The sequence below is a fragment of the Carassius gibelio genome, chromosome B14 (assembly GCF_023724105.1).
Source record: "Carassius gibelio isolate Cgi1373 ecotype wild population from Czech Republic chromosome B14, carGib1.2-hapl.c, whole genome shotgun sequence".
NCBI classification, from domain to species: Eukaryota; Metazoa; Chordata; class Actinopteri; order Cypriniformes; family Cyprinidae; genus Carassius; species Carassius gibelio.
The window spans coordinates 14717560-14778710 of record NC_068409.1 but is presented as its reverse complement, the minus strand read 5'-3'; the positions used below and the strand labels follow the sequence as shown (position 1 = coordinate 14778710).

Below are 61151 nucleotides of genomic sequence, written 5' to 3'. Positions count from 1 at the left end.
TCACGCCAAGGCAGACACGATCAGCCACTGGATACTAAGAGCAGATCAGAAAACACTCTCTGCTTTTCTCTTGAAGTTTATTCAGAAGACACTGTGTTTGATTTAGTTTGTACATAGCTGCAATTCAGACTGCATCTGAGTGCTTCATTAACTGTTCTTATAAACAGTTTAAAAGATATCTCTGCCAAATATGGGTTAGGCTGCATTTCCAAGCAAGAACTTTCCTCAAGATCTTTACTTTTACTGTTTCATCTTCATGGCTAATGAAGCCTGTATGTACAGTGCCGTGAAAACGTTTTTTGCTCCTTTCCTGTTTTTTATTTATTTAAATTTTTTGCATATTTGTCACACTTAAATGATTCAGATCATCAAACAAATGTTAATATTACACAAAGATAATGCAAGTAAATACCAAATGCAGTTTTTAAATGATGATTTCATAAAAATAAAAAGTATCTACATGAAAAAACAACGCTTTATATACAGTGTGTGCCATTATTATAATTTCATCAGAATATCAAAATTTGTGAGATTCAGCCGGTCAAAACTGTTTGAGGTTAAATGATCTCTCCAGAAAATTTTGATTTTTTTTATACTTTATATGATATATATATACAGTTCAGACCAAAAGTTTGGACACAGCTTCTCATTAAAAAAGTTTTCTTTATTTTCATGACTATGAAAATTGTAGATTCACACTGAAGGCATCAAAACTATGAATTAACACATGTGGAGTTATATATGGAATTATATACATAACAAAAAAGTGTGAACAACTTAAAATATGTCATATTGTAGGTTCTTCAAAGTAGCCACCTTTAGCTTTGATTACTGCTTTGCACACTCTTGTCATTCTCTTGATGAGCTTCAAGAGGTAGTCACCTGAAATGGTCTTCCAACAGTCTTGAAGGAGTTCCCCGAGAGATGCTTAGCACTTGTTGGCCCTTTTGCCTTCTGTCTGCGGTCCAGCTCACCCCTAAACCATCTCGATGGGTTCAGGTCTGGTGACTGTGGAGGCCAGGTCATCTGGTGCAGCACCCCATCACTCTCCTTCTTGCTCAAATAGACCTTGATGCCTTCAGTGTGACTCTACAATTTTCATAGTCATGAAAATAAAGAAAACTCTGAATGAGAAGGTGTGTCCAAACTTTTGGTCTGTACTGTATATATATGTATATTCCATGAAATAGATGTAGACGTATTTGCTATTCGAAGAGACCATGTAGACTAACTGAGAGAAATTAATTGGAAATCATAGTGATGATTTTACAACATATTTATTTAAATATAGGCAATTATATATGAATATTTTTGTAAAGACAATTTTCAATAGAACTGTTCATTTAGTATTTTACATATATATTAATGACACTTCATATAAAGAATGATACATTAAAAGTACATTGTTCTTGAGGAAGGCACTTTACAATCTATCTATTTATCTATCTATCTATCTATCTATCTATCTATCTATCTATCTATCTATCTATCTATCTATCTATCTATCTATCTATATATATATATATATATATACATATACATATACATATACATATATATATATATATATATATATATATATATATATATATGCAAGCCACAATTTACTTAAAAATGCTTACCTTAGTTCCTTCAAATAAACTACTTTAAATATCATATAAAAAGGAGTCTATTTCGTAATGTTTCAGATATTAAAGGTGCAGGTAGGCTACTAGTTTATGGAAGCATATATATGGAAGCATATGGGTAGCATTATTCAATTTGGGATGTAATATGCAAAATGACAATGCAATATGTAAAATGGCAATGCATTTCTGTATTTACATTTACATTTTCCAATACATTTGTGCAACGTTTGGTGCAAAATGAAAATGAAAATTAAATTACATAATTTTAATTTGCCATTTACTACACCAGTTTTAAAATGTAAAATGAATATTAATTTTAACGCTTTATAAGTTGCAAAATTAAAATGAAAATGTATTACAGAAATGATTAGATATGTCTAACATGTTAAAGCAAAAACTGTGGCAAAATGATCATTTAAATGCTATTTTTCTTAATTGCATTAACACTCACAGTCAAGACACTTACGATTGCATTTTCATTCGGTGTCCCGCAATGAATGTAGCAAAACTCAATGTGCACATTGAAAATGCATTCCGAGCCGATCACGTGTCCCCGCCCTCGCGCCACGTCAATCATTGTGTGAACAAGGCGGGGCTTACAGACGGTCAGAGACTCAAGTCTCAAGAAGAGGATTCAATCAAGTGAGACAACATGGACAAGACAGTTGGTCCGTGTATGTTTTGATCATTTCGGTTTATGGCTTCAATATTTCATTCGGACTTGTGGGCGGAGCTGAAACGCTGCTTTCATCTGATTGGTCGAATCGGATCGGTTTTCATCTGACAGCCTTCAGCTCGGTCTTGTCATTCTTTCAGGCAGAATAAGAGTCAGTGCGAGTGAAGCACTGAAATGTCTGAAACTACGCTCACTGTTAATTAGCATAATATTTGAATCAGATGTAGCTGGGCACATAATTCGTGCTGCTGAGACCTGCAAATTAGTTCTAGGTTGTAGTATTGTATGAATATTGTCCCACTGATAAATACAGTGCAAATAGTTCTGTCCCTTTGGATAACAGTGAAGTGGAAATTAAAATCAATAATAGACTGAACAGTTCCATGTCTGTAACATTTACCACTCTCATCTTTTAAGTCATAAGGCACTAGGTATGTGTGTGACATTAATAAATAATTGTAAAAATGAATATAGTTACATTTCTAAATAAAAATAGTAAAATTAGCTCTATGCTGCTCAGTGCTCCTGTAGCCTACCCCAGAGCGCCCTCTCGCGGCTGTAGACGGTAATGTTTTCTCTTGGTCTTGAATAAATGTGACATATAGTCCAGTGCGACTTATATATGTTTTTTTCCTCGTCATGACGTATTTTTGGACTGATGCAACTTATACCGAAAAATACAGTTAACATTATTATTATTATTTATTATGAGAGTAATTGACACAGACTAGAACTTTAATGTTTCACCCAATTCAGCTCATATCTTTAGACTCGTCCGACTCGTGTTGCTTGTATAACTGGCCAGACTTACCTTCCCAAAAAATCCTATTTAATTTTATTTCATAAATTTAACTATATTTATTTCCACTTTACTGTTATCCAAAGGGACAGAACTATTTGCACTGTTTTTATCAGTGGGACAATATTCATACAATACTACAACCTAGAAATAATTTGCAGGTCTCAGCAGCACGAATTATGTGCCCAGCTACATCTGATTCAAATATTATGCTAATTAACAGTGAGTGTAGTTTCAGACATTTCAGCTGAAGGCTGTCAGATGAAAACCGATCCGATTCGACCAATCAGATGAAAGCAGCGTTTCAGCTCCGCCCACAAGTCCGAATGAAATATTGAAGCCATAAACCGAAATGATCAAAACATACACGGACCAACTGTCTTGTCCATGTTGTCTCACTTGATTGAATCCTCTTCTTGAGACTTGAGTCTCTGACCGTCTGTAAGCCCCGCCTTGTTCACACAATGATTGACGTGGCGCGAGGGCGGGGACACGTGATCGGCTCGGAATGCATTTTCAATGTGCACATTGAGTTTTGCTACATTCATTGCGGGACACCGAATGAAAATGCAATCGTAAGTGTCTTGACTGTGAGTGTTAATGCAATTAAGAAAAATAGCATTTAAATGATCATTTTGCCACAGTTTTTGCTTTAACATGTTAGACATATCTAATCATTTCTGTAATACATTTTCATTTTAATTTTGCAATTTATAAAGCGTTAAAATTAATATTCATTTTACATATTAAAACTGGTGTAGTAAATGGCAAATGAAAATTATGTAATTTAATTTTCATTTTCATTTTGCACCAAACGTTGCACAAATGTATTGGAAAATGTAAATGTAAATACAGAAATGCATTGCCATTTTACATATTGCATTGTCATTTTGCATATTACATCCCAAATTGAATAATGCTACCCATATGCTTCCATACTAGTTGACTTTTTATCAGGCTATTTGTCCTAAAAGTAACAGTGTTGGGATACAAACAACTCCTGTTCCAGCAAAGTACTTTTATGTTTGTTTTTATAAAGAGGCAAAAATACAAGCTTATATAAGGAAAACTATGAGAAATGCATACCACAGATGATCATTTGATGACAACATGGTGGCTGCCAGCTACAGAAATTCATTTCGTGAAGAATAACGATGTTTAATTCCCATGTCAGTCAAAGTTATTTAAGAAAAATATATTTATTACATTTATTTGTGCAAACTTTGCTGAGTAGATCTTTAACCACACAAATAGCTTACTGTGCATTTGTTTCTCAAATTGTCATCTTGACTCATCACTGACAGTAATCCCTACGTCATTTATGAGCAGTGGCTATCACGACACGCCGTGGACATTACGTCATAGCTGCTTATCCTGAGCTGAACACTGCGTGCGGTTTGCGCCGCATACGTTGCGTCAGAGAGGAACAGCTGATCCGTGCACACACGTTTCTCCGCGAGACCACTGACGAGAGACAACGGACCACCGTCAACCGGAGCTCGAGACTCCCTGAGATTAAGGTAAAATGCTGCTTTTCCTGTTGTTATTATTTGTAACTATTATTAACGGATGTATTAGCAAATATTGGGTCACATACTGTAGCATATAAACGCGCGTTTCATAGGCAAATGGTGCAACTTTTAATAACTTTAGCGTTCACAGATGATTTCACTTACCAATAGTATCAGTTTTTCCTACTAAACTTTATATAGACACTCATTTTTATAAAATAAACACGTATAATATTGCAAAGGTCTTAAGATTATGATTGTAGTAAACGTTTTTTTATGTCATATCAGATTCATTCATTTTTTTTTTTAATTCATTATAATTTGTGGTATTGCTGCTTGGGTGGGGCTGTGAATGTCTTTCTCAGACCTTAGATGTATTTCTGACTCTGACCACACAGAGAGACATGCCTATTTTTGGACTGCACTGACACACATTTACAATTTTAAACAGTACAGAAAGTTGCCTATGATCTTCCATTTTCTATATTTTCTTTGTTTTGTTTTGTTTTTAAAAAGTCTGCAGAGTCAGAATGCACAATCAATAATGCTTACACAACATACAAGAAGAAACAAGAAATTCGATGAATTGTGCAGTAACTGCTTGCATCTTCCAGATGATTTCTGCACAAGTTTGCCATTATGAGACAGAATCAAATTTCCATTGGCCCACTGCAGACTGGACGTTCTTCCATCACAGAGAGTTCCCTGTTCTGTATTTGCCTGCTATGATGTAGTGAAAGAGAGCATAGTATAAGTTCACGAGGTGGAGCTAAAACAAGAGTATCCTGTGGAAAATGTGGTTTTGCCTTCAGCGTTTAAACCTATAGGAAGTCGTTTGAATTAGAGGAAAATTAGTTTTAGATCAAATGTGTTTTAAAAAAAAGTCATAAAGATTGAACGGTTTGGGATTCTTGTAGCATTAAACTTATGGAAACATTCATAATTGATTTGCTTCAGAAGCAATGTTTTTTAAACACTGTGAATAGGGTATAGATAATATATATAACATATTTACATTATAACTTAGTAGATATAACTCAGATTTGGAAAGTAATGAGCTGCTATTTTAAAAAGCACATTACATTTTGTCTTTAATCATACACAAGCTAAGGACAGACTGACATTCATTTGTTTCTTCTTTATTCTCTTTCCAGGTTCCAGACTATCATTCCACTGGCCACCAGTAACTGATCAAACATGGGCAAAGTAAGCCAAAACTTCTACTTGCAATATGCTGATGTAACGTTTGCATTTTGATCATGTAGTTAGAAAAATTGCCACAAAGAGATGACCTCTGCCTTCTTTCTCATGGTAACGAATCTCGTTTTTCATCTATTGTAGTTCAGAGAGTATAGGATATCACAGTTTTCTTTATGGAATCTCAGAGGTCAATGAGTTGCTCATTAAAAAATTAGATATGTTGCGAACACCACAATGCAACACGTCTTATTTTTCAAGCTATTATATCATTCTTGATATCTTACCTTTTTTGTTTTAATAGTAAGTAGCAAAAGGCATACTAATAATTCATTATGTATTATTGATGTTTGTAATTAAGCATCACTATTTGCTTTTGCTGTTATTAGGATTAGGGATTTGAATAAACCTCTTATCCTAAGTATTAAACCTTGCTTGGGCTACACTCATGAATAATACCTTAAATTATGTAGCTTATTGGGAGGTGAGCTATTACTTTTTAAGCTCAAAATGTACAAATGCAGAATGATAAAACAGGAGGAAAAAAAAATTCAAGGAGGCACCATGCTGGTGAACCATATAGCAATGGTTTCCACTTACCACACGGTGGGGAGTTTGCCACTGATGTGTAGCAATCACATTTTCTTTAGAAGTTTATAAGTTATTTTTCACCGTTTTCTTCTTTCTGTAGTTTAAATTCTATGTTTCCAAAATTGTCTTAGTGACATCTTAGATGTTTTTTGAAAGTAAGAAACTGCTTGCCACTACACTAATTGACATAAAGCATTTCTCATTATATTGTAGAAGTGTGCCTAGCCGGATGTTTGTTTGCCGAGGTCTGTGTTGCTAGGGGTCTGTTGCTGTAGACGTGGAACCCTACAGCTGCTGTGTTGAGTTATAGCTGCTGGACAGGCCTTGAGCATGTGCACAGAAGCATGATGGGGAGGACCCTGGCTCTGTGCCCTACTAAGACGTACCAGCAAGGCCAATATAATCGGGGATAATTGTAGGGAGACAGTGAGTGCAGAGAAAATGCACAGTCATGCAGCATTTATGTCCTGTCAGATGTGAGGTCTGCTGCTCTCTGAAGGAGAACGATACCTCTATAGATTCTGTAGGGTTGAAAGTGTAAGGTTACAGACATTTAAGTCACATACAGGCTTTCTGTTTCTCTTTGTCACACACAAACTGACTTTTGCTGCTGACCATAACACACAAATGCTGCACTGACAGGTGTCAGCTGTCCACTCTATAGTCCCGCCTGGGTTTGGACTAAAGGCCAGATGAGGGAGAGTCTGATTGTTGGTGTAAAATTACATATTGGAATTATATAAACACATGGAGCCTGTCCCACCCATGAGCAACTTAAAATACATTCTTGAGTTCAGTATAATGTACGAGACTGTAAAAGACATCTAAATGCACAACAAAAAAAAAAAGCATTTTGTTTTGTTTTCAGTCAAAACAAGATGAATTAACTTAAGAAGATAATGATTCCTGATTGTTTTATATATATATTTCTAAATACAATACTGTTCAAAAGTTTTTAAAGAAATGACTTCTTTTTTCAGCAGACGCAGTAAATGGTAACATTGTTACAAAATATTCCTATTTCAAATAGATGTGAACATTCTATTGATCATATAGCACAGTTTCCACAAAATCATTAAGCTGTTTCTAACATTAATAATAAGAAGAAATGTTTGTTGAGCCCCTAATTATGTATCAGAATGATTTCTGAAGGATCTTGTGGCACAGAAGACTGGAGTAGTGATGCTGAAAATTCGGCCTTGCCATTATAAGGATATTACAATTGTAAACAAATGTAAATGTATAATGTGTAATATTTCACAATATAACGTTTATACTAAAGGTTTTTATTTAAGCTTAAACCTCACTAAATGTATGCTTGAAGACAGAAACAAATATTTCGGGAAGAGCTTTTAATTCAAGTTATTTTCCCTGAGAATAAGTCGTAATATTTTGTGCAGTTTTGCTTCAAGGAATTTGATCTTGTAATATGGAGAGAAAACATTTTGAATGCTCATTATTTATTGGGTTTGACAATATTAATCTTGCAACAACTCTTGGAATTCACCGTTCAATAGAAACAAATACATTTCTTACATTGTTATAGGAATTCAGAGGTACAATTGCAGATCACCCTGACTTTGATGCAGGCAGTGATGCAGAGGCCCTGTATAATGCCATGAAAGGCTTTGGTGAGTGTCAGGACTCCTCATCTACAGATGTTGAATATGAAGCCAGTGGCTGCTGGGATATGTCCATATGATCACTTAAAAGTATTCTCTTTTGTGTCACAGGAAGTGACAAGGAGGCCATCTTAGACCTGATTGCGTCACGAAGCAATGCTCAGAGGCAGGAGATACGTGCTGCCTACAAATCACAGTTTGGGCAGGTACTATAAAAAATCTGCGGCAAGCTTTCAGTAAATGGATAATTGACTTATAGTACAAAATGCGCTTTATCAAAAGTATGTTATTTTGTAGGATTTAATTGATGATCTGAAATACGAGCTGACAGGGAAGTTTGAACGTCTGATTGTGGGTTTGATGAGACCTCCAGCCTATCATGATGCCAAAGAAATCAAGGATGCCATTAAGGTATGTAAGAATCTTGATGCTTTGAGAATTTGAGACATTCAGTTAAATGTGCTATGTCTGGCTGATGGGATTGTACTAACATGAACTATTAAATTGCATGGCTTGTATTTAGATAGATGTGTTATGCTGTATTATTTGATTCTATTCTTAATATTTTGTCCTTTTGGAATTATAAGGTTCTATCTGACATTTTAGTCAAAATTGAGTTATTCACCTATTCTTATTCTGTGACAACTTATTACATTATGTGATAGATTTATTAATGTTGAATACATTTTGGAACTTTTTATAAAAAAACAACAAAAAAAAACCCAATAAGGTTCTATCTACACAGTCGAAATGGAATGCAAAAAACTTTGAAGGTCAATACCTCAAACTACTCGGAATTCAGATAGAACCGTATAATTCCAAGGGGATGATTTTCTGACAATATAATAACAAAATGGCTATAGGATATGTGGTCTTTACTATATCTGTCAATCAGCTAAACAGAATAGTGACTTTATCTCTAAGCATCATTCATTAATAGATAAATTACAATATCAGCTATATTCTCTGTTATTTACTGCATGTTTTGTTTTGTGAATCTATTTTGCTGTTGCTATCATTAGGATTCGGTAAGTAATTTTCCTCAACTAATTAGATGGCAATAGTTAGGCCAGTCTTTCTTTAGTGGGTGTTAACCATTTCATGATCTGTATGGCTGTGAAAAATCTGAAAGGCTTCAGTAGTAGAAAACATAGAAGAAATGTCTGACTATTCCTTTGGAAAATAACTAGATGTAATATGTATATATCAGAGATATAGAACCTGGTTAATTTCAACTCTTAAGCGGGAGTTTAAACCTAAACCTTTACCGCAGATTTGCTTTCTGCAAATGCCTTGTTACAACAAAAGACTACATGGTTTGAAAAAATGTTTGCTATACTAACACTATCCTATATGATGCAATAATATTCTCACATTTGAACACATGTTCAATTTCAATACTTAAATATTTATACATTTTTTAATATATATACAATACTGTAATTTCTCTGTCATTTAATTAGCTGCACTCATATCCCTCTGAATAATTATATTAGCTGGCTATACATTTTCTTTTACAAATAGACAAATATAGATTAAAGAGACAGAATATGCAATTTGTTGCTCAGTAATTGACCTTCTTGCTCTGCTTTAAAGGGAGCAGGAACAGATGAAAAGTGCTTGATTGAAATTCTCGCTTCAAGAACCAATGAGCAGATGCAAAATCTGGTGGCAGCATACAAAGATGGTGAGCTTTTCTTTATTTATTTTTATTTTTTTACACAAGATAAGAAGAGATTCTTCTGAACTGAGGCAAAGCCTGACTCTGTGATTGTATTTACAGCATATGGCAGAGACCTTGAAGAGGATGTTATAGGGGACACATCTGGACATTTTAAGAAGATGCTGGTTGTTTTGCTTCAGGTGAGTCAGATCTTGTATATGTTGATTTTATGTTGTTTTTTTTTTTTTGGAAATCCAAAAGCTGTGTAATTGAATTGTGTTTTGTTTCTCAGGGGACCAGAGAGGAAGATGATGTTGTAAGTGAAGACCTCGTGGAGCAAGACGCTCAAGTGAGTGCGAATATTAGAATATTAGACTTAGAACTAGCTATAAATTACAATCAGATTCAAACAGACCACTGGAAAATGATACTATGCCCAAACAGTATTACATTGATTCTGATTGGTTGATTGTGACCTTCTGTGGTCAAATGTTATTTACAATGATAGTATAACTCTGTGCTCTCTTTCTTCCCACATAAAGAAAATAAAATGTAACTGTATATTCTATGCTTATTTACATATTTATTTGGCTCTTTAGTGTTTAAAGGCAACAGGAAAACTATGTAGCATACTAGAATACGTTACCATGCAACTTTGCAAGTGTGTGTTTGACCTCCTGACTTGCATCCTAAAAGAATGATTGTGTGTTATCTCACTGTGTAGGACCTGTACGACGCAGGAGAGGCACAGTGGGGCACAGACGAGGCCAAATTCATCATGCTGCTGGGAAACCGAAGTGTGACCCATTTGCAGTTGGGTATGAGATCCGCAGCCACACACTGGACACAGAGATTTCTGCTGACTAACACCCCTCCTCCACTACACAATCTCTCTTCTGTGTGTGTAGCACTCCTCACCGCACTGCCGATTAGATTTGACCATCAGGTTGCTGCTTTTAATACCCTGACACAAAACCACTGTGCAGTGATCGAAATTATGTGTGATTATGCAAGATGCACCACTGTGCAATTTTATGATTTTTAATGAATTTAGATTATTAATGGTTGAGATTCATTGCATTATTCGGATTAACCAGTGTAACATGGATAAATTGTGTATGACGTAACAGCAAATAAAAACCTGTGTTTTTCAGTATTTGATGAATACCAGAAAATTGCTGAGAAGTCCATTGAGGACAGTATTAAGAGTGAGCTCTCCGGAGACTTTGAAACACTGATGTTGGCTGTCGGTAAGCTTTGGTACCATGCAATCAATACCTGAAAGCTCACTTCTGCATTTTCTCTAAGATCTGCTTTTTTTTTTGTTTATCTCCCATAGTTCAGTGCATCAGGAGTAAGCCCATGTTCTACGCCAGACGCCTTTACAAATCCATGAAGGTAGTGTTACCTGTTAGAATGAATTGTAATGGAGTATATATGCTTATATCAATGCATTGTCATTTTTCCCATCTGTCTGCAGGGTCTGGGCACGGCTGATAACACTCTGATCCGAATAATGGTCTGCCGCTCTGAGATTGACATGCTGGACATCAGAGAGTGCTTCAGACTGCGCTATGAGAAATCTCTGTACAACATGATTCAGGTGCATATACACAAACACATCAGAATATGGACATTTCTGCATTCGCTCAGTACATTCATCTGTGTTACATTTATTATTATTTGAAATCATTTCCAATACAGTGAAGTTTTCTCCTTGGCCTTATAATTGCATTTGTCATTTGTTGTGTAGATACTTAGGAAATATGGTTTATTCATGTCGTACATTGATGGCTCATATTTTAAAAGTTACACACAGGGTGCATGTTGTGTGTGTCTGTAAATAAAATAGTAAATAATAAATTTTGCCATGCATTAACCCAACAGGATGACACATCCGGGGACTACAAGCGCACCCTGCTGAAACTGTGTGGAGGAGATGATGAGTAAGCTTTTTTAAGGGGCATGTTAAAAATCCTAGCTTTATATGCAGAGATAACTTTAAGTGAGTCATTCAAAGGCCGATTCTTCTCAAATACTTAAGTCATTATGTTTTTAACTACATTTAATGATTCCAGTGGTGCAGAAATCACAAACTTCGCTTGATCAGTTTTGCTATTTGCTATAACTATTAATAATCAGTAGAGGGAGATATTTGTCCATCATAGTGTTATAACATAAATGTTGTCCATAAAACAGTTTTAGATATATAGAAATAAGAAATTAGTTTCTATCTATACTTTCTATAAGTGTACTTTTAATGCATGGCACTTTTTAAAAGTATTTTTTAAATGTTTTTTTATGTTAGTCTTATGCTCACCAAGGCTACATTTATTTGATGAAAAACCCAGTAAAACTGTAATATTGTGAGATATTACTACAATTTGATTTTCTGTTTGAATTAATAGACATAAAGCTAAACTTTCAGCAGCCAATACTCCAGTCTACAATGTCATATGATAAGAAATCATTCTGCTGTGTTTATTTGGTACTCAAGAAACATTTCTTATTATCATCAATGTTAAAAACAGTTGTGCTGCTTAATATGTTTGTGAAAGTCATGATACATTTTTTTCAGGATTCTTTGGTTAATAGTAATAATTTGAAATAGAAATCTTTTGTAATTTTTTTTTTTTTTTTTTTTTTATAATCAATTTTAGGCATTATTGCTAAATGAAAATCTTTACTGTCCCCAAACTTTTGAATAGTAGTGTATTTATATAAAGTACCTCCATATTTACAGTACATACTGTATTATATTATTTGGATGTTTTTGCAGATTTCATTGAGCCAGGGCCAGAGATCAACAACTGAAGCTATTTTGTTTTTGTCAAGCCCTCAATCTAGAATTGTTATTCTGTCAGCACAAAAGGCTAAAGAGCTGTTTGTTTTTCAGTATTGCAGGGGAGTTTTTCCCAGAGGCTGCACAGATTGCCTACAAGATGTGGGAAATCAGTGCCATGACCAAAGTCCAGGTTGGAGACCCCCACGTTTTCTCTCAGCAGCATGCATTATATTACCCTTTGCACCGGCCAGGCTAGAGTTGATGTAGAGCAGAGTTTTTGTCTGCGCACAGATAGCATCCAAATGCCACTCAATTTGCTAATCAGAGTCTTGATTTGCTGCAGTTCTTGTTACACATTTCAGTGTCACACCAATCCCAAAGATCTCAGTGTGTCCTTATGTGTGCTTGTACTGCTGCGGTTGCTGTAAATCAGTTAACAAATATGCACTGATAGATCAATGTTATCAATGGGTGTATGTCTTTTTAATGTGTATCATTTTGTCATACTTATGCATCACTAGTTGAGAGGAACTGTGCGACCATATCAAAATTTTGACCCTGCGGGTGATGCTCAAGCTCTGAGAAAAGCAATGAAGGGATTTGGTATGTGAAAACACAGTATGTTATGGATAATAGCATGCATTAGCCCAAAAATGGCAAAATATAATATATGATTTCCTGTTCTTTTTCAGGAACTGATGAAGATACGATTATTGACATTGTGGCACACAGGAGCAATGCACAGAGACAGGAGATCAGACAGACTTTTAAATCTCTTTTGGGACGGGTACGACACTCCCCTGACTAGCTTTGTTCCCATTTGAACAGAGTATATTACTGTGGTTACTGTAAATGTGCATGCATTTGGTGTTTAACTGATTTATGCAGTTGCTTTCCATCAGGATCTCATGGCTGACCTAAAATCAGAACTGTCCAAAAACCTGGAAAGACTCATCCTGGGTCTCATGATGACTCCAGCAGAGTTTGATGCTAAGATGATGAAGAAAGCCATGGAGGTACAGAGAATAAAATTGTAATGGCATGATGGAACCAAACAAGATTCTTATTTGAGTCATCGAAAAGACTGTTTCATCATTTAGGCAGATCGACATGCTTTTGCTTTTTAACCTCTGTGTTCATTTGTTCACTGGGGGTCAGTGACCTTTCCAAATGAGAGCAGAGTTGATCTGTTTGTTTGCCAGTGTTGCTTTCATGTTGAGCTTCACTGGGTTAGTGAAAATGATGTCAAAAGCAGTGTTTTAGTGATATGTGTATATGTTTAAATATAATCATTTAATTTTTATTAGGGTGCAGGGACTGATGAACATGCATTGATTGAGATCCTGGTCACTAGGAGCAATCAGGAGATTCAGGAGATGTGTTCTGCCTATCAGGATGGTAAATAAAACCTTGCTGTAGATGTAATAATACATTGTCCAGCAGGCGGCGCCATTGATCTAGGCTAAAAAGATCAAAAGTCTTTGTAATTGGCTATTCACAGTTTTTCTCAGTTGCTTTGGTACATTTCTCGAATTATCCTTGAGATTGGAAAACAGTAAGTGCATTTCTCAAACAAAAAAAAAAAAAAAAAAAAAGAAGAAGAGCAAAACACAGTGGATTACCTGCAAAAGCCAATCTCTTGCTCAAAATCCTTAGTTCATCTCTCATTAATAAATATCTTTGTCAATGAACATGTCAGTGCCATCAGAATGACAAGTCCTTGTGTCATAGTTTACGGATAAGACAGTCAAATTGTTTAGTCATGTTGTCAATATAACAGTGTACTCTGGAGGGATGTTTTGATGTAAACTATGGCAGCATTTTAGATGACAGTTACTGTATTAAACAGTATGCCATATGTATGCCATATATCCATTTCAAAAGTACACATTTACACATTACTGTATGTGGGATATTGACTGAAAGAGACTGCATAGATTTCCCAGTTACACTTTTACTAGTGGTCTGACTAAATAAATAAATAAATAACTTTTACAATGTCATCGTGACATAGAAAAGGAAACAAATATGGGCACAAAGATGAAAATAAGTCATGAGTCATTTCAGAGAAATGGTTGATCAGTTATCATTATCTAATAATAATGTGTAAAAATAAAAATAAAAAATGTGTTTTGCAGTTTATGACAACTAGATTAAGCATCTTGCATTTAATGACTTATACAATGAACTAAAGACTAGATGTTTTGATGAGTAAGACTATTGCGCAGAAAACTATAAAATACATTTTGAGCGACATGACATTAGCAACTGATAATGTAGGATAAATGTGCATATTCAATTGAATAAATGTACAAAAGCAATCGCAGCTTGTTCAAAAGAATGAGAAACTGGTTTTATGATGTGTATAAATGACTAGATGATGTGGAGGTTGTACAAGTAGTTTTGAGAATTTCATTTCTGATTTGAGAAATGCACCAAAGTGACTGAGAGAAACTGTAATACAGTTTCAACAATTATTTATTTATGGACAAACTGTCCATCACTTTATGTCTATCCTATCCTACATTATCTTTCTTCTACATAGCCTATAAAATAAGTTTGGAGGACGCTCTCGCATCAGATACATCTGGGCATTTCAAACGGATTCTGATATCTTTGGCGCAGGTACATCTACACAGTTCTTGCATCCAAATACTGACTCACAGTTCATACTTAGTGCTTTATGAACTCATATTTTACTTCAATCTGATGGTGTTTGTCAGGGAGCCCGTGAGGAGGACCCAGCAGACATGGCCAGGGCCTTAGAAGATGCCCAGGTAAGTGTGAAATAAAAAAAAAAAAAAAAAAAACACAGCTGTCTTTTGTTAACCATGTATAAAGGTAATGCCAGAGTATTATTATAATATTACATTTTTTTGTCTAATTTGAGGAATTGGCAGATGCATGCAATGCAGACTCCGGTGACATGGAGGACAAGTTCATGAGTATTCTGTGCACGAGGAGTTTTCCTCACCTGAGGAAAGGTAATGTAAACTCATGTTTGCTTCTGGCACACATGCTAATACATGTCTTCATGGACGCTGCAGCCAACATTTGCTGTATCCCCTCCAGTGTTCCAGGAATTTGTGAGGTGCAGCAACAAAGATATCGAACAGATCATAAAGAAGGAGATGTCAGGAGATGTTAAAAATGCCATGTTTGCTATCGGTAAGACTTCTGTCAGGACAGTGACCAAGCATCAGGAAAATACTTTTTTATTTTATGACAAATTACTTAGATTTACTAATACAGGGGTCATATATATATATATATATATATATATATATATATATATATATATATATATATATATATAGTTTAGCTTTATTTCGATTAACAAAACAATTTTTATAGTTTTAGTTAACAATAAAAACTCTTAGTCAGGGTAGCACCATATTTAATTTAAGCTGTGAGTGACAGAAGTACAGTGCATTTAAAGGACTGTACTGTTGTTTAACAAAATAGCGATTGTTCAGATGACATCTTTCTGAAAAACTTTCAGTAGACATAGACACCATAAAATAGTTTTGAAAGTTGTGAATTGTGAAAATGACATGCTCTAGGACCTTTATACCGTGTTCCACTGTAAAGACTGAAAGTATGTCCTTTACTGTCTTGTTTTCATCCGCATTAAATTCAATATGGTGTCTAACCTGATTAAGGGTTATAACAAAGCTGCAGACATTGTATACATGCGAAAAGTACGTCTTAAAGTCTTGCAGATGATTAATTTATGACTCTGTTTTCTAATGTTATAAGGGGTGTATGATACGACTCCTTTAACAGTTACATCAGCAAGCAGTGACATTCATGATCACATGTTTTACATTCAAAAAATCATATGACTCCAGTCATCTAAAAAATAGCAATTACATGTTTTCCAGTGCGGAGTGTGAAGAATCAGCCATCTTACTTTGCTGACCGATTGTACAAAGCCATGAAGGTAAAAGTGCATTATGTAATACACTTCCCTCAACATCTGTCTCTGAGCATGAGGAACAAACTCAAACAGCTGATGTAGCCCAAGAACGTGACATCAGTCAACTCAAAGTGACTACAGAACAGGAAAAAACTCCTAACTCGGGTCTCTTTAATATCTAAAGTGTTTCAATGCTCCCAGTGAAAGTGTTGTTCTCACACAACAGTAATCACGCTCCAGTAGTCTGGAGTTTTGAAGACATGTTTTATAATATCATTTCATAGCACTTACTACTGGTAAACAATGAGTCCGCACACCAGAAAATGCTCCTTAGCAATTTTAATGATTGCTCACCACGTGTAACGTTTCGGGTCCAAGCCCTTCATCAGACATATGACATATGACATCATTGTTTACCTTTGCAACTACTTGTCTGCCCAGCACCCAGTTTTAAGGTTTAGGATGTGCGTGCTGTACCTTTGAATTCTATAGCTCTTACTACTCCCACTCTTACTATTTCACAAGTTAATGCTGAAATAAAACAGAACTGAGGACTCAGTTAAGTCTCTGAGTAAAACCATTACAGACACTGATTAAAAACATGCTTTACTGAGTAAGTCGCTCAATACAAAATGAAACATGTTTTATGGTCTAAGTTCTTGTGAGCTAAACACACTTGTGTAAAGCAACAGTCATGTAGAGCTCATCTGATGAGAGAGTATTTGTGCCAGGGATGGTTCTCAGGCTTGATTATGAGTCACAGGCCCTGTGATGAGCATCTGCACAATTGCTGATGCTTTACTTCATAACCATCACACAGATCAGCGGTCAGGCCAGAGTTTCCTAAGCACTGTGACTTTCCCTGCAGGGCCTGGGAACAGACAACAGGGCTCTGATCCGTATCATGGTGTCCCGCTCCGAGATTGACCTCTTCAACATCCGCAAAGAGTTCAAGGAGACCCATGACGCCTCTTTGCATGAATTCATCCAGGTAGAGACATTTGTTGTAAGTTGTGTGCTCCTTCTCTTACATACTGCATGCATTTGTGCATGTGTTACTGGTGCGATCAGACGTTAGTGAATTTAAAAGAGAGTTGTGTAGATATTGTGTTTTGTCTTACTGTAGGCGTTGCACATCCTCTTTTGGTTAAGTCGAGGGGAACAGAGTGTTTGACAGGTTCCTGCGGTGTACTCGCTCGACTCAGCTGTTTAGGAATTCCCCCTGCATGCTTGACTTCCTCTCAGTTCGCTGAATCTGATTGGTGGAGTGAATGGAGACAGGAAGTGTTCAATAACAGGTCTATTCTGGCTCTGTAGGCAAAACTCCCTTTAGAGATCAATAACAACACTAAATTATACATTTTATGTCTTATTTTTTGGGCTTATCATGCTATTATTTGGGCAATTATGCAAATGAACCAACAGACACAAACTAATGCTTCATTTAAATTCAAATCATATATATATAAAAATCTAAAATAAGAGCATGATTTATTTTTAGATGCTTGCAGATAAAGCATGCTGAGAACAAGTCTTTCTGTCTGTGCTTTTAAGGTGTGTGTCAAAATATTTCCTAATTAGATTTAATGTTTTGTAGAATTTTCATAACATTTTAATTTGCATTTGCAAACATTATTTCCATGGAAATGCACTTTAGACTATGAAGGAAGGAAAGTGATCTGTAATTACGTAATGCAGTGAATTTCATAATGGCTTAATATCATCATGCAACACAAAACTTCCACTGATATGATTATGATATACGCTCCCAAATTATGAGGGGTGTGTTTTGTATGCTTTATTTCAAAATGTTTCGTCTGACCAAATCATATTATTTTCTCAGGGTGACACATCAGGAGACTTTCGTAAAACCCTTTTGATTCTCTGTGGAGGTGAGGACTAGAACATTGTCCGTCGTCTGGGATGTGTCACACAGGATATTCATGCCAAGTAACCAGTGCACCCCGTTCCCATTCATTGTTTGTGAGTTTCTAGTAACATACAGTCTTTGTGCCCTCTGCTGCCATGTCTATGCCAAAGCTAATGACCTGCGCAGAAGCCATACCTTGTCCCATTTTCTAAAAATCTTGTGAAACACATTTTTTTTTACAGTTAAAAGCACTTTTTATAGTGTAACCGTACTACTAGTGCTTTATTTGTTAACCAACATCCTGTTTAAATTGATTACACCAGAAATAAAAGACGTGATCGTGTTTGAGTTTTTATTGTTGAGATGGACACCATTGTTTTTGTGTTTTAATACCAAAAGTTGCTTTAAATCTAGTACAGAATGTGGTGATATGCTTCTGAACACAGTACCAAAATTGCAGATAATACAAAAGATCTGCACACTTGTTATTCTCCTTTTATTTAAAAAAAAGTTTATTTTTTTTATCTTGCACCTGGCCAAGATGTGCTTACTTTGACTATTTTCATAAAAATGTAAACAAAAAAAATGACTGACTTCAAGTGTGGTCACGTATGCAAACTTTCATGGGCATTTCAGTAGGAATCCACATTAATATTTTGTAATGCATATTTTGCAACAGGTTTCGGTTGGTCACACAGATTACACTGTTCACAATAAACAATGGACCTTTTCAGCCGCACCTTTAGTATTTTCATGAATTGCATAGGCTTATTGATGTCATGCAAACTTAATTTATATGACATACTGTGGGCTAAATAGGAAAACTGACAAATTCGTTTTTAAAAGCCCATTCACTTCCATGGATGATAATTTTAGCGAGAAAGAATAATGTTTTAAAAATTGGTCTGATTTTAAAGGGATCAAATAAAAAAACATTGTTTTGTGTATTTGGTGTAATGCAATGTGTGAATGGTTTTAAAGGGTTAGTTCACCCAATAATCAAAATCATGTCATTAATGACTCACCCTCATGTCGTTCCAAACCCATAAGACCTCCGTTAATGCATATTGGAGACACAAATCATTTCAAATGATTCAGTTCGATTTGGTGAACTGGTTCAAAAAGATCCGGTTACATCGAGTGATTAGTTCGTGAACCGGATATCACTAAACTGCAGCGAACGCGCTCACAACAGACAAGGAAGAGAAGACAATACTGAATAAAGTCATAGGTTTTGCTATTTTTGGACCAAAATTTATTTTCAATGCTTCAAAATATTCTAACGGACCCTCTGATGTCACACGGACTTCTTTGATGATGTTTTTCTTACCCTTCTGGACATGGACAGTATACCGCACATACCATTTCAATGGAGGGACTGAGAGCTCTCGGACTAAATCTAAAATATCTTAAACTGTGTTCCGAAGATGAACGGAGGTCTTACAGGTTTGGAACGACATGAGGGTGAGTTATTAATGACGTGATTTTGATTATTGGGCGAACTAACCCTTTAAGGTTTAAAAAACACATTATTTTCCACATAATGTACATTATTGTTTCTCCTCTATGCCTAGCATATGCCTAGAAATGCATTGTTTTTTTACAAAGCTCATCAGTCTGAATAGCGAGATGTGCTCTGATTGGCCAGCTATCCAGTTAGTTGTGGTTGGCTTAATGCCTCAAGTATGTGACAGAAATGTTACGCCCCTCACCATACTGTGATGCTGTCTCCCGGCACGACAAGACAAAGACAATAAAACCCATTCCAAACAAGGCATTTGTTGCATCCAGTGGGGACATAATTACTGATTATAATGACTTATACTGTGTTTTTACGCGTTTTGTATCGCGCTACATAAACATAAAACCATGTCTGCATTTGTGAGAAGGGGAAACAACAAACAACAAGTGCTACACTACACTGCTCAAAGCTCGCATTTGAATCATCAGTGGCAAATTCTTTAAATATGTAAACGAACTTACAGGCTGTGAGTCCGATGCCCAGACTGCCCTTGCAAAGTTTGAACTGCCCGACTTTATAGAAACAGCCTTTGTGCATAGAAGCATTGTAGGCTTCTGGTTCAGGAAACAGTCCTCGTTGTGCGTAAAATGCGCTGCACATTTTTGAATATTTGGGTTGAACTTATCTGAAACAGTGTTATAAATACAACTTAACCACTGATATCTAGTTGTGTCCTCTTTTGGAAGGCCAAACAAAGTAGTTTCGCTTTCACAACAAAACACACAGTGACTCCACGACATGATTTTATTTTACAAAAAAAGTTACGCCTTCTTTTTTTGTGTGAAAATTTGGGCAGTGTTATGCAAATCATCCCACATCATGATATAGACATGTGGGTCGTGTTAGAATGAGCCATTTTAGGTTGGAGTGGTTGACTCTTTAACTTTTATGAAGAATATCTCTTTGGATTTGAGACTTAGTCTTTGCAACTTTACAGATCTTCTTTATGCACCAAGAGCTTGTAACACTCCATAGAGAAAGGAAAATTTAAAACTGCATCATATGACCCCTTTAAAAGGATAGACTTGGGTCCACACCACAACTATAATGATAAAAGCACAGAAGGAAAGATAAGATTGCTCACTTTCAGAATAATTTTTTTTTTTCCAGCTGATGAATGCTTAAAAACACTGACAGCCAATCACAATCAATCATGCTTTCTTGAGAATTTAAAACAACAGGCGACAAAACTGCAGCATGTTCTTATAATAAACATAGTGGACACTATCATAGTTGTTGTTATAATTATTATGGGAATAGGCATTTAATGATGTTTTCATGATCTCAGCAGCCAATAATTCACAAATTGGTGTTTATGCTCACCTATATAAAATCATATTTTTATGTAATGGGTCATATATATTTTTAGTCTGTGTAGTTTTTTTTTTTATTACAGGTGTCAATTTAATTTCCTAGCGACAACAGAAGGCACAGGACAAACACTTCCTACTTTTTTAAAGTTAAGCATATTTATTTTGCTTTTTTATATCTTTGCATGATTATTATATAACTAGTTGCATTTAATGATTAGCATTTTCACATGATTTTCGTTACCCTTTGATCCATTTTTCAGTCACAAAAAATCAAATACCACTGGCCTTAAACATCCAGTATTTATTTCAGCAGAGGATGTTTCTCACGTCCTTATTTTCATTAGTGGTCTGAATAGCTGATTCACCCAGATCAGTCATTAACTTTATTTACATGACAGATGCCACATAAGGAAATTCCCTCCTGTTGTAATCTATGCAACTCTGTTCTGAATAGGAAATATCTGGTTATAAACTGCAGATGGTAAATGTGATCTTTGATGCTCGGTAGATTTCATTTAATTTTCTAAAGATAAATCATGCAGTATGATGTTGATAAAAATAAAAGCATAAGGACTTAAAAAAATGGAAAGTAAAAAAACATAGGACTTGATACATATATAAGTGCCTGCCCTGAATACGTTGCTTTTGTTGGATTTCTTGATGCACATCACACCTTAATTACATATCATGTGCCATTTCGAAGTTTTTTTTTTAAAATTGTATTTCAACACATTTTCTGTTCTCTTGGGCTTCGCACCAGTTTCAAGAGAGGTTTCCCAGATAGCAGACAGCAACAGTATTGTTATCTGCTGATTTCAGGGTGTGAGTAGTAGCATTAATGGATCTTTTTCCGTGCAACAGCCTTCCGATCTCAAAAACCAACCTTTAAACCATTAATTCATTATACTCTTTTCTGCAGCTATGTGTGCATACACGCATCTGTTTGTGTGTGTGTGCAGACGTGTCTTTGTGTGAGCGCAGCTGTTGTCAGGCCATCTTTAGTTAAAAGAGGAAAGAAGAAAAAAACTTGTGGGGCTAGGAAATCCCCTGCAAGTAGACCAACATCCCATCCACCATCGATGATGTCTGCAATAGCAATAACATTGTTAAATTCAGAACAAAACATCAAATACATTTTCATAATGATATTTTCGACTGTGTGTGAACAGTTGCACATGCAAAAGCAAGACAAAACTGAACTATCTGGGGCGTTGTGAGATGTTTAATGTCAGAGGTAACAAGAGGTTACTATGCAGACAAAACTTAAACAACATGAGTGCATTTCTAAGTGTACTTTTTGTTGCGTTTGCAAATCTGCATGCAGCTTTGCATTTAAGAAATGTAAGGCTTTTTATCAGTGCACATTTTGTGCATGTAACCGTGATGACTTTTTGTGGTTTAAAAACGTTTTAAAGACAACCCAAATGCAATTATACTCGTTTTATGAACTTTCTTCTTCATTGAGCTTTATTTATGGGACAGTTTTGAGGCAAATGCATGCAGTATGATGATCATGATGATGTATTTCAATTCTCTAACTCAGTATAAGGCATTAAACTGCTGATTTATGAAGTAACTATAAATAATTTGATGCAGTAATCCTTTGCTCCTTTTTACAACATATACTTATAGCATTGTAAACAGTCAAAATATGCTATGCTGCTATTTACTATTCCACTAATATATCTGTTGTCTGGTAACACTTAGCTAAGCAGTCTCAAGTTCCTGGATGCATACCAGGTCCCACTTTTGAGCTAAAAAAAATATCAGGGCCTTTCACTATGTGGGAATTCCCCCTTATGTTTAAAAACACAGCAAACGCTTCCCCCACTGCCACCAGTTTCCTTAAAAAACGCCTCTCGGACACAAGTATAATGTGTAGGTGAGTAATTGTACCATGTTTTTATTTTTATTTTCTAGTATTACTAATAGAAAGAGAAATTGATGTTTCTTTTTTAAAGCTTGGATAAAAATGGGAAATTATATCAGTAAATTTGGGTTTCCATAAAAGCTGTGACAAAGGTGAATTTATTTTTGATTATGATGTTGATTGTAGTACATTTTAAAGGAATTTTTATGAAAATTCACCTACTTATCTATTGTTTACTAAAAGCATGTGTTGTGCATTCGAACTGGAGTAAAGTAAATTTCTAAAATATATTTAGCTTTTTAATCGATTCCTTTTTCCAACTATCCTTGAGTGTATTATATATATATATATATATATATATATATATATATATATATATATATATATATATATATATATATATATATATATATATATATATATATATGCACTCTAATTTGGAGACTATTTACTGTACATGCAGCTGTACAAGTTTTTAAGTTGCTTGACTGTATACAACCGTTATTTAAATAAATCAAGTTTTCTTATTTTTTTGTATTATTAATTTTGATAGGTAACCACATAAATTGATCATTAAACACATTTAGATCACACACATATGTGGCAGAATCTAGTACGAGTTTGAAGTTAATCTTTAGTTTCCACAAGATGTCACCATTTATTTTCAAAGCAGGATAAGATTTACAAATAGGATGTTAGGAATAATCATTTTGAATTATGGCGATGGCTGCCTTATCAATGATACTGAAAAAATGTGTTGTAAAAGTCACATTAAATTTCCTGTAAGAATATTATTGTTCTGTGGTGCTGTAATGATGGAAACTGAGCTCATACTTGGATTACAGGACAAAAAGTTTATATCTGGCTGGAGTGATCCTTTTGTTCTGAAACTTTCTGTGGATTGCATGTGCAAGGTTTTTTTTTTTTTTTTTTTTGCACTGATTGTAAATTAAATGTAATGAACGTGAATATAAAACAGATTGGATATGGTTAAATGAATAAAGGGACGTACTAGTAGTTTTTTTTTTTTTTTTACCCAGAATACTGTTAGAATTCTGATGATTAATGAATTTTCCTGAAGTTAACCTCAAGGGTCATAAAACGCGTTCATCCATCCATGTGTTTACTTTCATAATGAGCTTCAGTTTCTGTTTTCAATAATGGTATCATTGGAAAAATGCTGAAAATTACAAACCCAGAGATTTCCTTTAATTAATTAGACCTACCATCTCTTCATAATGGAATTTTTTTCCCACAAATTCACAACTCCTGACAGCTTTTCCTGTCAGTAATGTGAAAACCGTGGAATATTTTGACAAAAAAAGCAAAAACAAAAAAACAAAACTAATATGCCAAGCATGTTCCAAATTGCAATGACTGTACTTTCAAAGTATTTCTAAAACTCTCATATTTCTCAAATTTAAATATGTACTGTGCGTCATACATCATACATACCAAACTTAGTGTATTGATTATGCTAAGCATGTTGAAAATATGTAATTTTCATATAATGGTTTAACTTCCAGAATTGCCCAATAACGACAACTCTTCTGTTACCCAATTCAAAATCTCATTTTTTAATTTCTTAATTTCATCATGTATGAACAGCCTTTTAATTTGCATACTCAGATTGAATAAATATTATAGAATGAGTTGAGTAGGCTATAGAACTATAGTATAGCATTTACTACTGAGTACTTTTTATTTTATTTTTAATTTTTTTATTTTCAGAATAGCTACTGGGGTTTAGAACAGCTGAGACAACCAATTTAGTTTCCTGCAGTACTGATTAACGTTTTCGAGATAACTCACACCAGAATGAGTAAGTATGACAGACATCTGAATCACCATTAGGTTGCTTAATGAATGCACAGTTATTCATTTACACCCTGTATACTTCATATGTGGGTAAAAAATAATAATAACACAGAGATACAATTAGATGCTTATTCTTGTCAATGAAAATACATTTTATGATAAAGTGGATTTTGCGTGTCGGTTCCATTGTGTGTGTCTAACTTTATTTGGCACCAAGTGAATTATCACTGTAATAAGTGGGCCTACTGTAAATATGTAAATTAAATTTAAAAAAAATTATTATTAAATATAAATCTGAAATATTTTATATATTATATACTACTACCAATCACTTAACACACACACACACACACACACACACATATATATATATATATATATATATATATATATATATATATATATATATATATATATATATTTTTTTTTTTTTTTTTTTTTTTTTTTTTTTGCTTTATGTTAATCACGAACGTTTTAGAAATATGACATTAGATACAAGAACTAGTGCAAAGAAACGTAACATCAAATGGAAAGCAGGCGAATCATTTAAACGAATCATTTAAAGTTAATCATAAAATGTTGAAGATAAGTCAGTTTTTTTTCTATAGCCTATATGAGCTCAGCCTAAACCACTAAAATAGTAAAGCCACTAAGTCGATATATTTAACTAATTTGCGAACGTGTGCCATCGAAAGAACGATGACTGATTCTTGAACGAATTGTTCTTTCGAATCGAATCTTTATCATGAATCGTTTGAACCGGATAATGGTCCAGAACAATTCTTTCACGAATTGCACTGAATCGATCCAAGCGGTTCGTAAAGAGAATCGATTCGTAATGATCCACGAACCGAGGAGTGCGTTGTACTGTAACTAATTTGAGAGATATTAAAGGACTGGTAATATATTTGAGGCCTGAATAAGACAGATCTTAATAAAATGTGTTAATAAGCTACAGTTCAATAAAGCATACAAAACCTTTGGCTTTTAGTGTTGTTAAAGCAAATTATATTTGTGTTCTAAATGGCTGGATGTTTTACAAGTAAACACGGGCTGCAACAAGCTGAACTGGAAACAGGAAATACAATAAACACCCTTATTATTATTATTATTATTATTTATTTTTTATATATAAAAATATAGAAAAACGTGTATTACATGACAAAATATACAGTGTCTTTATTTGAACGTTTCAGTTCGTGTATTAAGGGACCACTTGATGGCGCAATTACGCTCTTACATGAAAGAATCACTTCATTTGTGTTGCATCTAACGAACCGTTTGAATAAACCGATTCGCGGAAAGGAATCGGACTTCCCATCACTAGAGCGAACGCGGCTCTGTTTACATCTGCGGAATTTCCCAGCTCGCGCCGCGAACCACTTCCGCAAACCTCCGGCCGATCAAAGACGCGTCTCCGTCAAGATACAGAAAGCGCTCCTCGTTTCATTAAAAACAAAGAACTAGGGGTCAAAAACAGGTATGTATAAATGTTATCGTGCGACCGGTTTGTTTTTTCCCCTCTTAGGACATTATTGAGTGTATTTAGGTGCTGTTTGTGGCTTTAGGGAGAGCTAGCGTGAAAGCTTTGTCTGCTAGCGTGGTAAACACATCACCTGCTGTTAGCCGGATGCTAAGCTAATAGCATCATATTTGTTTTGAAAGTGAGTCATTTATTTAGAATACAAAATACGTTGGGTTTGATCTTGTGTGGGCAACGTTAGGGGGTTTCGGCTCATTAATAAAAGCTCATGGTTTCCATACTGTTTCTGTTTGAGGTCGTATTGTTAAGTGAAGTAATTCGAGAGCTGTTGATTAAGAGCTTGGAGGGGATCAGAAATAAACATGATCATCTAGATAAGGTTTCCTGTAGTCTAAGATCATCTATTAGCGTGATGTTGACACTACCAGAGCTGATTAAACAGGTCTTTTCATGGAAAGGAAAGTGAAAGGGTTTAGCTTTAGATTTAGTTGGGTTTACAGTTGCTGTGAAGGTAGGTGGCTGTGTTTTTCACGATTCTTTGTTTTTGAGATATTGTCTTTCTAGGATACGAGATATTGTCTGGTGTCTGGCTGCTGGTTTGACCTGTCACTTCATGTAACGTTAAATGTCACTTGTCATGGTTATATGGAAGTGAGGATTTATGCTGGTCTCGGTTGACTGATTTATTAAATGCTGATGGGAAAACCATAAGCTGTTTTAGAATATCTTAATGACTGCTATGACACATTTAGTTATGATATCAAAGATGTGCATTCAAATCATTATGTCTTGAAATAGGTAAAGAGAAATCCCCAAGATGCCATTATTCAAATGCTTCTCTTTGAATTGCAAATTGACAATTTTTACGCACTTCAATGCCGTCAGTTCATGTTACAGTGCTTATCTGAGAGTTTTTGTTTAACCTGTCTGTACAGTACACACATATGAATGACCACCTGATTTCTTTGTTTTAGTACAGGGAAGCATGTTTGGTAAGTGACGGGGGTGACAGATGGAGGGAAAAGGCCCATATCGCATCTATGACCCTGGTGGGAGCGATTGCCAGGTGAAAGACGAGGCCAGCAGCCTCAGCTACAGACAGCTGCTAGAGGAAAACACCGTTTTGAGGGAGAGAATGAAAGGGCTGAAGAGTTTAGGTGAGAGATCCTAAACTGCCAGCTATTTTTAATGCCTTTGAGCATAAAGAACCTGATTGATCCGGCTGGTTTGGTCAATATGAACCACCTGGGAAGAATATAGATAAATCACTTTATATTTTCAATTTCACCAACTGTAAGTGTCTAAGATGAGGTTATGTAATAGTTAAATGCCTTGTGTGTTGCTCAGTCTGTGCATCAAACTCATTAGATCACTGGAATCTTGTGTTGCTAATTTGGACGTTGGTTCAGAAATGAAGCTATTCTGGATTTTCAGCTTTTTGACATACAATTATGTCAGAGCAGCTGCTTTTTGTCATTGTCTCATTGTTTTCTCGTGACTGGTAGGAGACCTGTTAGAGGAGTCTCAGACAGAGGCAGCAAAGCTTCGGAAGAAGGTGGAGGAGCTGGTGAGGGATAACGAAGCGCTGAAGTCGTCCACGACCAGCTTTGCCTCCAGTCTGTGCATGGGCGCCCCTGTTCAGACAGATAGACAAGGTAGAGTTATATCATTTTTCTGATGGAGTGAAGTCTGTGAACCAAAGAGACCTCTTCTTAACCCAGATCTCATGTGACTGTGGCTTTCTTTAGGTCATGGAAAACATCACGCTCATCCTACAACAGAAAGACAAGAATCTCGGGATTGTTTAACTGGAAATACTTTACGACCAGAGGCAACTGTAAGCACTTCTACTGAAACGTTTGGAAGCATGCTATAAATATGATACCATCCAAATTTTAAGTCAATGATGTTATCGCACATAGTAATATAACTTTCAGTTTTGCGAATTGCAGTTAATTTGAATCCCATGTGAAGTCAAAATAGGAACATATCCTTTATAAATTCATACTGTATAACTGACATGTTATAACTAGTTGGATTTCCATTATCCCTTTATTGTGAAAATCCCACACTTGGATTATATATGCCAGTTAGGTGAATTGCTGGTTAAGTAGTTTCGACCTGAACAGTGAAATATCCTTCATTACTTAATATTGTGTGTGTTTATCGCAATGCACGTGTTATGATATATTCCTAATTTCCATCATAGCTGTGTTAATCGTGAAAATTTTTTCGCAACATGCTTTACAAATCTGAATGGAACTTCTAGTTTTACTTGTCATTTTCCTCATCTGTGAAGGGTAAATTATTTACCAGTTGATGTTCTGTGTGACAGTCAGAGCAAGTGTTGTAATGCTGTGAATTCTTGTATTTACAGGAAAGTTCGTCTGAGTTTGAAGTGGTGAATATGGAAGAGAAGACGGTTTCGGAAACCCAGACGGTGAGTTTTAGGGATGTTAGGAAATCCTGGGCTGCTACAGTCACTCAACTGCACGTGTGTGAACTTGGTGTGTATTTTGCTGGATTGTTGCTCCGTTTCGAACATTCCGTATTCTGTCATTTTGTGCTACGCGTGCAAGTCATGTGTGACACATTCCAGTCACTGTAGTTGCTCAGCTGTTTTCTTCCTTGTCAAGGATATATTCATTGTAATGAATCAACGTATCTGTATGAGGCTGTTCCTTCGATGACTCAGAGGGAAACTCCAGGATTTAGTTAGTATGCAGATAGACTGAAAAACTCATGCATGTGTATAAGTTTATGGAATACCTCTTTGGTTAGGTTTACAAAAACTTCTGTACACAAATTTGCAAAACTGGAAATGTATAAATAGAGGTATTTAAGGGTTTTTTTCACTTTCAGTTTATGGTTTCGCAGTGCTTTTCTTGTGTATTGGGGAAGATGAAGTCTAGATATTGACAGTAAAGGTGCCACTTGATCCCTAATGATTGTTATTATATGTTAGGGTGTTTTTGGGAAGAACGTTTGGGTAAATTCTGCTTTATAATGCAGACTGGAGGGATGCACCTGCCACAGGAGAACATGGAGCTGGCGAGTCAACTCCGGCGACTGGAGAGTTCTTTTAGTGTATTTGCTGAAGAGTCAAATCCCAACCAGCTGATGGCTCACCTGGGCCGCATGGCTGTGGAATTCCACCACTTATCATCCAAGGTCCAGAAGAACGAACAGAGAACATCTCTCCTGCAGGTGAGAGGGCTGAGCTTGTGACACCTTTTGGGCCTCTGGATTGGCTGTGAGTCGTGTTATGTGAATTAATCAAGGTTTGATTTACTGAGAATTTAATTCGCTCTTATCTCTAGACACTCTGTGAACAGCTAAGACAGGAAAACAGCGAGCTTAGGAAAAAAATGGAGGAGGACCTCCATTACCGTAACCGAGATCTGGAACAGCTGAGGTAATTTGTACATTTTTCTTATATTCTCATCTTTTATTTACTCATGGAACAACTAAAAGCAAAAAAGCCCGCTGTGAATCTGTGAGAGGAATCAGTGTGAGTAAACTGTGAAAATATCGTAAGGGGCCACAGTATTTCCTGCTGTGCTGGAACTGAGGGGTCTTTCCATCTGAGGCTTGTTCTCTGACTGTGTCAGATAGAGAATCCTGTTTCCAGTTTTGAGTTTGGTTCTGTGTGCTCTGGACAGGCAGGAGAATTTGAAACTGAAGGAGCAAGTCAGCGGAGGAGCCCAGGCAGCAGCTATTGAGCAGCCGAGTCCAAAGGAGGAGCCAGTGAAAGAAGAGATAGTCAAAACTAAGGTGGAAATGACCGTGACTCAGCAGGTGTGCACTTTCTTTCTTTTTTCTTTTCCATGAACCTCTTTATCGCAGGTGACATCACCATAGAATTCCTGGTGCTGTTCTAAATTTGTGTTGGGTTTTTTTGTCTTTAAATTCCCTTTCAGACCAGTGAAGTTGCGGTCTGGTTGCTTTTTTGTTTTGTTAGCTCTTTCAGTGGGAGTTCTTAGAAGAAGAAAAAAGAACTAATGTGTAAATTGGTCCCCGGTTTCTAAATTGAGAAGCTTCTTATTTAGTCACTTTTGCCACTTCGATTAGTTTTGGGAATACCACCTTGGCTCTGAATACTGCTCTTCCTCAATGGTCTTTCTGTTTAAGTTCCTCATTTGTGGGTTTTTTTTTCACAGTATGACTAAATATTGAAGAACAATACGTACGGTCATTGTGTTACGTTCTGACTCAACCTAAAGACTGCTGTATTGTAGTATGATGGGAAAATTCTAGTGGGTTGGTCATGACCTAATGCTTTGATTGATTACATGTACATGTGAACAGTTTTCAGTCTAGCAGAGATAATTTATGGTTTTTAATTGGGAAGACCATTCAAACTGAGTTTCAGTTTCCCTAAAAAGATATAGGATGGATGTAGATTTGGTAATTATTAACAAATTTCACTTCATTTTATATATATATATATATATATATATATATATATATATATATATATATATATATATATATATATATATATATATATATATATATATATATATATATATATATATATATATATATATATTTAAATACATTCATTTAGAGGAATGAAGAATGGAAAATATTACATTTTCCATTAAGTAATATTTTAGATTCTTTTCTTGTCAAAATTTCAGTTTGTAAGACTAAATCTTACTCTTAAAAAAATTAATTATTTTTTTTACATTTACAGTCTGGTAAAGCTGTGGAAAAAACACCATCTAAAACTTGTGATCCGGAGGTGTATGAGAAAAAGATCAAGCTTCTGGAGAAACAGAGGAAAGATGTAAGAATTTTCTGGAGGTCCCCTGCTTTCTTTATGCTTGCTTTCCTGCTGACATAGTTTCCCATTTGACTCTGATGTGTCAACTCTTGCCTTTGACCTTTCTCAGGTACTAGAGGTGAACAAACAGTGGGACATTCAGTGGAATTCAATGAAGACACAGTTTGAGCAGAAGGTACATGTCAACATATACACGTATATAAGTGCTTTATAAATATGTTCCAGTGGGCCTTCTAACTAATCATTGTAGCTCAGCTTAATGATAGTTAAAAAAAAAGAAACGCATTAAGAAACATGAATCACTTTACTAAGAAACAACAATTGCTTAATGAGTCCGACCAGCCAGTGTGTGAATGGTGGGAGATCGAAGCATATGAATCATCACATAAAATTCCTGTGTAACTTGAAGGCTGCTGACTGGCCCTGTTACTGCATTTGGGTGGCGGTGGAAACGCTGTTGGGGCAAAGGAATGGAAAGCAATTCTGTGTGTGTGTGTGTGTGTCACAGTATTGCACACCAGACCACAGGCCCCTCCTGTCACACCTCTGGCAGAATTTCCCTCACCTCGCCCGTACCCACTGTCTTCCTGTTGTGGCTCGCCGTAGGGGCTGGCCAAGGTTGCACAGCTGCGTGATCTCACGGCCCAGAGATGGTGATGCCTGTTGCATCTCCGCATCTGCTCGGTCTGAAAAAGCATACCGGGGCTGTTTCTCTACACGCATCCTCTGTCGTCATGGGGGGTTCGTGTTAAACTCAGAGCAGTGGAACAAAAACAGTTCCATTTTGTTATTCTTATTGCTTTGATTTCATTTTTTGCGGTTTATTATTTTTTATCATTCTTTCTACCATAAGATGCACCACACAACTATAGAACAGATTACAGCCCCTTGTCAAACTTCTGATAAATGCACACTCGGGCATGCAGATTAAAGCATACTGCAATATATAAAATTTTTGCCCATTCAGGGCTGTTTTGTAACTGATGGTCTTTGATTTTGTGATAGTATGGACTGTTAACCAATGTATCTGAAACCAATTTACAAAAACACACTGTCAGGTGAGCCTTCATCAGTTTATGACTTCTACCCTCCTTTGTAGATCACAGACCTAAGGCAGCGGCTCACTGACTCCCAAAAGGCTGTGCTTGAGCTCGAAGCAGAACGAGAACTGAGACAAAGAGATTATGACAAAAAACTCCTCCTCGCCAAGTCTAAGATCGACAATGTGCAGGTACACCCTGGTCTCAACCGCACACAGCACACCCACAGCCAATCTTTATTACTTACAGGTGGAGAGAAATTCTGATTGTAAAAAGTCTACTAATTTTCATCTTATCACTGCATACATGCTTGACACACACAAACACACACACACACACACATATTTATAGTAGTCTGTTGTTGTGGTTTAAACCAAATAAACTTGCCCCTAAATGGAACAAAAAAGCTTTAAATTTTTGTCAGACAGTCTTTTCCTGTGTAAGTCTTTCTTTATTTGATTTTTGTTTAATCATTTACATTTTCTTACTCTTTATGAAACATTTGACTGGTATTAGCACCTCTGTGGAGCTCGATAAAGGCTTCAAGTAGTCATTCAGTGCTTTCAGTTTTCTCTTGGGAAGCACCAGTCATTCCCTCTAGCTGACCATATGACATTCTTAGTATACAGGAATAGTTTCCTATCAGTCCCGGAAGGGACATTCAAGCATGCCACAGATAAATTTATACATTTATTGAGTGTCAGATATTGTAATTATAATGCTGTTGATTTTGCCCTGAATAGAACCATTGCTGATGATATGGTGTTAAATTGTAAAGAAATTTATGAAGTGTCATAGACTGTGTCATGTGACGACTGGTTTCATTTTCACATCCACAGCCTACTTATCTTTACATCTCAATGCTCTCATGGTTTTTAGTTTATTTATGAGTTATGGACAGCATTACTAAGGTTTTGTCAGTGATACTCACCCCCAAAGCAGACCACAGATGTTCAACAGGAGAGGCAGTACGCACATCAAAATGTCATTAAAATAGTCATTAAAATGCATTTGAATGATATTGAAATTAAAAAAATGTTGACCACAGGTTTTTATATTACATGCTTTAAAGGTCACATGAGTCTCATGTGGGCAGACTGGCATGTGTCAGGTGCTTTGACAGGTGCTTGCTTGCCATTATGAGTTGTTTTCCCCAGCACATACCATGCATATTCTTATTTGAAGATGTTGTGTATTTAAAGTCATGTGATCATTTCCATTTTGTAAAACATCAATACAGAAAGCAAGTTGCAGATGAAAATTAAAACATCCCTGAGCACCCAGCAATTTTGACTATAGTGTGTGTTGATAGACTTTTTTTGTAATTACAATACAAGAAATGAACTTGCACTTTTCACCTGATTAATCAAAGACATGGGTTATTTAGGTATTTAACCAGAAAAGTGACATTTATAGTAAAATGTTTTAAAAGACAGTCCCTCACTAGTGTCAGAAAATAAATGTCCCTAACACTGACTGCATAAAGTCTAGATGTATGATCAAGTGACTGTGTTAACAAGTGTATTTCTTAGTCCAGTGGTTAACAAGTGTATTTCTTATGTTGTCATAGGGTGAGAAAGAGTGCCTCACCTCAGAAACATGTGAGTTGAAACAAAAGGTGCGTTACCTGCAGGACCAGTTGCTTCCAATTACTAAACAAAGAGAATACCAGGAGAAAGAGATCCAGCGGCTCAATAGGGTCAGTGAAGCACACAAACTTACTAATGCACATACACTTCCTAGCTATCTCAATGAAAACATTTTCACCATCCATTGTCCTTAGTATGACAGGCACTAATCTAAAGCCTTATGGCATTTGTACAAGAAACATAGAAGAAATACATTAATTATGAAATATTACAAATTAAAATAACTTTTATATTCTCACACACACATATATACATTTATATGTATATGTATATACTGTGTGTGTGTGTCTGTCTGTGTTTGTGTGTTAATAGTATACAAACCCCATTCCAAAAAAGTTGGGACACTGTACAAAATTGTGAATAAAAACAGAATGCAATGATGTGGAAGTTTCAAATTTCAATATTTTATTCAGAATACAACATAGATGACATACCAAATGTTTAAACAGAGAAAATATGTCATTTTATGGGAAAAATAAGTTGATTTTAGATTTCATGGCATCAACACATCTCAAAAATGTTGGGACAAGGCCATGTTTACCACTGTGTGGAATGCCCTCTTCTTTTTGTAACAGTCTGCAAACGTCTGGGGACTGAGGAGACAAGTTGCTCAAGTTTAGGAATATGAATGTTGTCCCATTCTTGTCTAATACAGGCTTCTAGTTGCTCAACTGTCTTAGGTCTTCTTTGTCACATCTTCCTCTTTATGATGAGCCAAATGTTTTCTGTGGGTGAAAGATCTGGACTGCATGCTGGCTATTTTAGTACCCAGATCCTTCTTCTACACGGCCATGATGTTGTAATTGATGCAGTATGTGGTCTGGCATTGTCATGTTGGAAAATGCGAGGTCTTCTCTGAAAGAGATGACATCTGGATGGGAGCATATGTTGTTCTAGAACTTGTATATATCTTTCAGCATTGATGGTGCCTTTCCAGATGTGTAAGCTGCCCATGCCACACACACTCATGCAACCCCATACCATTAGAGATGCAGACTTCTGATCTGATCGCTGATAACAACTTGGGTTGTCCTTGTCCTCTTTAGTCCGGATGACATGGTGTCCCAGTTTTCCAGAAAGAACTTCAAATCAAAGATTGTCTGACTACAAAACAGTTTTCCACTTTGCCACATTACATTTTTAATGAGCCTTGGCCCAGAGAAAATGCCTGCGCTTCTGGACCATGTTTAGATTTGGCTTCTTTTTTTAACAAATAGAGTTTTAGCCAGCAAAAGCGAATGGCACGGTGGATTGTGTTCACCGACAATGTTTTCTGGAAGTATTCCTGAGCCCATGTTCTGATTTCAATTACAGTATCATTCCTGTATGTGATGCAGTGCCGTCTTAAGGGCCTTACACATAGAGATTGTTCCAGATTCTCTGAATCTTTGGATGATATTATGCACTGTAGATGATGATAACTTCAAACGCTTTACAGTTTTTCTCTGACAAACTCCTTTCTGATATTGCTCCACTATTTCTCGCCGCATTATTGGGGGAACTGGTGATCCTCTGTCCATCTTGACTTCTGAGAGACACTGCCACTTTGAGAGGCTTATTTTATACCCAATCATGTTGCCAATTGACCAAATAAGTTGAAAATTGGTCCTCCAGCTGTTCCTTATATGTACATTTAACTTTTCTGGCCTCTTATTGCTACCTGTCCCAACTTTTTTGGAATGTGTAGCTCTCATGAAATCCAAAATGAGCCAATATTTGGCATGACATTTCAAAATGTCTCACTTTCGACATTTGATATGTTATCTATATTCTATTGTGAGTAAAATATAAGTTTATGAGATTTGTAAATTATTCCATTCATTTTTTTACTTCCAATTTGTACCGTTTCCCAACTTTTTTGGATCGGGTTTGTTATTAATTCCTGTGTTGGCAAAAGCTGAATTCTCAGCAGTCTTTACTCCAGGCTTCAATGTCACACGGTCCTTCAGAAATCACTCTGATTTTCAGATTTGGTGCTTAAGAAACATTTCTTATTAATTTTGTGCTGCTTTATGTTTTTGCTTAAGCAAACGTCAGTTCTGATTGTATTGTCTCTTTTACAGGCATTAGAGGAAGCTTTGAACCTCCACTCTCCTTCTTCCACTCAGCCAGGCATGAACCTGGGAGAAGGTGTGGCCAACCTGAGACAGCAGGAGCTGCACACACAGATAGCTGTATTGAAGGAGCAGGTACAAACACTTGAAGACTTATGTTGATAATGTTCATGTTGCTTTTAACATTTAACATTTATCAACATTTAGATAAATGTTAAATGTTAAAAGCAACATTCTTCTTGTCAAATTTCATTGGAATTAGTGGGGACCTGATCACTTTGGTACCAGTTGAAATATTATACTTTATCATTGAACGCATTAACATTCATACAACTCAAGTGTCCGATTACTGTGGTCACAGTATACTCTGACATGGCACAGTGCTCTTCTGTGGTCAGATGAGCCAAAATAGTAAATGTGCTCCTCAGAATGCTTGAGTTTTCTCATTGCGTCAGATTTTGTCAGAGGTTTTCTAGGAGTTGAGGTTTCACTCATTTAAACTCTACATGAATTGATTCTGTAGACATTTTACCTCATTTATCAAAAATGCTTTGTAAGAAATGAGTGTGTTAAGGTTCCATGAGTCATACAGTTTGCTTGAGGTTTGATAGCTTCTCTCTGCCTTACAGTCTGCTGAAATGCACCGATGGCTGCAGAGATCTTGTAGATTTACATCCTCATCACATGCAATGTTTTCAGGTAAAAATCTTTGAAGAGGATTTCCGGAAAGAAAGGAGTGACAGAGAGAGGATGAACGAAGAGAAAGAAGACCTGAGGCGGCAGGTGGAAAGGCTGCAGGGTCAACTGACCAATCTGACGAATCAGGTCAGTATTTACACGGACCCTTAGACTGTCAGCTCTAACCAATGAAATGACTCCAGAGAAATGCCCAGTTGGTTAATAAGGAGAAACGAAAGAATCTTATGCGAGTCCTGAATTCAGTATCTCTGTTTCTCAGCTTCATCAAGCTCAGAATGAGTGTCAGAGAGAGCGTTCAGAGAGGTGTAAACTAGAGAGACTGCAGATGCAACATAAGCAGGTAAATGTGCTACGTTGGCACCACCTTGTGGTAGAAGCTCTAATATTGTTATTAATACAGATCACAGTCAACAAATCGGGTAGAATCGCTAAATGGAAAGACAACTGGATCTTATTTAGATTTTGTTTTTCAATGTTTTGGAGGGGCAACAGGAAAGGAGGACGTCTGATCCCACTTCTGGCTCGGCCAATGGCCCGATAAGCCCTCCATACTGTGGGCCGTTTGTACATGTGGGCCATCCAGGTCTCGATGGGTGGCCCATACACTTTCCGCCCAGGATGCCCAACATCAGTACAGCACCCGGCAGGGATTTCCAGCCTGTCAACCCCGTAAGTATGCGATAACAACAGTAGTACAATTTCACGGTTCTTAACAGACAAAACAACAAAAGCACCCTCAGTTTAATATTAATGTCAAATATTAACAAACTAAATTATACGAATAATTGAAAAACTTAAAACAATGTTTATTTGAGAAATAATTCAAGTAAACACTTAGTACTAAAGAATAAATAAATAGAGCTTTTAAGTGTTAATAACTTTACAGAAACCAGGCTGTATACTGCACAATTAATACGTTTATTTTTCATGTCATTTCATTATTATTTTGAAGTATTTTAAGTGCAGTGTAAAGAAGTGCATTTTGGTATTTGTTTAAATCAACTTACTGATACTGAAGTACCAGTGCACCTCTAGTTAAGGTTCAGGTCCTAGTTATGCACTTACTGGAACACAGTTGTTGTCTTTTTTGGTTTTATGTCAGAGGAGGTTAGTTTGATAGTGAGTGAAATTCCTGTTTTTTTTTTTGGCCGATTTTTGCTTTCGTTACATCCTGGAACAGACACAAGAGTGTCATTCCAGCACTTTCAAGTGGTTAACCACATGTGGTGTGAAAAAGACATGTGTGGCTATTATGATTCGTTTTTTTCATGAGGTACAGTGTGCAGAAGTGGACAGAGATTGAAACCGTTGTTCTCTATGTATAATGATTTCTTCTTTCGTGTGTGTTTGTTCAGGGTTTTCCCTGGCAGTCATCCTTCCCACAACCACGTGGTTCCAGAGGACAAGCAGACACAGCGAGACCCCCTCCAGACACTGCAGGTATTTATTAGATTCATCCTGAGGATTCATTTTGTCAGTCTGACCCAGTGATATTTCAAGCATTCCACTGGAGGCAGTTCAGATGAGTGAGAACCATGACAGACGAAACATGAAATGGCCATAGTTTAAAATTTCACAATGATTGTACAAGGCCTATGAAGTTTAGTTTCATTTTGGGTCTGTCTGGTTATCTGTATCATCAACAGACATAAAAATTTACGCAATTTGCTTTCCATTGTGCATAATTTATTAATGTACAGTTATTCTGAAGATGAAAAAGTTTGTTGACGTAATCTAGTCATTTTCCACCTCTGAAACATCATCTCTGCTAAAGTGAGAAGGCAGCTTTCCATAGTGTTTTATATACACACTACCAATATTTTGTTTGTGGTATCATAACTCAGCTTTTACACTTTTGTCAGATGCATCACCTCAAATCATGTCATTAATTTTATCCTGCTGAATATTCTTTGTTTACTCCGCAATATGATCCATTTAATATTGTCTTTCAATAGCAATATCAAGACCTGGGTTTAGTTAAATGTTAATTGATTTCAGTTAAATATACAAATTTCTGAACACTTTACATTTTAAAATGTAATTTATTCTTGTGATGGCAAAGATTAATTTTCTGCTTCCATTACCCCAGGCTTCAGTGTCACATGATCCTTCTGAAATCATTTAAATGTGCTGTTTAGTGCTCTTTTGAAAGTTGAAAAGAACAGCATTAATGTGAAATAAAAATAGTTTGTGACAATTTAAAAGTTGGTCAATTCAATGCAACCTTGTTGAAGAAAAGTGTTAAATTCTTCAAAAGCCACTCTTCTCTATGCAGTGATAAAACGGAAGACATTTATGTTCAGAACACACCTCAATATTTTCTCTGAAAGAAATGGAAAGAATGTTTTGAAAAATGAGGATTCTTAACTTAATTTCTTTTTTGTTGACAGAAATGGGAGCAACTGGATTTGGGAAAAGGGAGCGTCAGAACATAGACCCCGGAAAGCACTAACCACAAATTCTCTCTCCTGGAATGACTCCCGGCTAGTAGCATGATGCAGTTTATTTTTAGTTGGCATGGCGTGAACTATTGTTTTTTTTGTTTATTTGTTTTTTGTGTGTGTATATATATATATACACATGCACACACACACACACACACACACACACACACACCACTTAAAGAAAATATTGTTTATATACTTACATCTTATAATCCTGTTTGTGAAACACTGTTCTGGCAAATTAAGAATATACACATTTATTATTTTACCTTTTTATGAGTGTTCAAGTTTAAATTATCTGCTTTATATAATTCTATGCAGTAATTGAAGTCAGTTATTTAATGGTTAATATGATTGAACGTTATTTTTATAACAATCTACCTATAGAGTTAAATCTCCACTGCTTAATTAAATGATAGCTGCCTGAAAACATGACATTTAGTGTTTTGGTACTGATCAAGACTGACAGACATTTGTATGTGCAATTAGTGAAAATGTGTATCTAAAAATATTAACTCTATAGGTGGATTGTCTTGAAAATGGCTAACAGTAGAATGTGACTGAACTGATTGATGATTCCTTCACTGGCTGTGGTTGAGATGATGGGAGAGGTCACATACTGTTGAGCGTCTGCGCCACTGTTTATTGAAGCCATATATGACACCTGTTAACCTTTCCATCTGTTCGATTACGTTCTGGGATTACTTTATTAAGCGCTTCAATGGCTTGTTGATCCTTCAGATTCATGTGATTGTAATTGAAATGATAATCTATTGAGGAGGGCTTTCATCTGGACGACAGAAGTATCACAGTAGTTTTGCTTAATATTTTTCAAGTTTCAGTGTTCAAAAACATTATTCCTTATGTGCATATGGAAGTGATAAGTTATTTATATCTATTGATTTGACAGCTGAGTGTGGTTTATTGTCTTAAGTGATGTTGTCTTGAGTGTATTGTTTCGTGTCTCCCTTTACATATTGTAGCTACTGGAAGACTGTAGGATGTGAGTTTGTGCACATGCACAACCACAGGAAGTGGGCCAGAATAAATAAGTTAATCCATCACATTAGTGCAGCCCACTTTCATTGGTCTCTTTTTTTTTGTGTAAATTCTGAACATGAGGTGGAAATCACCAAATGGCTGATTACAATGGGTCCAGTGTAGCACTTAAAAACATTGTAATATGTTTGGAACAGGGTAAGAATCATCTGTTTTCACGGCCATCTGCCATCATGTGTGCAATGTCTCCAACCTCACTGACCAATGCTTTGAACCAAACGCAAAAAGGTTTGTATATGCTCACAAAAGATTCCCAATGGCGAGCAACTCATTTGCTTTCAAATGGTGTGATATTTGTCATGTAGATGTACAAAAAAAATAGACAGCCATTTATTTTATGAATATGTGGTTGGATTTAATGAACAGAACGAGTTATGATTTGTTTTTTCAAGTTGAAATGTCTTTGAGCTGGATTGCACTCTGAGATGTGAGATTTATTCTCTTGTTCCCATCAATTACTGGTTGGCAGTTTTGTGCTGTTTGGAATGATTTCTTTTTTTTTTTTTCAGTGGGTGAAAGCAGACCTCATGTGAAACTTTTGTAATTGATTAGTATAATAAACATATTAGAACTGTCTAAACCTCCAAATGTTTTTGTGTGAGAGTTAAACTACAAATTGCATCACCATATCACCCTGACATGTAATAACCAGAAGAAAACATTTCGTTTCTTGCATTTCACTCTTTATTTACTGAATGTCCACAGAGGCTGCAGCAAGTTCAAAGGATTGTTTAGGAGATGTGACATGATCGAAAAGCAACAGCAGGGCAGCCTGAATGCACTAAAGAGCTGCCCGCTGGCCCTCGAGCTCAGGTCAGGCACCACAGAGGGTCTGTTTTCAAGCCTTCCCGTCATCAACATGCCAGTCTCCAAACACACCCATTGACAGCCTCTAGAAGGAGCAGTCTAGGAATCCTTATACTTCAACTTCATACTGTTCAAATTCTTGTAACAATAATCCAATTCACAAAGGTTTACATTTTTTAACTCGTAACACATGTAATCTTGCTATTACAGGGTTTCTGCGGGTCTTAAAAAGTCTTACTTCGCCCGTCCACAAATTAAGGCTTTAAATCGGAGTAGAAAGGTCTTAAATTCATTAAATAATAGCATTAAATGTATGCACTTGAGAGAAAAAATATCATATTCCTCACTATTTTTTTCCCAATACAAATATCTAAACAGCCTTAAATCAAGACACATCAAATAACAACACATATCTTGAAAACTTGATTTTTCTAAGCCAATCGATTTATCTTTTTGCTTTTCTGTACATATCTTAAGACATCTGAACGGGAAAACTGGAAAAACCGAGCTTCCCTAGAGATTAAGATTCAGAGAACATATTAACATATTGCTTTTCCTTTAATTTATTCCTTATATTTTCTTTACTGCTTTTAAAAGGGTCATAAAGTTCTCTTCATAAAACCTGCAGAAACCCTGTTTTGACTATTTGAACACATTTAATGCTGGAGAGAGAGAAAAAGTATCTAGTGATTTAAAGTTAATCGGCCGTTTGAACAAGCTTGAAGTATTTCAAGATGTCTTCCCTAACTTCAGATACGTTCACTCTGGGAAACCACCTCATCACAGGTCTGCCGTCTGGACCCACCAGAAACTTCTCAAAGTTCCACTTGATGTCGTTGATTTTGAGAGGTTCCCAAAACAATCTGTTGGTGGGGTTACCGAAGCTGTCTCCCACCGGTGGGCAGGCATTCTGAAAGAGAAAGAGCCTTCTTCACTCTTCACTGGCACTGATGATTCCATGAAGAACCTTTAACATTGCAGTTTACTTGAAGCAACAGATCTCAGACAGAGAAAAGTAATCCCCAAGTATTTGTGACTCTGGACCACAAAACCAGTCAGTATATTTTTAGCAATAGCCAAAAAAACATTGTATGGTCATAATTATCGATTTTTCCTTTATGCCAAAAGTCATTAGGAGAGATCATGTTCCATGAAGATATTTAGTAAATTTCCTAACGTACATAAATCAAAAGCTTAATTTTTGATTAGTAAAATGCATTGGTAAGAATTCATTTGAACAACTTTAAATGTGATTTTCTCATTATTTAGATTTTTTTTTGCACACATAGATTCCAGATTTTCAAATCGTTGTATCCCGGCAAAATATTATCCAAATAAACCACATCAATGGAAAGCTTATTAATTCAGCTTTCGGATGAAGTATACATATCAATTGCAAAAAATTCACACTTAAGATTGGTTTTGTGGTCCAGGGTCACATTTGTGTTTTTACAATAAGTTTTACAAAATTTACAATAAGTATAGAATTAACATGTAATTGAATAAGTATTATAAAGTAAAAAGACTGAAGTATAATTTTCTTGTATAATGTACTTAAATAATCAGTATTTCTTTATTATTATTAATTATTTTTTTTTGCATATAACTTCAAAAAGTAAACATAAGTACAAGCTAAGATAAAACAATAGCTAATCTTTTTTTCTTTTTTTTTGGTTTGATATTTTATATTTTCTATTGTATTAATTGACATGATATCTTAATGCTTTTTTGGGCCTCTATGTAGCCTATTCCGAAATGGGTAAACTGGTTTAACTTGAATTTAACTTCATTTAAACTTTTTTTTTGTTTTTTGTTTTTAAATAGGCTTTCCTTGCAAAACATGTTGCAGGCAATTTCAGATTAAAAAAAAATGCATTATTTAGCAATGACCAACCTTTAAAAATTTGAAAAGAGCGTGTTCATCGACTCCATTCACATCCACCTTCTCAAATAACTGGAAATTTGGAACAAATCCATTGCCTGGACGGACATACCTGTGAAGACAAGGAGAAATCTGTTTCATCATGGGTCTGTCTATAAGGAAAACAAATGGAGACTTTAGAGAGTCATGGCCAGAGAAGTGGCTTCAGATATCACTCCAGACAAGAGCCTTTAGGTTCAAGATATATGATATGTGCAGTAATTTAAAGGGGATGATGGATGAGAAAGACAAGCTAATCGCACACTGTCTGATGCTCAGGTAGTTTTGGCTCATGAGTGATGGCCAGTAACCTCAAGGTTAAAGAAACCTTCAGTCTTTTTTCCTTAAAGACTGTGTCTTCGAATACTTGTTGAGTCATTTATCTTTAGGATGCCTTCCATCTAATTACATCTTATTAAAAAAAAACAACAACGATTAAATAGTTTAATAGTTTTAGTAAACAATAACTCTGGTTTCATCACCACTATTAAACATCTCTATTTTCAAAGAGTGACATGAACTCACTTTAATGCAGAAAGAATTTCATTATTTTTTCCAGGCTCTTGCATCCCGAATTGGTTGCATGGAAACCCGAAGATTGCGAATCCAACATCTCGTAACTCCTGTTGCAGTGCATTCAATTCTAAATCGCATATAAAACTCATAGTCAGTACAGTTATCATGAACAAGTTTCATATTTGCTCGTCAAGCTTTGTTGTCATGAGGTCTAGAGTATATATTTGCAGCACACATGAATTTGCAAACATGAGTAATGTTTGAACATACTAAGTGAAATAATGTGCACACTTACCCAGATACTGGAAGGTGAGTCCTCAGTAGGTGGCCACATTGACAATGAGGACATGCTTTCCAGCATAATTGGAGAATGGGATGTACTGGGTCCCATTTAGGGTTTTCAAACCATAGTTGTGTATAGTGTCACTGACAGCTGGGTTACAGACCTGAGACAAAAAAATATACTATAGAAAGATATACTATAGAAAATTTGAAAATATATTATACAATATTACCAGTATTTTTAATCAGATAAGCATTCTTGGCAAGCATAAGATACTTTTTTCAAAAATATAAAAAGTTCTTCCGAACTTAAATTTTGAATTATTTAAACATTGCAGTGACCTTTGTATTCTCACTTTAAAACTGTGAAACCCCAGGCACACTCTTTATCACTGAACCAGTTAATTTTCAAGAAAACTGGATATGACTACTAAGTGAGTAAAACAACTGTAATATCATGTAATCTTAATTCTTACTACCATATAATAATTCTGTTTCCCGGAATAGACATGTTTAGGGTCAAATCACCTTGAAGCTGTAGTAGTGGAGTTAAAATACCCTGACCGGGTAAAGTAAATGTTTACCCTTATTTGACTTTTGCTGTTTGGTATTTGAAGTGCTTAAAAAACAAACAAACCAAAAAAAAAAAAAAAGAACCGTTACAAAACATTCAGTTATTTTACTATCTATAACCCTGGACTTAAGAACTAAACATGATTCTTATATTTTCCCTCAATTTATTTAATTATTTTCTGCCTCGGTTACTGTGGCAACTCACTGCACCTGCTGCTGCATGGAGAAAACAGTGCGCACGATCAAATCACACTGATTTATGGGCTATAACCTCAACATCCTTATAGCATCCATGTTAAAACCATACTTTAGCACAGAGATTGTATAAGATCAGTGTTCCAGTATTCACTTTTAAGCTTCAATGTAACACACAAATATTCTGATGTTGTTTACTCAGTCTATTGCTTTAATAACCAGCAATGCGTTTACTTTAAATAAATAAGAATTTGCATTATTATCCTGATTCCCTTGTTCTTTATTCCTGGTTTAAAGTTTTATCCAAATGAGCGATCCAGTATTACCAAAGTAGCATATTTTAAAGACTAAAAACTGTATTAGTAATTAACATCTTACCTGGGTATTTGGTAGTCCACTAACTTTATGTAGAAGACCCACCAAGATCAGAGCAGAGATCCAGGGATTCTTCTGGTTCCCCATGAGGGTGACGTTTGGCCCCTTCAGGGTGTCTGTGTGTCGTCTGAATGAAGCGTGGCTGAGCTGGAGAAGAAAAACAGTGCAAGAGAGTGACGCAGACTAGCCAATAATATCCAGCCTCATCCCACATATTGACATAGTGAATACAGTCATGCCCTGTTTATCACAGAGCTGAGCTGTTTTGTTGCAGTCTAGTTTCGCTGTTAATGTGTTTGTCATTTTTATTAAAATAATTATTGTAATGTGATAAAAACCCACCAATCTGTTGTTGGCTTGATAGTGGTGAAAAAGTTGAATTATTTTTGTCACAAGTCTTTCAACATCTCTATTGCAACACTGATATCACAAAAATTGCAGGAAGTCATTTCACATGCATTCAAACAATTTGAGCAAGAGAATAACTGTAAAACTCACTGTAAAAATGACCTTCAAATCTTTATTTTTTATATTTAATAATGTTTCATTCAATGAGTTACTTGCTGATTCTTAGTATTCGATTGTGAAATTTCTAGCAATGTTTGAGTAATTTTGTTTTTCCAGAATAGTCTTTGTTTAGAGTTTATTAAATGCATGTGCAACCTTTTCATTTAATGACATTGTATAGAGAAGAAACCTAAAAATATTATGTGTGATCTTGGATTTTGAATGAGTTTCTCAAGCCACATTCAGCAAGAAGGAAAGCATTCTCACTTCATAGGTGCCAAAATTATTCCTTTTCTTATTCAACACAATGACGAAAAAGGACAATTTATTATTACTCACCTTGACTCATTACTACTGTAGGTACTGTAGATTACTGTAGGTCCCTCTTCACAGACCCATAAATCTTAAATGGTATAAAGACCTACAGCAATGAAGTCCCAGTTTTGCATTTCACTCTGGCTATGTTTATAATTTTCCTTTTACTAGCTCACATGGCACTGCACTGCACCTGCACATACTGGTTGCTTTATAGTCTATACAGCAGCAGGCAGCTTCTGATAATCTCATGTTAAGCTTCTGAGAGTATCAAAGGATAAGCTTAAGTACAGTTAAGCAGCAGCTTTCAGCTATTATTTATCTAAATTATGAAAGCTGTCAGAGTAGCAAAAACACCAAGCGCTGTTATCTTATGCAGCATTTTAAACTTGGTCTTATACATTTAGCATATACTGTATATATAGGCCTAATTGTTATTTTTTACTAAGATATGATAAAAACAACATATAAATGATACATTAAGGATGTGCAAAATCAAGAACATTAAGTGCAAAATAAATAATTTGGAAAAACTAGATATTAAACATTTCATTATGTTAAACATGAATAATCAAAGAGGTTGCAGTGCAGCTGCTATGTCAACAGAAACAGATGCCTGCTATTTCAACTGTTATAGTGTGTGCAGAATAAATTACTTTTGATCTTTTGCACAACACTGACTTAACTTTATATTCTGTATAAGCAGTTTCTATAATGTTGATTCTCGTGAATGGGAAAAAATGGTAGATGCATAAAACATAGCTATGACTTGACTGAGATTCAATGGAGAAAAATACAAACAAATGGACATACAAACATAATTTTTGGTTTTGTAAGCATAATCATAACTAAGCTACAGGTTCACTAAGACATCCACCAAAGACTATTTATTATGTTTTGCATGGACAGCATAGGCGCTATTGGTGATCGTGTATGACAAAACTTGTCATACAAGTGGAAATGGGGGAATTTCCACTAAAATTAAGAAGGATTCATTCAACTAATGGATGGATCGCAGAGACATAATGACTCTCATCCCACAAAAGCAGTATTGCAGGATTGCTGGCGATGGAAGAAATTTGAAGGAAAACTTTGGTCGAATAGGAAACAAAGTATCAAAAGAGTTAGAAGTTGTTTAATCTGCGAATAAGCCCTATATGGTAGTTTTTCCAGAGATTTCCCCTTGGAAGATTACATGGCCTGAGGTAGACTGGTTTGTGCTTGAGGAAAAAAGGAAACCAGAGGAAGAATTTCATTTAAAAAGCATATTTAATAATCAAGTAGGAGGAAATTATAGTGAATTTTTATACAGATTTATGCAGACAGCGCTGAAAAAACAGAGACCGAACAGGGCTTGGGGCAGGGAAAGAAACAGGAATTAGTAAAAGAACATCTAATAAATTAGGGGTATATGCAGTAGAGATGATGGCAACTTTAACTGCTTTGCAATCATTGCAATGCAATGGGAAAATCAATAAAAGTTGGCAAGAGAGGTGGGATAGAGAGGAAAATTCAGAGAAATGTTAAAGAGGATAGGGTGGTAACTGAAAATAGGAGAGAAGACGCAGTGATGACTAGGTTAGGGTTGGGACTGGGACACTGTTCACTGAATAAAACACTAAAGATAGCCAGGGAAGTACCAGATACGGTTCCCAGATAGCAAACAGTCATTGAAACTATGTTGAATCAACATTCTGTTGTCAACGTTAAGTCATTGAATCAACATCTAACTCTGATGTTGATTCAACATCATTTTGCACCCTGATTTAATATTGAAACAATGTTGAAATTCTGTCCATAGATCAACGGAATTTCAATGGTATTTCAATTATCAGGAATATTGAAACAATGTTGAAATTTCAACTGAACTAAGGATCAACGTGATTTCAATGGAATTTCAATCGTTTTTAAATGTTAATTTTAAATGTAATGCCATAAATTAAATAGCCTGCTTTATCTACAGCCAGGATGTTAAAAATTAATGGAACGTTTTAAATCTTGAATAAAACACAGAACACACCATACAATTTAAAATCAAATTAATGTTTATTAGCCTCTCTACTCTTTATTTACACTTCACTGTCATCTGATGCCTGCATAAGTTGTCGCCCAGTCCCTCCTGCCCCGGTCTGGCGCATAGCGCAGCCACTTTTGGGTGTAAATTGGGTGATGGTAGCTGTCCCCATCTGCTGAGTAAGAGTATCTAAAAGAGAAGATAAAATCACAATGCAAAAAAAATATAGCATTTAAGTTAAACAGAACATATACTTGAACTAATTCAGTAGTGCAGTAGGAGCAGTAGTGTTGTAGGCTAGATCATATTTCCCCTATATTCAAAGCACTTTTCAAAACTGCCTGTTCATGGATGTATATTGACTCAAAAAAAATGAATTAGTTTATTATTTTATTAGTTCAGAAGTAGTTGTTAACACCACAAATTTAATATAAATAACTGGATACTAATTAAATAGTTAATGTAGATTAGAGTTACCATAGACAAAAGATGTTTTGACAAAATAATCATAGATAAAAACCGTTGCATTCAGTTTTTGACGAGGTTTTGGGCTGGAAAACCAATTGCAAGTGATGCAAGTTGTTTGCAGAAATAAAATAAAATGAAATCAAAAATGTTGTTTTGCTTACTTGGTGTGCAATAGTGATCTGTAAAAGAACAGAAAAGACAAAAATCTCTGTTAAAAACAGCAATTAAAATTCACAATCATACAGTGTGACTGTACTTTATACATATGTACTCTGGTAACCAATCTGTTATTAAAAATCTAAAAACAAAGTATATAAACAACATAATATACAAATTAAATATACAGTGGTTTATTCTTTTCAGCTACAGTTGATGTTATAGTAGCATTCAAGAAATAAATGTAAAATATAAGAAACAAAATACACTTTAATGTAGGCCTATAAAATATAAAATTCTCATTAAAGCTAATGAATTACGCCCCATTAACTGGACTCCCCCGCCCTCTCAGATCACCATAAATGTGTAAGAGATTTTAATGCTAAAATATGCTATTTTTTATGCTGCACTTTCTACCTATAGTGAATATCAAGCTACAATATATCTGTTTGTTAGCTCAAATGTTTCAGTGGTAGAACTTTTGCCTAGCGTGTCAGAGGTCCGGGTTTGGGTTTTAAACCACACTTGTATGTTTTTTTTTTTTTTATGTATTTATCAAAACTGATTATGTTTATCAGTTGTTGTATATCAGACAGGGATACGTTTGTGTATATTTATGTTTAGTAATTTCACCGGAACGAATAGACCGTCTGGTCTCCACAACGGATTGAAGCGCGTGTCCGATTGCAGACCTTACACAGTGCAGACTGTACACAGCATCCGGGCCACTGATCGCAGCGACAACAAACACTTTGATCACTTGATAAAAAAATAATTAAAAATAAAACATTTCAACTCTAGATCGCCTCTTATTAAATTAAACTTATTGTACTAACGTACAATTGATGCTCAGCGAAATAACTGGAGATGTTACATTTATTTGTATTGATACATTCGTGCCGCAAGATGTTTCTATTATGAAGACTGGAAGACTCTAATAGTCTGGACTCTGAGGTTTTGCTAACTTTATAACATAGAAGACAACCACGAAGTACTTTTGGCAGATTTTGACATATTGGTAAAATGAAAATCAATTTCAGTGAATGCAGCACTGCGTCGGTTAACCAACTCAAACAGTACACTGACTGAACTGCTGTGAAGAGAGAACTGAAGATGAACACAGAGCCGAGACAGATAACGAACAATAGACTGACTCGTTCACAAGTGAAGAACCGGTTGCATCGGTTTTCGGATCACCAGTAGTTCTTTCGGACAGTTCGATTCAATAAACCGGTTGAAGAAAACGATTCACCGGTTCTTTTGCACTCGACGTAATGGCCTTCGGTTTACCTGCGCTCATAACACTAGCACAGAATCAGTTCGGTTCAGGCACTCTGTGTGTCAGTCTGCTTCACGCTGAATCACACATGCGCAGTATCATCAGCTCCTCGATTCTTCTTATCTGTCTCGGCTCGCTGTTCATCTTCAGTTCTCTCTTCACAGCAGTTCAGTCAGTGTACTGTTTGAGTAAATGAATTACTCCGGGATATTGGTTTGTTTGAACTCAGAGGGAGTGTCAGCCACATTAAAAAAGCTAACAGTTTAAGTAATTTGTGGATTAACGCGTATTGGAGATGCGAACCGTTTAAAACGATTCAGTTTGATTTGGTGAACTGAATGATTCGTTCGCGAACCGGATATCACAAACTGCTTTGTTTTGAACTCTCTCACAACAGACACGGAAGAGAAGACAATGCTGAATAAAGTCGTTGTTTTTGCTATTTTTGGACCAAAATGTATTTTCGATGCTTCAAAAAATTCTAACGGACCCTCTGATGTCACATGGACTACTTTGATGATGTTTTTCTTACCTTTCTGGACATGGACAGTAGACCGTACACACAGCTTCAATGGAGGGACTGAGAGCTCTCGGACTAAATCTAAAATATCTTAAACTGTGTTCCGAAGATAAACGGAAGTCTTACGGGTTTGAAACAACATGAGGGTGAGTTATTAATTACATAATTTTGCTATCTGGGTGAACTAACCCTTTAAGCATGACTGTTGAAATTAAATTGTAATACTTAACAATAAGGGTCCATTTGTAACATTAAGGAAAGCTGCAGAAGTATTGTTCCTTGTTAGAGTGTGTTCATTACTATTACTAATAGGTTTCCTTTTTACATTTTAAAGTTTTTTTTTTTTTTAACATTGGTAATCTATGAAATAACTTTAATGATCAATATAATAATTAATATTAATATAAAATTTTTATTCATTTACAAAGTATGGTTCAGTACTTTTACTGATTTTTTTTTTTTATAGTAAAGCTCTATTTTAGTTTTCATTCAGTATCCATTTTAAAAACTATTGGTTGACAAATTTGGTATATTGGCCAGTGTGGTCCAACCTAGCTATCAGTATCGGTAAAATCCACTATTGGTCAATCTCTAGTTGATAATACTGTGGTGCGGTGTGTAGATGTCCAGCATTTGTACAGTTCTGCTGCTTTGGGCGTCGTCATTCCCGTCACCAGTGTATTGGCTGATTACTTTTACTGAGCATGTAGGGAAATTTACTCTGCATTTAAAGGGATGGTTCACCCCAAAATGAAAATTTGCTGTTAATTTACTCACCCTCAGGTCATCCAAGGTTTTTGCAGTAGAACAGTAAAGGTTTTTAGGTGAAACCGTTGCCCTTGGTGATTCTTAAATGCAAGTCAGCGGCTGCCGGTTTTTGAGAAAAAAACAACAGGACCAAATACCGGTGGCTCCTGGTGACACATTGAGATCTAATGAAAATAAATTATTGGTCTGTACAAGAAAATGAACACTACTTACAACAGTATTACCTTTAACCCAAAGCCTGGGCAACCACGGATGCACGCACGAGATACTGGAGCTCATGACGCTGTTTGCCGGCGCAGCATCGTGATGTCTATCAGCCATCGGCGATGGACGATGGAATCGTCTATCGGCCCAACCCTAACCAGGATGACATAATTAAACAATTGTACACCATTTTGAATACATTTTGTAATATTTGTTAGCTAAACAAATGCACAGCTTCCACCAAGAAAAAAAAGCAAGCACACCAGGTCATGTGACTAGAACCGACTCAATCAGCTTCCTTCGGGGTGAAATTCCCCGTTGTTTTTGAAAAACGGGGTGCACAAAAACACTGCAGGGTTTGTTTTACTTTTCTTCGAAAATAAATCCTGTACCAGAGTTACAGCAAGGGTTTTTCAGTGGTGGAAATCCTTTACTGAAATGTCCTTGTTGTAACGGAGATCCCAGCTGATGGATGCCTAGCAACGACAGACACCTCAGGCACGTGCGTGTGTGTTAACTGGGCGCATTGACACACGCAACCACACGCCTACAGACATATTTAGCTGAGCAAGCCAAATGAAGCGAGCGAAAAGACCAATTTCGACAAAGGGCAATGAAGTTACTTAATATGTTGCGCGGTATTAAAATGAAGTAAAATACTTGTGCAAGTACAATGCTGTATCATTTGCGATGCAAACATCCACAAGCAAATGAAAGCCGATGAGTACAACTGATGAGTAGTTTACACTTTAGATTAGGGGGTGCAGAAAGCTTTGTAAATGATTTATAATGTTTATTGAGATAATAGTACAATGTTGACATTTCAATGATTTATAAGTGACTAATAATATATTAACTAGTAACTATTAACCCTTAAGGATTTTGTTTGATTCAGTTGTTTACTGAAGGCCCTGACTGAAACCCCAGGGTACTTACTGTCTGACAGCAGGTTCTCAGACTCTGCTCATCATCACTGAAGAGTCCAGGAACAAAACAAGCCATCTGACACAGAGACAACAATATTTACTCTGCAGTTCCAGGTTCATTAGAAGGAAACAAGATAAAGCAGAGGTAAAATGCAGATAAACGACAGAATAATATATATAACAACAATAATAACATATGTGATATAAAAATTATACTAATAATAATATAATCTTAAAATAACGCAATCTATATTTTTAATTTTAGGTTGAGTGTGACTTACGTTTTGATGTCAGGGACTTCTTAAAATTGGTGAAATATATTCTGAAAAAGGCATATTAATGTATTTCATGAGCTTCTTTCATGAGTATTTCATGAGCTTTTTGAGTTCACCTGTATTTCTAAGTCAGTATCTCCCGTCAGCAACATTTCTGAAGGGAGATACTGACTTAGAAATACAGGTGAACTGAAGAAGCTCATGAAATACATTAATATGCCTTTTTCAGAATATATTTCACCAATTTTCTTTTCAAAAATCTTGGAGTTTCACTTTGTTCTGTAGAGTTTCTTTCTGTCATCCTGAAATCACAGAACAATTTGTATTAATATCTGTTTATCATGAAATATCAAAACTCATGTGAACTTGTTTTCAGCCGATTAACGTTACACTCAGTGTAAGCGACGTCATCGATTCAGTAAATCAGCCTTTTCCCAAAAAAATACACTGACAAATCAACAGCAAAACATTCAGAGCCATCAAAATATCTCATACACACACACGAAGATTTGATTTAAAGCCCAGAGTTTCATCAACAAGAGCTAAATCTATAGAGTTAGCCTACCTGAAAACTGCTAAGAGGCTAACGGATTTTTCGAATACATTAAACCATTTCTATAAAATAAATTTAATTGAAATATGCAATAACAAGTAAGAAACGTGTCAGGAACATTTGTATATCATATTTGTATGATTTTAGCGACTAAACTTACCTAAAACAGTGTAAACCTCAGCGAGAGACGGAGATTACCGCTTGCCAGTAACGGTTTTTGTGTTGACGCCCCGTTTCCATGGCAACTCTGCTCCCCGCTCACGCAGAGCAGAACTCACCGCACACACAGCATTCACACAAACAAACATCTCGAGTTAAAACATTACATTTATAATGTACAGCCTCATTCAATAATCACTCACTATAGAGACGGATTCTTTCTGGCAGCCTGTAAAAGAGTGAAAAACACGACGATAAAGCAGTCAGGACTTCTCTTTAATAAACCGCTTTTACATTTTCCCTCCGAGAAACTGCTGGAAACGCAAGGCTTTAATATTAATTTACCGTGACCGTTGTCTAAACAAGTTAACGGTAACATTATTTGAAAATGAGCCAGTCTCTTCAGCTGCCCACAGACTGTATAAAAACACACCGCGTGCCTGTGCTGTCTGGGTTCATATAGAAAATTAAGCAAGCTTACCTGTACTTGTGCCAAGGGTCCAGAAATGAGCTGTGTCCGGTGCAGTACGTTGGGTATACCACCCGCTGATCTCCCGGTCAACCAAAAATCGAGGGATTTTCAATCATATTTCCCGGTCAACTATATTTCGATGCATTTTCAATCATATTTCCCGGTCAACTATATTTCGATGCTTTTTCAATCATATTTCCCGGTCAACTATATTTCGATGACTTTTCAACAACCGCATCGTTTCTCTGTCCACTATAAATCAATTACTTTTCAACACATTCAGGGATCACCCGCGGTAACCAAATATCAATGCTTAATCAATCATAAAGATAACTATAGATCAATGTTGTTCCAATATTGTTGCCATCAACATTAATAACATCAGGTTTTCATCGATATGGTAATGGTGATTCAACATTTATTTTGCATTGAAATTTCAATATCAACCATAATGATGATTCAGATGGAAAAACAATGTTTATTCAATGTTGGCTTGCTGTCTGGGTTGTGTGAGTGATGTCGAGAAGAGTAGTCAGTGGAGCACATACTCATGACTTGTAAGAGATATGAAACACAGCAGGTGATGAAGAATAAACTGAGGGAGATTAGGGTGCAGGAGATCACATTAACAGGGTTACTAAACATAGGACACAGAGTATAATATTGGTTAAACTTTTAAGGGAAGCAGGATTTTTCAACAGGACTTAATGGATAATTAAACTATGATGTGTGTGTGTGTGTGTGTGTGTGTGTTTATGTGAAGGGCCTAAGTCAGTGCCATGTAAGTGTAGGAAAGAGAATAGATTTAACGCTGCAGTCCGTAACTATTAGCGCTCTAGCGGTTAATAAACATAACTGAATACATCTCGCGGAAGAACATTAGCTGGAGCTACCCTTTATGTCTGTGGCGAATCACGCAGGTACTGAGCTACTCCGCAACGGTACCGACCCGAATATAATAGTCCGAATATAAACATTTATTATAGGTGTACCGTAGTGTTTCAGGACAAGCCAATAACACGGTTTAGAAAATGGATTCATGTTGTACTCGCTTATTATATTACATTTTGTAAATTTTGAATACAAATAAATTACGAACTGCAACTTGACCACTCCGGGGCAGAAAGGGGGGCGATAATACACCAGTAAGCTGGATGGCAACCGCCGTTAAACTGGAAAGAAGAAGAAGAACACGTACGATGACGCATGATCGTTACGTAGGCAGCAGGAACTCAGTCAGAAATGGCGACGTTGCTGCAGCCAGAGAAAGTTGTTTATCTCGTCCGAGGCGAGAAAAAGACTCGAGTTCCGCTCTCTCAGCTGTATTTTTGCCGATATTGCAGTGAGCTGCGATCTCTGGAATGCGTGTCACATGAAGTAAGTACCGCGGGGTGTGACATCAGTTGACACAATAGACGTTAGCAATGCTAAGAGCAAGCTAACGGGCTAGTGATGACAGTGTTGTTACCGCCTATCATTAGAAGTGGAACGAATTCTGCTTCTGTGATTGGCTAGTTTATCCTTCTGTCATACATTTTACGGCGATAGAGCTATCCAATTGGCTGTGTAACCAGTCAGTTAACTTCTGCACCACCCACTTTTTTAGGGATCTGACCTGTTTTTATAGTCCTTGGATGTGACAAGCTAAAAGCAGTAACATTAAAAGAATTCTGAATGAAATTAAATATCTGTTGTTCGTTCGTTTCCATTATGTGCATAGGTACATAAAATAATGAGGTTCTGAATTCAATGTGTTACATGAAAACAATGTTTGCAGCAGCCATTCGTGTTATTTTGAAGGCATAAACACTACCACACCCTGTACAGAGAGCTTGGGCTATTTTTATTTATTTATCTTACGTTATTTAAGTAATGTGTGAGGTTTACCTCATGTACAATGACGAAGTTCCATTTAGTCTTTCTGTACTTTCCAATACATGTTATACAGTTTCCTTGAGCTAAAACACATTTGCTTTGTCTTATAATTATTTTTGGTGTTATTACTGTTATATAGGTCGATTCCCATTTCTGTCCCAGCTGTCTGGAGAACATGCCTTCAGCTGAGGCCAAGCTCAAGAAGAATAGGTGAGCCGCATCTGTGCTAAATATCTGACAAGCTTGTGAATTAATAACGGGCAATAATCGCAATCATCTAACATCATCTGTACTTTGGCATTTGTCATTAACTAATTACATGCTTGCCATATTTGTATGTTTTGAGACTGCACTTTTTACATTTATTAAATTAACTGATTGATAATATATCAGGTCTCATAGATTGGGTTTCCTCGTAATGTTATTGAAAGCTTTGTGATCCACTGGTTTCAGGTGTGCCAATTGCTTTGACTGTCCATGCTGTATGCACACCCTCTCCACACGGGCCACCAACATCCCAGCACCACTGCCTGATGACCCAACCAAAACCACAATGAAGAAGGCCTACTACCTGGCCTGTGGATTTTGTCGCTGGACTTCAAGAGATGTAGGCATGGCTGACAAATCTGTGGGTGAGTCCTGGCACTTCCTTGATGTGGATATATGTACCAGTGTCTGTATTGGTTCATCAGCAACTCCGATGATTTGAACTTTAATCTGTCCTATTTAATCAAAGATAGTTATTTTGGTTTAATTTTAATGGTTTAAGATCATTGTTGTATTTATGTGGGTTAATTTTATGCATACTATAAATATACATGAAAAACTTGTAATATTCGGACTAGAAGTGATGCATTCACTTACTGTAATTTTGTAATTGAGGACATTTTACTTGTCACTTTTTCTCTGGTTAGAACAGTTTAATCTTCATGCACATTGTAGTAAACATCGTTAATTTTATATTTTAGCCAGTGGAGGATGGCAGGAACCAGAAAACCCTTGTACTCAGAGGGTATGTCTAAAACAAGATCTCCATTTATTTATATTACATTTTCCATCCGACTTTCTCAAGCTGCTGACAGATCAGTTATTATCTCTATATAGATCAACAAGCTGATTGAGTATTACCAGCAGCTGGCCCAGAGAGAGAAGCTGGAGAGAGACAGGAAGAAGCTGGCACGAAGACGCCCATTCATGCCTCAGGCGTTCTCGGTAAACATTCACACCACTGTGTCTAGAAACACCCTTCTAACCTAACATTTATTTTCCATTTAGTAAGCACTAAATGGGTGTGGTTTGTCTTGTCTAGAGTCTAAACTTGGGCAGAGTCTTGTCGAAATACTAAAAAGTTACACTTAAGTACTGCTGTTTTGTGTTGTGATTATTTATGTTTTTAAATTGTGAAACTGTGCAATAAATTAAATAATTTTTTTTGCACATTTTGTACTAAACTAAAATCATCTTTACTTTAAATTTGCATCAAAACTGGCAAAAGTTTACTAAACCTAGCATGGTTTGACGTGACTACAAAAAATATACATTACAGTTTAAAAGTCTGGGGTTAGTAAGCTTTTGTTTTAACCAAGGATGCACTGAATTTGGAGAAGTGAAGGCTTGAAATGGTTAATTTTCTAACCCTGTGATACGTGACTGGTTACTGACATCACTTTGAGCTGCATGTCTTGTTCACTAATGCAATCCTTGTTTCCTTGTGCCACTTTAATGTTTGGTTGAATGCATTTGTTTCACTTGATTCTGTCTCTCTCCTTTTCTTTGCTTGTGCACGCTGATATTTTTGGTTTTATACCCCTCTCCAGCAACACACTATTCATGTGGTGGTGAGTGGTATTTTTTTCCACACAATTCTTACATAAACACTAAGAAGTTCTTTCTTTCCCCCAAGTCCTTCCATCAGTTCAGCATGTCTAATCTGTTACTAAATGACTTTGCTGATCACATGAGCTTCACTGTTGCTACTTGGAATTCTATGCACAATCGAATCTTTGTATTTGGCAGGCGATATCTTTAATGGGACAGTCAAGGTTGGCTGCTATTAATGTTTGGAGTTTATTAATGATGTTTGAAGTTTAGCTGCAGACTTATTTGATTTTATAGATTTAGAACGAGATTTCACCCAGAATCAATCATTTAGTCAATCAGTTGGACAATCTTGGAAAGCAAATGTTTGTGTATAAACTATGTTAACTATTACTAAATGCACAGTTTCAGCAAACACTTTGACACTAGCATTCGTCTAATAATAATAATGAGCTGTACCTTAAACCTACAATAGCTCTTTATTATCATAGACTTAAGTGGTCTGTATTTATGTCTGAAAGGAGAAGTATGGACTGGGAACCAGACTACAGAGACAGAGATCTGGAGCCCCAATCAGTGCCCTGTATGGCCTTTCGTGAGTATTTCCTTTCAAAAACAATTGTTATGGTACATCCTTCTGCTTAGTGGTGTTTAAAGGCAGGTTTAATTATGTTGAGTACCAATGTAATTGATTCATCACATTTAAAATTATTGTGGACTTTGTCTATATGATAATTTATTATTTTCAGATTAAAAGAAGGGGAGGACCAGAAGGAGATCACTATAGAGCCAGCGCAGGCTTTGGATGAAGTGGAGCCCCTGCCTGAAGACTATTACACTCGCCCCGTCAACCTTCCTGAAGGTTGGTCTCATCCTTGCTTCACGCAGTAATACTACTTCATTACTATTTAAATCTCATACCATTTGTAGTGCAGAAATCATAGGCACAGCCATATATATCCAGACTGATTTTGGAGGTTGCATGTTCAGGATCAAATGTGTAAGAATGGAAATTGATATAGTTGAACCAAAATTTGCTGTCCGTAGGCGATCGTGACTAGATCTTATTGACGTGGTTATATGATGCATATTTTAAATGTTACTTGTGTTTCAATGCAGTAACGACTCTTCGTCAGAGGCTGCTACAGCCTGATTTTCAGCCAGCAGGAGCTTCACAGCTGCACCCCAGACACAAGCACCTGCTAATGAAACGCTCTCTGCGATGCAGGGTATGTTAATACATCCACAGCTTCTCTTTCACTCAGAAGAAAGCCATTCAGGAAGCTGCCATTGAATTACTGAGCTGATATCATTCAGCCTGATTTTCTTTTAAATAGATAACCATGCAAAAGTTTGTATTCTGTAGTTTTTTTTACAAATACTTTTTGAAAGGAGTCTCTTATGTAACCTGTATAAAAAAATAAAATAAAAAAAACATTGTAATACACTATATTTCCAAACGTATTGGCCCCCTTCTAATGAACAGGTTTGACTACTTCAGTAATTTTCATGAGTACAAATCTTAATGTTTAACCATATAAAGATATTCTAGGGAATTGTTTGCTTCTTATTTTATGGAAACAGTTTGGACAGGACCCTTTTCTATTGTAACATGACAATGCATCTGTGTACAAGGCAAGGCTAAAAAATAAATGATTGATTCTGTCAGTGTGGAAGAACTTGTGTCAGGTCTGCATAGAGCCAAGTCCTAATCCCAGCTGGACACCTCTGCTGTGACTTTAAACGCAGACATGGGCTTCATTTATATAATGTTGCGCAGAAACATCCTAAAATGGATCTTACAATCATCTCTCAAATATGCATATGTGTGATTCATAAAATGAAGATATGCACAGAAATGCATGTGCATCTCTCTTTCAGATGTGAAATCAGTGAATCACAAATGAATTGTTTCAGCTCTCTGCTTAATTAATGTCATTAAATGTAAAAGATCACCAGTCATCATCCAGATTCTTTAATTTGCAGCAAGCTGCAAGAACAGCTTTCTTTTAAAAAAACTTGCAATACTCCGTCAAGAAATGTATGTGTATGTCTGCTCAGACCCTGATGTGACACTAAGCACTTTTCCACGTCAAAACCAGTTTTTATAAATATAAGCATTGACGTGGATTTAAGCATGCACATGCTTTATAAATGAGGTTCCTTGAGCCAAAAACTCATTACCAAACACCAATGAATTATTGGGACATCCCCTTCTTTAGAACAAAAAAAGGCACTTCCAAAATTGTGGCAACAAAGATGGAAACATAATTCATGTACATAAAATTTGTATTTCCATATCAGTTGCAACAGTTAGGAAGTGTCTAAATGACTGTACCCATACGTACGAGTCAGTGGTGTTTGGTTATGAGTTTGTGGCTCGAGGTCTGCATTTAAAGGCACACCAGTGGTGTTCAGCTGGGATTAGGACTTGGTTTTGTGCAGACCAGTCAAGTTCTTCCACACTAACTGACTTTTTCAACCTTGCCTGTTCATTAGAAGGGGGTGCACCAATACTTTTGGCAATATAGTGTATATTTTAATAAGTAATTTTATTCCTGTATTGGCAAAGCTAAATTTTGAGAAAGCCATTACTCCAGTCTTCAGTGTCACATGATCCTTCAGAAATAATTATATTTTAATAATCTCCCCTAATTCCCTATTCTACTGGGTATAATACTTTCCTGCCTGATATGATTGTATTTCTTTCTTTCCTTTTTTTTCCCCATAATGTATGTTTGAGACTATCTGTATGTTTCTGGACATTGGAGTAACCCATGAAAAAATATATAATAAATAATTCTAATAAAACAGTGATAATAATAAGAGCACCAAATCAGAATATTAGAATGATTTATAATTTGTTTTGTTGGTTACTCCAATCTCCAGAAACATACAATGCATCCTTGCTAAATAAAAGCATTAATTTATTTTAAAGAACAAAAAAATTCTTAATCCACAAAATACAAATGTATATAAAATTATAAGCTCTTTGAGTTCATATTTGTATTGAATTCCTGTGAGCTAATGTGCAAAACTGTTAAATACCACTTTAAAAGTGCTGTTAATTACTGTTCCTCATCCTTTAATTTCAGAAATGTGAGCACAATCTGAGTAAACCAGAATTTAATCCAACTTCAATAAAGTTCAAAATCCAGCTTGTGGCAGTGTAAGTCCTGTGATTGTGACCTAAATTCTCTCATTTGCTGTTCTTAGAGCGTATATTTGATGAAATGAACCAACTAACGATTTTTTCTTCTTCTTTACAGGAGCTACATTCCTGAAGTGAGAATCATGTCCATTCCAAACCTGCGTCACCTGAAGGCAAGTTTGAGTAATGCTTGGACACTTAACCAAAATTATGCAGTTTATTTATTTGTGTTCCATTTTTAATAAATTGTAAATAAATCAAGACTTTTGAGGCTTGGTCTGGTTACTCTTCTTTGACATTTAATCTATTGACTTATTTTTTTTTTTTCATTTGTAAGTAATTGTAGTGTTTTGTTGTAATACAGGAGAGTCAGGTTCTGCTGACCCTGACCAACCCAGTGGAGAACATCACCCATGTGTCTCTGTACACCTGTGAAGAAGGAGACCCAGATGATATTAACAGCACTGCTAAGGTAGAACACTACAGCTGAGCCTATATCTTTAACAGTACATTTAAATTATAAGGAATTTTAAGAAGTGTATATGTCCAGTAACGATGGCTAGTGGTTGTTTATTGCATTGGACAGGTGTGTTTATCTAGATTGAGCTGAAGCTGAAGCATGGCTCTCCAACATCAACCACTCAGTTCAGTCTCCAGACAGACATTATTAACCTTGAGTGGGCCACTGCAGAGGAAATGATAGTCATTACAGCCTCACCATAAATGTGCTGCAGTGCGTCATTGCCTTGTGTAGTGCCCCCATGGTCTTATGATGAAATATTGTTGTTTAATAGGTGCTGGTGCCCTCAAAGGAACTGGTCCTGGCAGGGAAAGATGCGGCCGCTGAGTATGATGAACTGGCAGAACCTCAAGGTTTCCAGGATGACCCAGAGTAAGAACCACCTCTGCTGATGGATACTGAGAGCAGATAAACCAGTTTAGCAAATTTATTACCAAGAAGATGAGATTGCAGTGATACAAAGTCATTTATTTAATACTAAGTAGGGCTGCATGTAATCTG

At 36.0% G+C, this 61151-nt stretch overlaps 4 protein-coding genes and 1 long non-coding RNA gene across 11 annotated transcripts in view; 3 read left to right on the top strand and 2 right to left on the bottom strand.

Moving 5' to 3' along the window:
• The first annotated feature begins 4432 nt into the window (after positions 1–4432).
• LOC127971829 (annexin A6) lies at positions 4433–18604 on the top strand. Of its 3 annotated transcripts, XR_008156930.1 has the most exons (26): positions 4433–4623; positions 5769–5820; positions 7949–8033; positions 8136–8230; positions 8322–8435; positions 9621–9711; positions 9808–9887; positions 9980–10036; positions 10412–10505; positions 10842–10937; positions 11027–11085; positions 11168–11290; positions 11575–11633; positions 12584–12662; positions 12994–13075; positions 13165–13259; positions 13375–13488; positions 13780–13870; positions 15018–15097; positions 15196–15249; positions 15363–15456; positions 15545–15640; positions 16357–16415; positions 17260–17397; positions 17518–17689; positions 18235–18604. XR_008156930.1 is itself a non-coding variant. In XM_052575070.1 (25 exons), exons 2-25 carry the CDS (start codon positions 5812–5814, stop codon positions 18292–18294), a joined length of 2004 nt encoding a protein of 667 aa, XP_052431030.1. In that variant the 5' UTR covers positions 4435–4623; positions 5769–5811; the 3' UTR covers positions 18295–18604. The 3 variants fall into 3 exon arrangements, 2 of the variants coding, with proteins under 2 accessions (XP_052431030.1, XP_052431031.1); XM_052575070.1 differs by lacking the exon at positions 17518–17689 and having other exon boundaries at positions 4435–4623; XM_052575071.1 differs by lacking the exon at positions 17518–17689 and having other exon boundaries at positions 4436–4623; positions 17260–17382.
• A 4275-nt stretch (positions 18605–22879) lies between these two features.
• LOC127970942 (TNFAIP3-interacting protein 1) lies at positions 22880–40581 on the top strand. Of its 3 annotated transcripts, XM_052573656.1 has the most exons (19): positions 22960–22978; positions 24698–24788; positions 27242–27424; positions 27773–27922; positions 28016–28104; positions 28645–28707; positions 29280–29474; positions 29588–29682; positions 29930–30065; positions 30967–31059; positions 31166–31231; positions 32156–32287; positions 33667–33795; positions 35809–35934; positions 36499–36624; positions 36758–36839; positions 36980–37167; positions 37854–37938; positions 38889–40581. In XM_052573656.1, exons 3-19 carry the CDS (start codon positions 27280–27282, stop codon positions 38948–38950), a joined length of 1962 nt encoding a protein of 653 aa, XP_052429616.1. In that variant the 5' UTR covers positions 22960–22978; positions 24698–24788; positions 27242–27279; the 3' UTR covers positions 38951–40581. The 3 variants fall into 3 exon arrangements, with proteins under 3 accessions (XP_052429615.1, XP_052429616.1, XP_052429617.1); XM_052573655.1 differs by lacking the exon at positions 24698–24788 and having other exon boundaries at positions 22880–22978; XM_052573657.1 differs by lacking the exons at positions 22960–22978; positions 24698–24788 and adding an exon at positions 26099–26264 and having other exon boundaries at positions 36758–36838; positions 36982–37167.
• Positions 40582–40662: 81 nt separating this feature from the next.
• LOC127970945 (glutathione peroxidase 3-like) lies at positions 40663–44817 on the bottom strand. Its single transcript, XM_052573661.1, has 5 exons — positions 44674–44817; positions 43541–43691; positions 43255–43372; positions 42703–42802; positions 40663–41718 (listed from the first exon to the last, which is right to left on the bottom strand). The coding sequence occupies exons 1-5, from the start codon at positions 44755–44757 to the stop codon at positions 41506–41508; spliced, it is 666 nt and encodes a 221-aa protein (XP_052429621.1). The 5' UTR covers positions 44758–44817; the 3' UTR covers positions 40663–41505.
• A 2702-nt stretch (positions 44818–47519) lies between these two features.
• Positions 47520–51054, bottom strand: LOC127970946 (uncharacterized). The gene is made up of 4 exons (XR_008156709.1): positions 50922–51054; positions 50707–50843; positions 48136–48153; positions 47520–47695 (listed from the first exon to the last, which is right to left on the bottom strand). It is a non-coding gene; the product is annotated as an uncharacterized LOC127970946 (long non-coding RNA).
• Positions 51055–54482: 3428 nt separating this feature from the next.
• LOC127970944 (dynactin subunit 4) overlaps positions 54483–61151 on the top strand; it is a 10885-nt gene continuing 4216 nt past the window's right edge. Inside the window, exons 1-13 of one of the 3 annotated variants that reach the window (XM_052573660.1) lie at positions 54483–54663; positions 55301–55371; positions 55615–55793; positions 56130–56173; positions 56266–56373; positions 56979–56999; positions 57501–57574; positions 57729–57841; positions 58099–58208; positions 60075–60148; positions 60249–60303; positions 60495–60602; positions 60925–61022. In XM_052573660.1, coding sequence (XP_052429620.1) covers positions 54529–54663; positions 55301–55371; positions 55615–55793; positions 56130–56173; positions 56266–56373; positions 56979–56999; positions 57501–57574; positions 57729–57841; positions 58099–58208; positions 60075–60148; positions 60249–60303; positions 60495–60602; positions 60925–61022 — 1190 coding nt within the window. In that variant the 5' untranslated portion in view covers positions 54483–54528. The remainder of the gene's footprint in view (positions 54664–55300; positions 55372–55614; positions 55794–56129; positions 56174–56265; positions 56374–56978; positions 57000–57500; positions 57575–57728; positions 57842–58098; positions 58209–60074; positions 60149–60248; positions 60304–60494; positions 60603–60924; positions 61023–61151) is intronic. The other 2 variants (XM_052573658.1, XM_052573659.1) reach the window with 2 other exon arrangements.

What these genes read in the sequence shown, in the direction of transcription:
- LOC127971829 (XM_052575070.1), top strand. An exon ending in CTGTGTGGAGGAGATGATGA is followed by an intron (nt 11,634 to 12,583) that starts GTAAGCTTTTTT and finishes TTTGTTTTTCAG; the next exon opens with TATTGCAGGGGAGTTTTTCC. An exon ending in GTGTTCTGCCTATCAGGATG is followed by an intron (nt 13,871 to 15,017) that starts GTAAATAAAACC and finishes TCTTCTACATAG; the next exon opens with CCTATAAAATAAGTTTGGAG.
- LOC127970942 (XM_052573655.1), top strand. Translation starts at nt 27,280, where the DNA reads ATGGAGGGAAAAGGCCCATATCGCATCTATGACCCTGGTGGGAGCGAT. An exon ending in TGGAGAAACAGAGGAAAGAT is followed by an intron (nt 31,060 to 31,165) that starts GTAAGAATTTTC and finishes GACCTTTCTCAG; the next exon opens with GTACTAGAGGTGAACAAACA. An exon ending in ACCCCCTCCAGACACTGCAG is followed by an intron (nt 37,939 to 38,888) that starts GTATTTATTAGA and finishes TTTTGTTGACAG; the next exon opens with AAATGGGAGCAACTGGATTT.